We start from the raw sequence: 70,283 nt of genomic DNA, 5'->3' as shown, positions 1-70,283 counted from the left end.
CAGGATGTGCAAACATGTTTGCACAACCACACCTGGGTCAGGTTCTGATTGTTTGTTGGGCAGAGAGGCGGTTTTGGAAGAATCGTAATAAGTAAGAATCCCAAAGGAGTTTGCACGCCAAGGGATTTATTTTATATACCGGTATACAGTCATACCTCTAGATACAATCGCTGTTTGGGTTGCGAACGGCACGGGTTACGGATGCGCCAGATGCGTCAAGTGATGTCACACGCATGTGCAGAAGCGCCAAATTGAGAGCCGCAGATGCGCATTAGTGGCGCTGTGGGTTGCGGACTGCTCATGATGCAAACAGGGCTCTGGAACAAATCCTGTTCGCATCCAGAGTTACCACTGTATATATATATTTTCTCCCCCCCTTAAAAAAACCCAACCCTATCAATTTTTTTTTTGATTACTATTATCATCTACATCTTCCATTTTTAAATACATAAATCCACTCTCTTTTCATATATTTTAACCCTCCTTTTAATTTTTTTTAAAAAAACCTTCACTCTCTCAGGACAAAATAGCCATGATCAAAATGATCACCCTCCCAAAACTAACCTACCTATTCCAAACCCTCCCAATCTGGATTTCCCAAACCCAACACCACAGATGGCAGAAAAACTACACTCCTTTATCTTCTCACACACAAAAAACCCAAGAATAAGCCCCAAATACCTACACCTCCCCACCTGAGAAGGAGGATGGGGAATCCCCAACATAGAAACATACTACATTGCTAACTAAATACGCCATATAATCCCGTATATACTAGAAGATGAGACAAAACAATGGACACACCTACAGAAGGACACAATTGAAAATACCTGCACCACAACATACGCTCTCCTTCCAAACAAATTAAGGGAAATTCCCACAACACTTAATAGGCACACAGACCATGCTCAAAGCATGGAAAACAGAAACAGGCAAACTATCCCCAACCCCATCCCACTAATCCCCCTGGCGTACCTCCCATAATTCCATCACGGAGCACAAAAACTCCAGATTAAAACCTGGCAAACCAGAGGCTTATATCACCTAAAAGACTTCTATAAAAATAACAAACCTTTGTCAACAGAAGAAATACACGACAAACTAGAAGACACCCAAATGCTCTGGTTAACACATCGCCAACTACATGCCTTCTTAAACAACCCAGTAGTAACATCAGCAGCAACTGGGCCACTGACAACCTTCAAAAACCTCATCCTAACAACAAACGGACATGGCAGAGGGATGGTATCCGCAATATACAAAATATTACTCTAAAATCTCATGAACTCCCTAGACGCAATCAAAAAACAATGGGAGGATGACGTAGGATATGAGATTAACCCCACCCAATGGACCACAATGTGGTCTAAACCTCCCTTTAAATCCGTATCAACGAAAAGGAAATAAGTCGCCCTGAAACTCACCTACAGGTGGTACCTAACGCCAAGAAAATTAGCGCTAATACGCCCGGGAATCTCACCAAAATGCTGGAGAGGGTGCACCTCCACAGGCACGTACCTCCACATGTGGTGGGAGTGCCCCAAAACCCAACTATTCCGGATAACAACCATACGAGAAATATGTAAAATAACCAAGCAAGTATTAGAAATCACCCCAGAACTGGCCTTACTGAACATCTTCCAAGACAATAATGCCCACTTACACCACAAAAAAGTCATAACCCACCTAGTCTCGGCAGCCAGAAACATAATAACCAGACACTGGAGAGACCTGTCAGGAATAAGCATGGACCAATGCTACCAAGTAGTATGGGAAACAGCCTTAGTGGAAAAATTAACCAATGAGCTGAAACTGACACGGGGACAAATGGAAGAAGACTCCTTCACCCCGGTATGGCTCCCCTTCATCACACACACAGCCCAACAAGACAATGACAAAAATCTACCGACAGCATACAAATCAATATGGCTAACCTGATCCTAAACACCCCCCACCATCCCACTCACACATGAAGACGAAGACCACCACAGACAGTCACAAATGAACAACCACACCCGAGGCCAGCCCCAATTTCTCTCACCACCAAAGGAACACAAGCGAACAGCAGAGAAGCTGCACAAGCAACGCTGACATCAAACCCCACTATATTAAGCAGAATAGAAACATCGTCACCCCCACCCCACCCGTTTTTTTCCTTCCCAATGTCTCAACAAATGAAACTGATTTGTAAAAAAATGATACACGGAAAAAAATACGAGAGACACTGCACTTTTGTAAATCAAGAAATCTTTAATGAAAACATTCAAAAATAAAAATAAAAATGGGGTGTTAGTTTTGGGTCCGCCCCAGCCCCTTCTCCTAAGATGTCCTGCTTCCTCCACAGGGCTACGCCTCCAGGGATGAGGCTCCATCTCTGGCTCCCGGGATGAAGAGCGAGGGACCATCCTGGCGGTTCCTGGCACCAGACTCTCGCGGGGCTTTCCCGCTGCCCCATCTCCGTACGGGCATGGCTCCTACCTGGCCCTACTTTTGCGCAGAGGCAGCAGCCAAGGTTTCCTCCCATTAGACCAACATCTAGAGTTGTTTCGGAGACTGGCTGCTGCTTCTGTGCCAGGCCAGCCAAGACAGGCGTACGGAGGTGGAGCAGAACTTGTGGAAGCTCATAAGATCAGCAAGGGAAAGGTTCAACCTAGGAGCCGCTGCATCCCGGGAGGGAATGGAGCAGAGAAGAAGGCCTCTCGCCTCAGATTTTCTTGCTTGTGCACCACTGTTCAACCTAGGAGCCGCCACATCCCAGGAGGGACTGGGTAGGATCAGGTAGGAGGAAATGCCCCCTTCCCAGGTCCTCCTCCCTTCTGGCCCAGACTGGGGCTATTGTGACTGGGAGCCAGGCGCCTACTGATGTCTCCCGTTTTCTTTGCAGAGAGGGAGCCTTTCCCCAACGTTTACATCGTTCTGGCGAAATCCCTGCAGCGACGTGGCGACTCTCAGGTACTGGGACACCTGTGGCTTCCAGGAAGTGCTTCTCAGAAGCATTGCTCTCTCCAACCGGGTTGCCTTGCAATAACCGTCTCCACCAGGCAATTGCCCCACCCTCTTCGAAAGCCACCTCATCCAAGATGCTCTTGTGGGGCACCTGGTTCCCCTGGGCTTGGCCCCAAAATCTATCAAAAATGGGGTGTTAGTTTTGGGTCCGTCCCAGCCCCTTCTCATAAGATGTCCTGCTTCCTCCACAGGGCCACGCCTCCAGGGATGAGGCTCCATCTCTGGCTCCCGGGATGAAGAGCGAGGGACCATCCTGGCGGTTCCTGGCACCAGACTCTCGCGGGGCTTTCCCGCTGCCCCATCTCCGTACGGGCATGGCTCCTACCTGGCCCTACTTTTGCGCAGAGGCAGCAGCCAAGGTTTCCTCCCATTAGACCAACATCTAGAGTTGTTTCGGAGACTGGCTGCTGCTTCTGTGCCAGGCCAGCCAAGACAGGCGTACGGAGGTGGAGCAGAACTTGTGGAAGCTCATAAGATCAGCAAGGGAAAGGTTCAACCTAGGAGCCGCTGCATCCCGGGAGGGAATGGAGCAGAGAAGAAGACCTCTCGCCTCAGAGGATTTTGCTTGCACACCGCTGTTCAACCTAGGAGCCGCCACATCCCAGGAGGGACTGGGTAGGATCAGGTAGGAGGAAATGCCTCCAGGGATGAGGCTCCATCTCTGGCTCCCGGGATGAAGAGCGAGGGACCATCCTGGCGGTTCCTGGCGCCAGACTCTCGCAGGGCTTCCCCACTGCCCCATCTCCATACGGGCATGGCTCCTACCTGGCCCTACTTTTGCGCAGAGGCAGCAGCCAAGGTTTCCTCCCATTAGATCAACATCTAGAGTTGTTTCGGAGACTGGCTGCTGCTTCTGTGCCAGGCCAGCCGGGGCAGAGCCAAGGCGGGCGTACGGAGGTGGAGCAGAACTTGTGGAAGCTCGTAACATCAGCGAGGGAAAGGTTCAACCTCGGAGCCGCTGCATCCCGGGAGGGAATGGAGCAGAGAAGAAGGCCTCTCGCCACAGAGGATCTTGTTTGCGCACCGCTGTGGTGGCCGCCAAAACCACCACCCAGATAGAACAGGTATTGACACCGACGTTTTCTGGGCGATCAGCATGCAGATTACATGTTTGGATTTTGGGAAAGGATTATCAGTGTTGGCGTGATGTTCTGTCCTTCATATCGTTATCAGTGTGGTGTGAAGTTCTGCATTTGTTAATTAAAACTGCCTTTATGTTGCAAAAAATTTAAAATAAAAATCCAAGGAGACGAGGAAATGCAGTTTGTCTGTATGCGGATGAAACTTCTCTACCGGCACGGGGAGAATGTGGGGGGGGGGGACCCCAGAGTGGGAAATTGTGGCTGTCCCATTACGGTAGGGACAAAGGAGGTCTTGGAGGCGATCTCGTGGGACGGAACGTGCCTGGAGAGTACAAGTAGACTTGTGAAAAGGAGACGAACTTTCCCAAGGAGGGGGAACCCCCCCCACACACAAACAAGGAGAGGCCGTCTTTTGAAAAGTCCTATATACAAGTAACAGGGCCAATCAGGTGGGCAGAGGCTCCAATTTCAAACGCTTGGCTGCCACGACACAGTCGCTGCCCGGAGCCGCACAGGGCTCCTGTTTCGGAGAGGCGCTGCCCTCCGGGTCTTCCCCGGCGCGGCGTAGGAGAGGCTCCGCCTTGGTCAGGAACTTAAAGTCCGTGCCGGGCATGGCAAAGGCTTTGGACTCGGCGAGCTCCGCCTTCTCCACCACCTGCGGCCTCGTCCACTCGGGGATCTCCAGGCCAAGGTGCTTCATGAGCTTCGCCATGACGTCGTCCACGTAGCCGTGGATCCGCAGGTTGGCGTGTTTGTCCTGAAGGGGCGGGAAAGAGAGAGGTGGGGGAATGGGGGTTGGCAGCGCTGAGACAGCCTACAAAGCAGGGTGGATTAAAATTTATTCTTTAAATAAAAAAATAAAAAAATGATTTTTTTAAATTTAAATTGGATTTTTAAAATTTTTAATTGATTTGATTTAAATCGGATTTTTAAAATAAAATGCTTTCTAAAGATTTTCTGTTTAACTTACATTATAGTCCAAAGGCTATTCGTCAGGAAATAAGGATTTGTTTTAAGTTTTCCATGTGTGCTGAAACTCAGTCTAAGTTTTATTTTTTAATTGTTTAACTGCATCAGTTAACAAACATGGATACATATGCTATAACGTCATTGTTTTAGTTAAATAAAATTGTTTAAATTGTTATTGAGGAAATGATTGTTTTTTCTCCTTCCAATAAAGTACAGCAGAAAAGCTGTCTAAATATAAGCAGTTCACTTATTAAACCTCACAATATTTCATAATTACTGGTCTATGTATTTCTACTAGTATAACCAAATCACTAATTTTTGATATGACTGTAAGAATTACTAGGAAAATTTATTATTCCAAAAATTGAAACCTTCCTCTGGTTGAAAATATTAAGATGATACCAGCAAGAATGAGTCTTTCTTTAAAAAAGATTTAAATCAAGTCTTACTGACTAGATATACTGTATTTTTTTGCGCCAAAAGACGCACCTAGTCTTTAGAGGAGGAAAGGGGGAAAAACCCTTTTTTTGAGGATCAGCTCACAGTTGTTGAGCTTACTTTGCAAATGGAGAAAATCCTGTTTTTATGGGGTTCAACTCACAATTCTGCAGCTTCTAAAGGAAAGGGAGCCGTTTCTACAGTTTCCAGACAGATAATCTAACCAGCCAGTCCCATGTCGCTGGGGAAACAAACAGCCTCCGTCTGCAGAACATCCAACAATGGAGGCCTGGACAAGGGGGCCGGAAAGGGAGCCAGCGGCCGACCACACATTCTCCCCCTAAGACGCACAGACATTTCTCCTTGCTTTTTAGGAGGAAAAAAGTGTGTCTTATGGAGCAAAAATTACGGTGAATCGTGACAACTAGGCATTCTGTTTCGTGACTGCGACCTTGGTTTAAGGAGCTGCTTGGCGCCTAGCTGATATATTTGAGTTTCTAAGTCTGGTTGCGGTTCCTGAGCTGCTGGCGAGGGCCCGATTTGAACTCACGTGCTTTGTTGGCTGCAGATTCACAATCACCAGCTTCCCCCCTTTCTTCTTTGTCAACAGAGGGAGGTCTCCGCTGGGCTTGATTTGCAGGGACGTCCCCAGAGTGATGGACAAATCGGCTCTCCTGCAGGGGGAAAATAAAATAAAATAAAATAAATAAAAGAGGAAGTTTTTAAACTGTGATATTTTAATGTATTTTAATATTTGTTGGAAGCCGCCCAGAGTGGCTGGGAAGACCCAGCCAGATGGGCGGGGTACAAATAATGAATCATTATTATTATCATCATCATCATCATCATCATCATTATTAGTATTAAAATTCCAGCTAGCATTCCTTACTTGGAAGGGGAGAAGCCTGCAAGCATTTTCTAATGCCACAACTGGGATGCAGGTCACTGGTACTGCTGAAACTGACCAACTATAGGTAAAGTTAACAGTTCCCTTGCTGGATAATAATAATAATAATGATAATTTCGGCGGGTCCCTCCCTGCGAGAAGTGAGGTTACAAGGAACCAGGCAGAGGGCCTTCTTGGTGTGGCTCCCTCCCTGTTGGAACATCCTCACCGTCAGATGTCAAGGAAAGAAACCAACTACCTGACTTTCAGAAGAGAGCTGAAGGCAGCCCTGTTTAGGGGAAGGTTTTAAATGTTTGTGTTTTAATCGTGTTTTAATATTCTGTTGGGAGCCACTCAGATTGGCTGGGGAGGCCTAGCCAGATGGGCGTGGTATAAGTAATTATTATTATTATTATTAATAATAATAATAAGTAATAGCAACAACAACAAGTATCTGAAGAAGGTACAAAAGCTCATACCTAGAAAGCTTATACTTAGTTGGTCTTTAATGTGCTACTGGAATTATTTTTAAAAAAATTGGGGGAAAGATTCTTTTAAAGACTGTCTTAAGACAAAAGACTTGATTCTCTTAAGGGAGTTCTTTTGGATCATCTTTTAATATATGTATTTTTTATCTTTCATCTTGTTATTCATTAGTTAGTATTATTATTATTATTATTATTATTATTATTATTATTATTATTATTATTATTGTTTTGTGGAGTTGGAAAAGGTTATCTATAAGGCAAGAGGCAGCATGAGGGCATCATATTAAACGATGCATGGTTTGCTGAATAGTGGAGGGAGAAAAAATGTATCCTGCCACAGAATCACAGCATTGCAGAGTTGGAAGGGAATCTAGTTCAACCCCAGGAGGATGAGAGGCTGGGCTAGACGAGGCCTCGACCTGACCCAAAAACACCTTCAAGACCCTACCTGCTCGCTTCACTTGCCAGATTGAGGTCCCGTTCAGGGAGGGAATCTTCCCAGTCCAAGATGGTGTCCATTAGCTTCCCTCTTTGGAGAAAAAAGTGGTTTGGGGAGAGTTTTAGTTGGAGAGACAAAAACAAAAAAACACACACTTGTGGGTTCCATTTGAAATGCTCTAATTCTGTTCGGCTAGGTGCAATACCCCAGGAATGCAATGCAAGCTCTGAAGTGTTTCTGGCTGCTCTGTTGCTCCTAGAGAACAACCCCATGGTACAACGTCCTCCCTGCGAGAAGTGAGGTTCCAGGGAACCAGGCGGAGGGCCTTCTCGGTGGTGGCTCCGCTCTGTGGAACGCCCCTCCCAGCAGATGTCAAGGCAATAAGCAACTATTTTACTTTTAAAAGACAACTGAACTGTTTAGGGAAGTTTTTAATGCTGTATTGTTTTTAATATTCAGTTGGAAGCCGCCCATAAACAAACAAACAAATAAATAAAATGTCACACTGGCTGGACTGAGCCCATAAAGGGAAACCCCCCCCCCCACGTACCTGCAGGACCGAAGGCCTCTTGCGCTTGGAGACGTCGCACAGCCGGCCGGTGGGCTTCAGTCCCATGGTTCCCACCACGGCGTCCCTCACATACTGCCTTAAAACACAAACACACACAGGGAGGGGTGGAGGCCTCCTGGGAGCAAGCGAGGAGCAGGGTTACGCCACGAGAAGGGGAACCCCTCCCCTCTTCGATCCAACGCTTGCCCCTGCAATTCAGACCTTGCAGCACAGGTCCATCCCAGTTTGGGGGTTTTCTCCCTGCCATGCCATGCCATGCCATGCCATGCCATGGCCATGCCCTGACCCACCCACCCACCTTCTCCAGGCCAGCTTTTGGGATGGCAACTGTCCTACCAGTCCCAAAACGTCCGGAGGGCACTGTGGCTGGCGACAGCTGCCTTTCGGCTGCTGGATGTGGCCTTCCAGGCACCGCGAAACTACAGCTCCCATCAGGCCCCTGCGTGATCAACGGCTGGGGATCGTGGGAGTTGTGGTTCTAGCAGCATCTTGGGCAGCGGCAAAAAGGTTTCCCCCAGCTGCATTAAGGCCCCAAATATTGCGACCTTTCCTCCCCCCCACCTCAATCGTTCTGATTTCCCCTTTCCCTGCTGCGCCACATCCTCGCATTTAATTCTGCAACGGAGGCAGGCTGGAGCCACCGGGAAGAATCTCTCAAAGGGACGCACCCAGGAGAGGTTCCTTTCCAACCTCCCAGCCCTGCTGCCCGCCACCCCCACCCACAGGAAGCCGAGGCACCCACATCGCCCGAGAGGGAACCTACTTCTTCCGCATTTCATGCATTCCTCCACAAACATGTTCCCGTGCAACTCCGCCAGCTTGTCCCTGCGGAAGAAGAGGAAGAAAGAGGGGGGGGGGACGTTGACAGCGGAATGACAGCCTTGATGCTTGTAAAAGGACCGAGAAAATCCGGAGCAAAGTGCTTTGGTTTTTTTTAAATGTCGTGGAATCGCAGAATCGTGGAGCTGGGCGGGACCCCGAGGGTCATCCAGTCCAACCCCCTACACGGCACCCAGGACAGATAGCTTAGACCCACGACCCTGAGAACCAGCAGTCTCATGCCCTACCACCCAAGCTGGCCCCAGAGCTTAACGCATACGGCACAAAGCACGGGAAGCGTCCCCTTACCTGGGGAATCCCGAGCGCACGTGGAGACCGTCCCACGTCTGGCTGACCAGGAACCGCAGGACGCAGGGCTCTCGCAGCCCCAAGAGGGCCATGTGGTCGTGGACGGCCGGGCGTTCTCAAAAGTGGTGTCGAACTTGGGGGACAGCCCCCGCTCCTCCATGGTCCAGAACGCCGGTTGGGGCCTCTGCAGGAACAGAGGGGCAAATCTTCAACCGTGGCGGAGAGGCTGCTACCCAGCATCTTCGTGGGTGACCCATAATAATACCCTTTGGAGGAGCTCTGAGAAACAGTAAGGCTGCCGTCACCACCTGTGCAGCCTTGTAGATTTCACGGCAAAAGAGGTGCACCTTTATGGTGAAAACGGCACTAATGCGTTTACAGCAATGTGATAACGCCATCAGTCACGGCTTCCCCCAAAGGATCCTGGGAACTGTGCTGTTTCTGACAGAGTCAGAGTTCCCTAGGAAGAGGGGCGGGTGGTTAAGCCACCCAGGGGGGAGGTTTTTTTTTAGGATTAAGCCCCAGTCGGTGCAGCGTTCGAAATTGCCAGCAGCATTTTGCGGTTGGAACGTTTATTTGATATAGTTGCAGAGTTAACGTTCCTTACGACGCAAACTGACTCGTTTCGAGTCCCCCGTCCTGTCTCGATTGTCAATCCCTTTATCCCTCTTAAAATATAGATACAGGTGAATCTGATTAATAGACGAAATAAACTAATTTACCGGCAGGTTCATTCATGTAAATATTAAGGTTAGAAAAGGAAAGATACAAGCTATATAAACTGAGGGACTCCGTCAAAGCGGTCCCTACAACCAGCAGCAGCTAATCTGACCAACCGACCTAACGGACAGATTCACAGATGGCAGTTGGTCATCTGATGGAATGTTGAATTGATTGACACATCCCACATTCTGCACTATTGCGGCCAAGTGAAGATGCCCGGCGGTGCCGGGATGGTGCCTGAGCCGTCTCAAGACCACCATCCGGGGATCCTTGTGTTACAAGAGAGAGGAAAAAACTGCTCCTTTTCCCTTATGGGATATTCCAGAGCCCGCTAGAGTCCTTAAGGCGGCTTCCCTATCGGTAGGAGAAAATAGCAGAGGCCCAACCAGAGAATATTGAGAAGCAAAGAGGCTAGTAAGCCTGATCTTTATTAACAGTTGCGACAAGAGTCCCCCCGCTTACCCCACGCAGGAGGGAGGAGAGAACCCCGAACATGGTGCGCAAGCCCTTGTATAGATTTTGAAACTGCCCACCCTGTAGCCCAAGACCACCCTCAAAATACCATACACGCATCACAGGAGGAGGCTGTTTCCATCAGAAATCCTGCCTGCCAGGATACCTGATAATGGTCACTGATGGCATTACCTGCGCAGCCTGGCCGTTATTTTGTGGTGGTTAATACGTTTCTGAGCACAATTCAAAGTGTTGGGGTTGACCTTTAAAGCCCTAATGGCCTCGGTCCTGTATACCTGAAAGAGCGTCTCCACCCCCACCGTTCAGCCCGGACACTGAGATCCAGTGCCGAGGGCCTTCTGGCGGTTCCCTCACTGCGAGAAAGCAAAACTACAGGGAACCAGGCAGAGGGCCTTCTCGGTAGTGGCGCCCGCCCTGTGGAACGCCCTCCCATCAGGGGTCAGAGAGATAAACAACTACCTGTCATTTAGAAAATACCTGAAGGCAGCCCTGTTTAGGGAAGTTTTTAAACTGTGACTTTGTATTGTATTTTAGTATTTGTTGGAAAGCCGCCCAGAGTGGCCAGGGAGACCCATACAACATGCGCCCTTTAAGACAGGATTTGCAAACAAAAAGACAATGGGGTGGTGTGGCGTTTGCCCACTCATTATGGAGATGTCGTACTGGGGGGGAGGGGGAGAGAGAAAGGGTTACTAGGCTGACCAATAAGAAAGCCCAGGAGTCTAACTGTGTTGAAGGCTCAACACAGAGGTTTAAGCAGTTGGAAGACAGTTAGGAATAGGGAGACAGTTCGGTTTGGTTTCTTGTGGGTGGGGGGGCATGGGGGTCAGAGTGGGTTAGAGGCAGAGGGGAGACAGAGAGAGTGAATCGGATCACAAAGTATTTGAAAACTTGTCTGCGTTCACAATATACTGGATTCTCTGTTAATACGTTACAACCTGACTGAGTCTGAATATATTACCGGGGAGAACCTGGTTGGTGGCAGGGGAATAGTGGTGGTGCTGCATTGGGCGAAATGCCCTTCTTCTGAGCTACGCCAATAAAAACTCAAGAGACTAGAGGAGCTTGGAGTCCATTTTTGTTTCCTTATCGCAAAGCAATAAGGGTTTACAGTCGAATCGTTTCGCAAATCTGCAAGTCTGGGCTGGGGTATTTATAACATTTCAGACAAAGGATTTCCATTTAAGCAACCAAATTTCATTACCTCGTTTCAGTTTAGTACGCATGTGCGTTACCTAACCTAATACGCATGCGCAATAGCATTGCTAACTAAACCTTGATTCTCAGAGACTGTTACATTCTGTTAATGTGCAATGCATGGGAACCTGTGTTACGTGTAGCCATTTTCAACTTATGTTTCTAGCTTATGAATGTGTCTTTAAATTGAGTATTTGCTTGTTCTTCTGTCTTCGGTGTGAGACGCATCTTGCCAAAATCATTGGCTCCTTACAGCAGCAGGTTACCGTAATTCTCTATAGAAGCATATTAAATGATTTATTGGGGTTCACATTATCATATTCATTGTGGCCCCATTGGGCCACTGCCACAGTGGCACAGGGTCAATAGTCTGTGGAACGACCAGGGGCTCCTGTGGACCCGGGCCACAGATGCTTTCCCCATTTGCTTCCCTACTGCATAGGAATATTTGAGGTCTTTGGGAGAGTCCAAAAGCCTTCAGGATTGCTCTCCTGTACTATTTCAGACACTTGGGTTTATATACTTGCGCATGTGTTTGCCTTGTACATTTATGAACAGTTAATTTACATTTGAGACATTATTCCTATGACACTTGGATCTGGACTGTTTCCGCACACCTGAGACCCCATCCTGTAGGGTGCCACCTGTTACATTTTATCTGCACAACCGGAATGAATTTCGGGACCGAAATGCTTTTTTCCAGGCACCCTGATCGGGAGCAGTGAACAGCATTATAGTGAGTTGCTGTTGCTTGTCTTCCCACGTTCTGAATAGTCCATATCGCCATTCAGAAAATTTATAATAATAATAATACAAGGACTGGGTAGGTGCCAGAGCTGACCGTTGTGATCCAGCAAGGGATGACAGGGTTTGTCTAACAAGTCAGCGGCCTTGGAGGGGGGGTGTAGGGGGTTCCCAAGTCCCAAATACCTGTCTCTCTCCGCTCACCTGAAGTCCGGGATTCCCGAAGCCGTGCTGATGCCAGCTCCGGTGTGGAAAACCACGTTGGAGCATCACGGATCAACTGGGCCAGCTGGGCGACTTTCCTGTCCAGCTCGTCCGGAGGGTCGAAAAACTGAATGGGAGGTTGGCGTGGGGAGAGAGAAACAGAGGAAGCGCAGTATAGGTCAGCTGGGAAAGTTGCAATTATTATCCTCTGTATATTTATATAAGGACGCGGGTGGCACTGTGGGTTAAACCACAGAGCCTACGGCTTGCCGATCAGAAGGTCGGCGGTTCGAATCCCCGCAATGACGGGGTGAGCTCCCGTTGCTCGGTCCCTGCTCCTGCCCACCTAGCGGTTCGAAAGCACGTCAAAAGTGCAAGTAGATAAATAGGTACCACTCCGGCGGGAAGGTAAACGGCGTTTCCGTGCGCTGCTCTGGTTCGCCAGAAGCGGCTTTGCCATGCCGGCCACATGACCCAGAAGCTGTACGCCGGCTCCCTCGGCCAGTAAAGCGAGATGAGCGCCGCAACCCCAGAGTCGTCCGTGACTGGACCTAATGGTCAGGGGTCCCTTTACCCTTTACCTTTATTTAGTTTTTCTAAACAAAAGAAAATAAAAAATTCCTTCCAGTGCTTCGCTCCCAGCTCCTGCCTGTGGGATGTGTCAGTCAATTCAACATTCCATGAGATGACTAACTGCCACCTGTGAATCTGTCCGTTAGGTCGGTTGGTCAGGTTAGGCTCCTGCTGGTTGTGGATGCTTTGATGGAGTCCCTCAGTTTATATAGCTTGTATATTTCCTTTTCTAACCTTAATATTTACATGAATGAATCTGCCAGTAAATTAGTTTATTTCGGTTATTAATCAGATTCATGTGTATCTTTATTTTACAGGTAGGTAGCCGTGTTGGTCTGCCATAGTCAAAACAAATGAACAAATTAAAAAATAAAAAATCCTTCCAGTAGCACCTTAGAGACCAACTAAGTTTGTTCTTGGCATGAGCTTTCATGTGTATTGGTATGAGCTATTTTGTGTATCTGAAGAAGTGTGCGTGCACAGGAAACAAACAGCGAAATGAACGAAATTAATAAAAATAAAACGAACGGAAATGAAAAATGAAACGAACAGAAATAATTAAAAATGAATGGGAATAAAAACAAAAAGAAACGAAACTGATGAATAAAAGGAAATAGAAATAAAATACATGGAAATAAAAAACAAAATAAATGAAATGAAATGAATGAATATGAAATGAAATACATAAAAGCAAAACAGATTGGAAATATAAATGAATAATAAAAATAAAAATAATAATAAAAACAAACTGTGAATTGAGCGAATGAAATCTAACATTAAAATAAAGAAAATCCCCCAAGAGGCAGGAGGAGGGGGAGGGGGGAACTCTCAACATCCGGGTCCTTCCCATTCGGCCTCAACATCCGGGTCTTTCATCCTCGGCCCTCAACATCCGGGTCCTTCCCAGGCCTTTTCCCTGAGGCGCCCTCGCCCCTCCCCCAAGGGGAGGGGGGGAGTCTCGGTGACCATGGAAACCCCTTCCCCCGCCGCCGCCCCTCCCCGCCGCTTACCTCCGGGAGGCCGCACTTGCCCTTGTCCGAGTAAGGCGACAGCCCCGCCGCGTAGTTCGCCGACATCCCCTCGCCGGCGGACAAATGTTCCCCCTTCCCTCTGACAATAAAGTTTCGCCGCCGCTTGTTGAGGAGCTTCCGGTAATGACGCCGCCGGAAGGGGCGTGCCCGGAGAATCCAGACGTTGAAGCATCCTTCTGCGCACGCGCGTCTCGCCCAGCTTTCGCTTCTTGCTCGTTCGGGAAGGGCGGGGAGGCCGGCGGCGCCATCTTTGTTCCTGGCGGATGGAGCCGCTTCCTGGTTTAGCGCCGGCGCCATCTAGCGGGCGCCATCGTAGAGGCACCGTTTGTTTCTTGCAGACTCTGCAAATTGCTTTTATTCTATTATACGTTGTGAGATATATTTTGGGTGTTTTTTAAAATTCTGCTATATGTTCGCTTCTGCTTTACATGCCACCTGGATGACTTTTTTAAAAAAATCAACAGCATGATGCACGTTATTAATTGTGTCACGGAACAATTGCTAAATCGTATCAGTGTTATTAATTGCTCAAAGTCGTTATAATCCGTGCAATTAAAAAGCGGAATTAGTCGCCGTAAACATGAATCAGAATTAAACAACAGCCAGCATAGATGCAATGAGGATTGCAAGCTCAGCCCTAACCGTGTCTACTCAGAAGCAACACTCATTGAAATCAATGGGGCTGACTTTCCCAGGCAAAGCGTGGTTAGAACTGCAGTCTTAATTAAACATTGTGAAAAGAAAATTTCACAGGACATTTTGACAATGGCAAGAGTATTTTCCTTTGCTCCCCATCTGCTGATGGCTTCCTTGGTATAACACACAGACCCTCCAAGTGTCCCTATATTCCAGTGCCTGTCCCAGATTTGCAGAAGCAATCCCAGTTTCTGATTTGATCACAGAATTTCCCACTTTTCCTTTGTTGTTGTTGTTGTTGTTCTTTTCCAGGGAGTCTTCTCTTCTCATGAGGTGGCCAAAGTCTTGGAGCCTCAACTTCAGGATCTGTCCTTCTAGTGAGCACTCAGGGCTGATTTCCTTCAGAATGGAGAGGTTTGATCTTCTTGCAGTCCATGGGACTCTCAAATGTCTCCTCCAGAACCATAATTCAAAAGCATCAATTCTTCGGCAATCAGTCTTCTTTCTGGTCCAGCTGGTCAATACATTAGCAGGGCTCTAAGATTACTTGTAATTTTGTTACGGATGGATAATAGGTAACTTAAATAGGTTTTAAGTTTAATAATGGGCATGCAGTATGTCGATAAATAATAGAACCAAGGAAGGGACTAGAGGGATTAATCCGCTTCTGTTTTGTATGTATATATGTTTGTTTGTTTGATGCCAATAAAAGGTTGATGAATGAATGACTAGAGGGAAGTCAATCTGCATTGTTTTAGGAAAATTAATAAAATGTTTTTTTTTTTAAAAAAAAAAGATGTTCAAATACCTTCATGTCTCAGAACCCTGTTTTACCCGAAAGCTGACAACCCTGCCTTTTAAAAACCCCAATTGAATTGAATTGTTTCCCCTTCCCGACCCCCCTCTTTCCCCTTTTTTAACGGAGCAAGGAGGCCGCTGCTAAGCTCCGGGCTTAGGCTGGGAAGGTAACTTTACCTGTTACAGGTGGTAACTCAATTCCCGCTGGCAGGGGAGGCCGTTCCCCCTGGGATCCGCCGCTCATTGGCGGGGACGGCACCCAGCTGCTGCGAAAAAGGACCCCGATATGTTGAAACTCCTTTTCAGCCAGGTTCCCGTAAGGAGATCCCTCTGATCTTGTTTTTTTCCCTACTTTCCCCCCTGTCTCTCGCCTTTGTGGAAGGAACACAAGGCGTTCGCCGGTGCAAAAGTCAACGTACGAAGGGAGAGACCGAGGCAAACAGCCGACCACCTACCGTAAGTTTTGCAAAAGGAAATGGGAGAGGTAAAAGGAGTCCTGAAGATGGATCAGGCCAAAGACCCATCTATCTCTCAGCATCCTCTCTGTGCAGAGGTCCGCCTTTCCAGGGGGGGGGGTGGTGGAATTCGCACCCGAGACACAACAGCAAATCTCCCCTCCAGCAACTGGTACCCAGAGGAAACTGGTACCCAGAGGATGGCATCCAATTTCCAAATTGTACAACGGCAATAAAGAAATCTTATATCTTATTTTCTGCCTCCTGACAGCAGAGGGGGAAACGTGAAATCGAAGACGGCCTTTCTCCTTCTCTGGGAATTTGTCTCACCCTCGTTGGAAGCCGCCAGCCGCGGCTGCGTCTTGTGGCAATGAGTTCCGTGGTCCAATTCCTTTGGACTGTCCGGAGTTGTCCAGCTGTTCAGCTTCAGGGATATCTACATTGGACCCTCACAAGGGTCCTTGTTTTCCAGGACGGACAGTCACGGATTCACAGAAGCCGTTCTGGTTTCTGGTTTGATCCCAGAATGTCCCGCTTTTCCTTAGGACGTCCCTAATTTCACGGGAGAAATGTTGGAGGGGATGGAATAGGACGTCCCTGTTTTCACGGGAGAAATGTTGGAGGGGACTGAATAGGACGTCCCTATTTTTACGGGAGAAACGTTGGAGGGGATGGAGCTATGCAGACCCTGAGCCCATGAGATAAGGAACTATACAACCTTTAAAAGACATCTGAAGTTTTTAAATGTTCAATGTTTTATTCTGTTTTCATATCTGTTGGAAGCCGCCCAGAGTGGCTGGGGCAACCCAAATCAGACGGTCAGTGTATTATTAGATATTATTATTATTATCATTATTGAATAGGACACCCCTATTTTCATCAGAGAAATGTTGGAAGGAATGCTCCTTCGTCTTAATCTCCTCTATCATATCTCTTCTTGCCTTTTTTTGCTTTTCCTGCAAATTAATCATAGCATCATAGAATCGTCGGGTTGGAAGCGATCCCGGGGGGGGGGGGGTCATTTAGCCCAACCCCCTGCAGCGCAGGAATCTTTTCCCCAACACGGGACTCGAACCCACGACCCTCGGATGAAGCATCCCGTCCTCTCCCGGCTGAGCTACCCAATGTGCATGTTGTGACCTTTGCTAAGAGGAGTTGTTGCCCAATCGGTTAGGTTGCATTTCCAGCTCTGAAAGATTTCTTTTTAGCACGAGTTCACTCTCGGAAGCTACGGGGAATTCCCAACCCCCTCTTGGCTGTTGCGTTTATCCCATGTGGAGCTGAGTTCCCCTGGATAAACCAATCCGCTTGCAAAGCAGTGCGCCGTTTGTCTCCGTCCCCTAGCGGGGCACAAAGACGCCCTCTAATTAGGCCCCACGGGGATGGGGAACAGGCCAGGCGGGCCGTATCCAGAGAACCGAGTCCTGGTTTCGCGTCCCGAGTGGGTTGGATCCCCCAAGCAACCGCCTGCTTCTGGGCCCTGGGTGCGAAACACGAAAGGCCTCGGAGCTGAGATCACAATCCTGCCGATTAGTCCTAGGTGGAATCTACAGCTGTATATTTAAAAAACCTGCTTCTTTGGGGAAAAATGTTTTGAAAAATACGTTGAATTTTGCATAGCTTGCCATCGCCATCTAGTGCTGCCTTTGTATATTGCACTTTAACAAAATAATAATAATAATAATAATAATAATAATAATAATAAACATTTTGTTTCCAGCTGAGTCCCTAGTGCATGGGTAGGCAAACTAAGGCCCGGGGGCCGGATCCTGCCCAGATGCCTTTTCAATCTGGCCCACGGACGGTGCAGGAATCAGTGTGTTTTTCCATGAGTAGAATGTGTCCTTTTATTTAAAATGCATCTCTGGGTTATTTGTGGGGCATAGGAATACGTTCATATATGTTTTTTTTCCAAAATACAGTCCAGCCCCCTACAAGGTCTGAGGGATAGTGGACCGGCCCCCTGCTGGAAAAGTTCGCTGACCCCTGCCCTAGCATATAAAAGCCCTAAACAGCTTTGGACCCAAATACCTCCAAGAGCGTCTTCCCCAGAACCATCCATCTCCTTCTTAGTGGTGGCCCCTCTGGAGCTGCCACAGAGAAGGCCCTGTCCTCTCCCCTGAGCTTCTGAGGGTAGCAGAAGCAGCCGAGGAGATCTCTTCTGACCCTTTTAATACAAATATATATATTTAATAAAAATAAAATGGTCCAGTAGCACCTTAGAGACCAACTAAGTTTGTTCTTGGCATGAGCTTTCATGTGCATGCACACTTCTTCAGATACACACGAAAGCTCATACCAAGAACAAACTTAGTTGGTCTCTAAGGTGCTACTGGACAATTCTATTTTTATTTTTAAAATATATTTCTACTGGGTCAGACCAACACGGCTACCTACCTGAACCTTTTAATACCAGTTTTCCCAGATATCCAGGGCCCAGTGATAATAATAAGGTTATTTATACCCTGCCCATACAAAAAAAATGGGATTTTAAGGGAAGCCGTTGGGGGGGCAGATGGAGGTTTCGGGTTGCCTTCAAGGGCACCAGTCCACCTGGGAAGTTTTGCAGAGGACGGGGGCCAGCTTATATCTGTCCCCAAGGGGGCATGCTTAACTCGAAGGCAGTTGGACTTATTTCTGAAGAATTAACCTGCGTGTTTTAAGATCTCTCAATCTGTCTGTTGCAGAAACCAGGAGCGCACCTGACAATGAAGAGTCTCAAGGCCAGGTTTAAGAAGTCTGATGTGAGTTGGTTCTTCTTGCATTTCCTCCCTCCGTCCGATTCACAAGTCAGAGTTCGTCAGGGTTGCTGTCAGGGCTGATTTGATTCAAATCAAATCAATTTAAATCACAATTTAAATTGCAGTTTAAGTCACTAGTCTGTAAGGTTTCATTTAAATATATATATTTTTTTAACGGAAAGACTCTTTCTTGCCGGTATCGTCTTAATATTTACATCCAGATGAAGGTTTCGTTTTTGGAGAAATAAATTTTCAGAGTAGTTTTTACAGTTATATTTTTAAAAATCCGATTAAAGGGGGGAAAAATTAGTCATTGATTTTTATCCACCTTGGTTTGACTTCACACACACACACATACAAACAAACACACAGACACACACCGAGGAGGCAAACTCAGTCGCCCAATAGCCCGAGACTCTCAATTTCAGGGTGTTGTAGGTTCAAGCCCCATTTTGGGCAAAAGCTGCCTGCATTGCCAGGGGTCGGACTAGTCTAGGGGTCCCCAAACTAAGGCCCGGGGGCCGGATGCGGTCCAATCGTCTTCTCAATCCGGCCCGCGAACTATCCGGAAATCGGCGTGTTTTCACATGAGAAGAATGTGTCCTTTTATTTAAAATGCATCTCCGGGTCATTGGTGGGGCATAGGAATTCGTTCATACATATTTTTTTCCAAAATATAGTCCGGCCCCCCACAAGGTCTGAGGGGCAGTGGACCGGCCCCCTGCTGGAAAAGTCTGCTGGCCCCTGGCACTAGAACCTCTCTGTCTTATCCGTATTGAACTTCAGTTCAGGCAAGCAAGTCTGGGGAACCACCTGCTACTAGAACATGGGGGGGGGGCAAACTAAGGCCTGGGGTCCGGATCCGGCCCAATCACCTTCTAAATCTGTCCCCCAGACGGTCCGGGGATCGGCATGTTTTTACATGAGTAGAATGTGTCCTTTCATTTAAAAAGCATCTCTGGGTTATTTGTGGAGCCTGCCTGGTGTTTTGACATGAGTAGAACGTGTCCTTTTATTAAAAAATTTGTGGGGCATAGGAATTCGTTCATTTTTCCCCCAAAATATAGTCCACCGCCCCCCCACAGAAGGTCTGAGGGGCAGTGGACCGCCCCCCTGCTGAAAAAGTTTGCTGACCCCTGGCACTAGATGATCCCCCCGCGGTCCCTTCGAAAGGATTCTGGCCGCCGTGGGGTTTTTAGGACCTTGCAAGGAAGGAGGGGGAAACCGGGATGCCTTCTCCTGCCGCTGGGGGGAGCCGCTTCCCCCCTCCTCCTCCTCCTCCTCCTGTGGCCTCTGATCCGCTGCTGCGAGCCGGCTTTGCCCCGTTATCCCAACATCAGGACCGCCAGCCAGCATCCTTCATCCTGCCCTGCATCCTCCATCCCTGGTCCCCTCCTCCTGTGCCAGGTACCCGGCTGAGATCGGATGGATGGCTACCCGCTACTTCCTGGGAGGGACAATGAAGCAGATTTGCTTCTGCGCTGCCTCCTCCTTCACGGTAGGCTCTCCCCCCCCCACACTCTGCATTTTTTTGGGTACCCCTCCCTCCGGTGCTGCTCCCTTTTCTCCTCCTCCGATGACCCCCCCCTCCCGCAATTGCACCATCTCCTCCGTCCTTGTACCGGAGCCGAATTATCAGTTTATTTATTCGTTTTTGTTGAAAGAGGTTTCCTTGGGGAGCGGGGTTGGGCTGGGGGGTTGGAATTCAGCCTTTAGGGAGATGCACTCTGTACATGCTCAGTGGTGGTGGGGGGCTGGACACAGACAGACGTACAGTGTAAGGTTGCTTCCCCCCCCTGTTAATAGAGCCTTAGCAAAGGAGAGAAAGAAATAGGGCTGGTGATTTTTGTGTGAATTTTTTTTTTTTTTTGCAGGGAAGATAGTGTTTAATTTGTCCCTGAATAAATATCCCTTGTCCCAGTATCCCCTGAATAAATATATTCCTTGTCCCAGTATCCCCTGAATAAATATCCCTTGTCCCAGTATCCCCTGAATAAATATATTCCTTGTCCCAGTATCCCCTGAATAAATATCCCTTGTCCCAGTATCCCCTGAATAAATATATTCCTTGTCCCAGTATCCCCTGAATAAATATCCCTTGTCCCAGTATCCCCTGAATAAATATATTCCTTGTCCCAGTATCCCCTGAATAAATCCTCCTTTGTTGCATTGGGCAAATGGCCAATTTTTTCATCCGACAAGGAAGTCGGGGACGTATAATTCTCACCCCACCCCTCATTTAATTTAATTCGTTACAGTTCTATTTTAGCTTTGCTTGCCTTCCAGGGATAATCTCCCCCCCCCTTCCTTCCCACATTTCAGCTTCACAACAACCCTGCAAGGCTGAGAGATGGCGGCCGGCCCAAAGGTCACCTTAGGGAGCCTGACGGCTGAGCCGGGATTCGAACCCGCGTCTCGCCAGTTCCCGTCTTCTACCTGCATTATCGAATCTCCTCCGTTATTAAATCTGTTTTATTTTTTTTTAAGAAACCCAATAATGCACCCTTTTCTGCATTCCTTTTTCTCCATTTACAACACCCCGGACCCCCACCCCCCTCACCCTCACGTCCTTTTTCACCTTTCCGAGGATAGACACCTGAGATATACCTTTGAACGCAGATCAATTTGCTCCTTATTTCATTTATAGTCAGGTTACGCTGCGGAAGGAAAACCGTTTCTCCTTCTGTTTCCAGTGTTTGCTGTTTCTCGTATACCTTTTTAGTTAACGTAAAAGAATCTCATGCACACCCCCCCCCAAAAAACCCATTTCAAACCTGGTTCCCTTAATTATTTTTGAATTTCCAAGCAGATTGGAAATTTTGTGAATTATTATTATTATTATTATTTACATTGTACATATTTTTTGAGACCCCCCCTCCCCATCATCTTCCTATGCCCCCTTGGCAAATAAACGAATGCAGTGGCACCGTGGTTCCCAAACGCCTTGGTACTCAAACAACTTGGAACCCAAACATTTTTTTCGGAAGCCGAACGTGCTCCGTTTGGAGTGCTGCGCCGAAGTCTCTATACAGGTGAAACTCAAAAAAAATTAGAATATCGTGCAAAGGTTCGTTTCCCCTCCAACGTTTCTCCTGTGAAAATAGGGGCATCCTATTCCATCCCCTCCAACATTTCTCCCCTGAAAATAGGGGCGTCCTAAGGAAATGCGGGACATTTTGGGATCAGATCAGAACCCGGGACAGCTTATGTAAATCTGGAACCCTCCTTAGAAAATAGAGACACTCTTGGCGTAAAGGAGCGTTTATATTTTCCGTTACGGAGTGAGTCGAGGCAATCCCTGTATCCTCGAATGCTCTAAGCCAACACGGTGCCCTCCGGGTGTTGGACTCCAGCTGCCTTCATCCCCGATCTTTGCCCGCGCCGGGTGCTGGGAGTTGTAGCGCAGCACAGGGAACATTTCAGCGCCCCAAAGCCCAGGGGTGTGTGTGCGCGCATTTTATGGGAGGGGAAGAGCGGATTCAGAGGTTCCACTCTGCGCAGGTTACTTGGAAAGCTTTTGCCGAGGTCAAACGACCTTGTCCCTGCCTTCGAAAACCAGGTCCTTTCGGATTAACCGACGTTGCCGTGGAAACCAGGTGATTTCCGGGGAATACGAGTGATTAATCCGCAATCTGGAGGCCAGGAGGAGCCGCAGGCGATTCTGCAAAGTGCGAATTGCCTAGGCGGTGTGCGGCCCCCTTGGAAGGGACCCCCAGAGGTCATCCAATCCAACCCCCTAGCAATGCAGGAATCTCGGCTGAAGCATCCATGACAGACGGCCACCCAAACCTCTGCTAAAAAACCTCCAAGGAAGGAGAGCCCAACACCTTCCATCTCTGCTTTTATCGCCGGAAAGTTCTTCCCGGCGTTTGAGTCGGAATCCTTGCCGCTTGAAGCCACGGGTTCGAGTCCTACCCGAGCAAACGAACCCGCTCCCTCTTCCATGGGAGATACTGGAAGATAGCTCTCCTGTCTCCTCTCAGCCTCCTCTTTTCCAGGCTAAAAACATTTCCAGCTCCTTCAACCGCTCCTCATACGGCTTGGTTCCCCCCATATTTTCTAATATTGCTGCGTATAACAGAATTACCGTATTTTTCACTCCATAGGGCACACCTTGTTTTTAGAGGAGGAAACAAGAAAAAAATTTTTTTCCTGTTTTTCCTCCTCTAAAAGCCCTGTTTTTTTTGAGGATCAGCTAAAAGTTTTGCAGCTTTTTTTGCAAAGGGAGAAAAGCAAAACTCCTTTTGCAAAGGGCGAAAAGCAAAGAGGAAAAGCCCCATTTTTAATGGGGTTCAACTCACATTTCTGCAGCCAGTCCCATGTCGCTGGGGAAACAAACAACTTCTCTCTGCAGCACATTCAACAATGGAGGGCAGGGCTGAAAGGGAGCCGGGACTCTTATCTCTCTTCCCCTTAATTTTTAGGAGGAAAAAAGTGCGTCTTATGGAGGGAAAAATACGGTATATATTATTGCATATTACTGCATTGTATATCACAGCGTATTGCGATTATTCCACACTGCATCTTTCCCGCTTATTCCCAAATGCATATTTTAGTGCTGTTCTTCGTTCAAATCCTCCTTTCGTCCCCCCTGTCCCCTTCCATGTTTGCAACGACTCTTTAGATCAGGGGTCGGCACTTATAAAGATCAATATGAGGATAGGTGGATTGGTTGAAACACACCTATAAGTAAGAGTGAACTATACGGTTGGGTATGACAGGAAGTTGGAAGGGATTGGAAAATGGTTTGAAAATACTGATATGGGGGTTTCTTTGGGGGAGAGGGGGTGGGTAGTTTCTAAATTTTTTTAAAATCTTTTTATCTTTTTTCTTTTTTTCTTTTTCTCTCTTTCTTTTTGGGTTAAGACGGATTTATCTGTATGATATTATAATTACACAGAAATCAATATAAGATAGAAGTAACAACAAATTAAGTAATCGTATTAGAGTTCAGTAAACTTATCGTTTGTTTTTTAAATTATTATTATCATTATTGCCTTAGTATTATTTTTTGTAATATGACATACAGATATTTGTTTATGTAATATGGCACACAGGGTATTTGTCGAGTGTACATTTTGTACATTTCTCTTAATTTTTGTGTATCTTTTCTTTATTAATTATTTTGTATATGACAAGCAAACAATAAAGTTCAAAATAAAAAATAAAAAAAAAAGATCAGGGGTCGGCAACCTTTTTCAGCCGTGGGCCGGTTCACCGTCCCTCAGACCAAGTGGTGGGCCGGACTATATTTTGGAAAAAATAATAATAATGAACGAATTCCTTTCCCCCCAAAAAATAACCCAGAGATGCATTTTAAATATTTAGATAGTCATTTCCAGTCCTGCCTAAAACCTCTGGTTTCCATCGTTAAATTTGCCAGTTCCGCAAACCTCTCATTCTAGGCGCTTGACCGTTTTGCTATTTCCCCCCCTCTTCCTCTACCTATTTTTTTTTTGCGTCTGCAGAGCCAGGACTGGAGCAAAAATGACGAGAAACTCCTGCAGGCCGTGGAGTACAATGACGCCGAACGAGTCGCCTCCCTCCTCGTCCGGAAGGGCCTGGTCCCCACCAAGCTGGACTCCGAAGGGAAATCGGCGTAAGCCCAAACACCTGGATTTCGTAGAGTCGGAAAATTCGCACGGTCGTAAAGGGGTCCCCGTGGGGTCATCCGGCCCAACCCCGCCTGCAACGCAGGAAACGTCGGGTCTCGAACCCACGACCCTGAGACAAAGCATTCCCTGTGCTATTGTGAAGTCGTAGAATCAATGTCAGAGTTGTAGAGTTGGAAGGGGGTCCCCCGAGGGTCATCCAGTCTGACCCCCAAGGCGCCTGCTTAATCTCAAGAGGCAGGGAGTTCCAAAGTTCTAAACTGCTTAGTTTAATTTATTATTATTATTATTTCAATTGGTGAGCTTCATCTGGGATCCCCTAGGAAATCCCACTGCCCCCCCACCAACCAGTGGGCAGTACTGCCCACTAGGAAACCACCGCTCTCAAGCAATGCTCGCTGGCCACAGGGGTTTCTAAACCCTCGATCTGCTGGGTGCTTAGGCCACTGGTTCATCCGACCCTGAGGACCCCAGATCGACAGGGAAATCCTAGAATCATAGAGTCGGAAGGGGCCCTCATGAGTCATCTAGTCTAACCCCTCGCAATGCGGGAATCGCAGATCAAGCATCGGTCTGTTCCGCAGGTTCCACCTGGCTGCAACGAAAGGAAACACAGATTGCCTGGAAGTCATGCTGGTGCATGGAGCGGATGCCATGACGACCGACGGCTCAGGTGGGTTTATTGTGCAAAACCTATTATTATTGAGGTTGAATATTGACAAGGACTGTTTCTGGGGGGACAGGAGGTGGGCTGGTGTGGGGGACTCCCTGGTCCTGAATGGGGCAACTGTGCCCCCGAAGGACCAGGTGCGCAGCCTGGGGGTCATTTTGGACTCACAGCTGTCCATGGAGGCGCAGGTCAGTTCTGTGTCCAGGGCAGTTCCATCTGGTCTGCAGGATGAGACCCTCCCTGCCTGCAGACTGTCTAGCCAGAGTGGTGCATGCTCTGGTTATCTCCCGCTTGGACTACTGCCATGCGCTCTCCGTGGGGCTACCTTTGGAGGTGACCCGGAAACTGCAACTAATCCAGAATGCGGCAGCCAGACTGGGGACTGGGAGCGGCCGCCGAGACCTATATGTTTAGGGTTGCGGGTTCAAGTCTGGTTTGAAGCTGTGTATTGTTGCAGGGGGTGAAAGAAAGAAAGACAGAGAAGGGGGGGAGAGAGAGAGAGAAAGAGAGAGAGAGAATGGAAGGAAGGAAGGAAGGAAGGAAGGGAAGAAGAGAGAAAAGGAGAGAAAGGGAGAGAGAGAGAAAGGGAGAAAGGGAGAGAGAAGGAAGGAAGGAAGGAAGGGAAGAAGAGAGAAAAGGAAGAAAGGGAGAGAGAGAGAAAGAAAGAGAGAAAGGGAGAAAGGGAGAGAGAAGGAAGGAAGGAAGGAAGGAAGGGAAGAAGAGAGAAAAGGAGAGAAAGGGAGAGGGAGAGAAAGAGAGAAAGGGAGAGAAAGAGAAGGAAGGAAGGAAAGTCTATCCCTATATGTTTAGGGTTCAAGTCTGGTTTGAAGGGGGTTGGACTGGATGACCCTTGCGTCCCTTCCAACTCCTAAGATTCTGTGATCATCTTACGCAGTGCTATTTTTCTGGAGCTGACCGTGAAATGTCTCCCTTCTCCTCTTATAATAAAATAAAACCCCGATCTCACGTCCCTTCCTTCTCCGCAGGCTACGCAGCGTTGCACCTGTCGGCTAAGCACGGACACCCGCAGTGCGTGAGCAAGCTGCTGCAGGTAACTCTCGGGGCCCCCAGCGCACCGGCATTTTCAAACACGGCTTTCAACTATGGCTGAGCATTGAATTTGGCCGAATCCCAAACTGAACTGGGTGGGTTTGGGTTTGGGCTTTCAAGGCAGCTTTGCAAGGAGAGGCAAGACAAGAGCGGGCAACAGCCCTGGTCATCTTCCCACTGTGTTGGGGTGGGGCTTTCTCCCCGGGAAGAAGGGACAGGTAGGATTGGGGGCTGAGCTCCTTTTCACTGCTTAACTTCCTTCCTTCCTTCCTTCCTTCCTTCCCCCCCTCTCTCTGTGTGTGTGTCCGTCCGTCTGTCTCTTCTCTTTCTCTTTCTTTCTTTCTTTTTTCTTTCTTTCTCTCTCTCTCTTCTTTCTTTCTTTCTCTCTTTTCTCTCTCTCTTTCCTTTCTTTTCTTTCTCTCTCTCTCTTCTCTCTCTCTCTCTCTTTCTCCCTCCCCCCTCCCAATATTTCTCTCTTCTTTCTTCTCTCTCTCTCTCTCTCTCTCTCTCTCTCTCTTTCTCCCTCCCCCCTCCCAATATCTCTCTCTTCTCTCTGTCTGTCTGTCTGTCTGTCTGTCTGTCTGTCTGTCTGTCTCTCTCTCTCTCTCTCTCTCCTTTCTCTCTTTCTTCCTTTCTCTCCCCCTCCCTCCCCCTCTCTTTCCTTTTCTCTTTCTTTCTTTCTTTCTTTCTTTCTTTCTTTCTTTCTCCCCCCCCCTCTTTCTCTTTCTCCTCCAGGCATCCTGTCCCGTGGATGTGGCCGACAGCCACGGACGGACAGCTCTCCACCATGCAGGTCAGCATATTTGGGCAGCTCCCCGAACCCCAGGGAGCGAAGGGGGGGGAGAGATACACACACACACACACACACACAAAAAGGAATAGCCCTTGCATTTAATGAGATAAATCCATTCCGTTGTTGCCAATTGCAAGAACGGCAAGACGTCTTGTTTGCTCCTTAGTAGGTTTTCCCCCTGCTCTTTCCCCGCAGCTGTCAACGGATGCATCTCCTGTCTCGAAATTCTTTGCGACTTTAAGGCTCCTTTGAACACCAAGGACAAGGTAAGCTCCGATCCAAATTCACGAAAAAAACCCTCTGTGTTTATTTCCCCTGTTGCTGGGTAGGTATGCCAGAAGGCACTGTTTCCTTTCCTTTTTAATCAATTTTACAGCGGCCCCTCGGTTCTCAAACGCCCGGAAGCAAGTGTCCCCGTTTTCGAACTTCTTTCGGAAGCCGAACGTGCTCCGTTTTGAGTGTTACGCTTCTGATTTGAGTGGAAAATGAGAGTGTGGCACTCAAACCGGAGCACGTTCGGCTTCCGAAAGAAGTTTGCAAACCAGAGCACTTACTTCCGGTTTTGCGGTGTTTGTGTTCCAAGTTGTTTAAGTACCAAGGCGTTTGAGAACCAAGGGACCACTGGAATTATGATATTTAAAGGCTTCAATTCTTCTATGAAGGACGCGGTTGGCGCTGTGGGTTAAACCCCAGAGCCTAGGGCTTGCCGATCGGAAGGTTGGCAGTTCGAATCCCCGCAACGACAGGGTGAGCTCCCGTTGCTCGGTCCCTGCTCCTGCCCACCTAGCAGTTCGAAAGCACGTCAAAGTGCAAGTAGATAAATAGGTACCACTCTGGCGGGAAGGTAAACGGCGTTTCCGTGCGCTGCTCTGGTTCACCAGAAGCGGCTTAGTCCTGCTGGCCACATGACCCGGAAGCTGTGCGCCAGCTCCCTCAGCCAGTAAAGCGAGATGAGCGCCGCAACCCCAGAGTCATCCGCGAACTGGACCTAACGGTCAGGGGTCCCTTTACCTTTACCCCAAGAAGAGCTTTGTTCCCTATGAGCCACGATCTGCGGTGGGATACTGGGATAGGCTCCACGTCCGGATTTGTAGGGGGGAAATCATCCCTGATAGTCTAGGTCAGGTTAGGAAACCTTGTTGGTCTAATAATAATAATTATAATAGTAAAATAAATTATTATTTTACCCTGTCCACCTGGCTGGGTTTCCCCAGCCACTCTGAGCAGCCCCCAACAGGATATTAAAAACAATAAAACTTCAAACATCAAAAACTCCCCTAAACAGGGCTGCCTTCAGATGTCTTCTAAAAGTCAGATAGTTGGTTATCAGGGGTCCCTTTACCCTTTATGAAACAGTCGTCATTAAGTTCTCTGGTTTCAGCTTGTTAACCTTGCGTCAACTCTCCTCTCCCGTGGCAGGATGGCGCGACCCCTCTCTTGCTGGCTGCCAAGATGAGCCACTCTGAGATGTGCCGGTACCTGCTCCACCGGGGAGCCGCCGTGAACGCCAGAGACCAGCGTGGACGGTGAGAGCCTTTTTCTGCTGGGGTGTGTGTGTGTGTGTGGCATTGGGTTGCATCCTGCCGTTGCGCCTTTTCCATTCCCCCCCCCCTGCGGCACCAGACAGCGGACCGGATCGAGGCCTCCGCCGTCCCCGTTTCCTTCCACAACGCCTCCCCGCCGCTCGGTCCAAACGGAGCTACCCCTCTCAACTCAACTGGCCCCGTCTTTGCTTCAGAACAGCCCTGATGGTGGCTTGCGAGAACGGCAGCGTGGAGACGGTGGAAGTCCTCGTCCACGGAGGGGCGCGGGTCGGCCTCGTTGACGCCACGGGTCACGACGCGGCACATTACGGCGCGGCCGTGGGCAACGCCCTCATCCAGCATTACCTGCAGGAAGCTGCCCAGCGCCACTCCTGGGCCAGCGGTAAGGACGCCTTCCCACCGCCGCACTGGGATTTTTTATGACGGGAAGCGGAGGCCATCTCTGCGCCTCCGCGTCCCTGAGGAAGTGTAGGCAGAAGGAGGAGATGGGCTCCAAGCACGTTCAGACTTGGCTAGCTTTACACCTGCCCTCGTCCTCCTTTAAACAAACGTTCCCCGCGAGAAGGCTTAGGCTAGAATAAATCACAGGCTTTATAAATAGCTTTCCTCGTTTCCAGAACTGACGCCAAAGCAAACGAGTCTCCATTCACCGGCAGTAAAAGAAAGAAAAAGGTTCCAAATGACTTTAAAGGGGGGGGGAAGGAGGGAGTTGGTTTCCTTATGGGAAAAAGGATTGTACAATATTTGCGTTAGCAAAGATGCAGGCAGAGAAATCTCCTTTTAGAGAGATTTGGTTCACTTGCAGGGAGCCATGGCTGCATGCGCTGGCGGAGGAAGAGGAGTGGGGGGGGGGGAGCGCACCGCCCCAGGCAGCGCGATCCCGGCGGGGTGTCATCGCGGCTGGCCCCCCACGCTGGGTGTCACGCCCCCAGGATGCACGCCAGCCCCTCCCGCACCTGCTCTCCGCCTCCCCCCCCCCTGGTGCCAGAGCATGAAGCTCCGCCACTGGCTGCATGGCTTCTTGCTTGTTCCGGGAAGCAGGGAAGAGGGAAGATTGAGAAAGGTCTCTGGCAACTTGAGCTCAGGGCTCAGGTTAACCCTTTCATGGACACAAGTGTGTATTGCAGCATCTAAACCATATCGTTTGTTAACAGGGTGACGTCCCTGGGCCTCGCAAGTGAGCTGTTCCCAAACCATTTAATTTAATTCCATCTTTGTGTTCTCTCTCTCTCTCTCTCCATCCCGCAGAAGAGGAATCAACCGAAGCGTCCTCACAGGTAACATTTTCAAGCTCACAATCCTTGTACGGCAGGCGATGTTGCGGGGACGGGACGGGACGGGACGGGACACACATTCTTCTCACTTGCCCCGTTTGCGTGTTCTACATCTATTTCTCTCTTTTTCAAAATAAAAAACCAGGCATCCTCTCCGCGGCACTCCCTGACCAAAGGGAAGAACAGCAGCCCGAGAAAGAGGAAAGCCCCGCCTCCTCCAGGAAGTGCCCCCAGCCAGGTAGGAAGAACGACAATAATAATTTTAAAAAGGCATGCAGAGTGAGGTCCATCTGTATGTCCCCTTGGCAAGAAATGTGCAGGACGGGGGGGGCAACCATTTCCCCCCCTGCTTCAGCTGAGATTCCTGCATTGCAGGGGGTCGGACTAGATGACCCCTGGGGTGCCCCTCCCAAGTCTACGATTCTAGGATTCTACCTGATTCCCCCCCCCCCCCGATTCTTCATATTTGCCACTCACATGAAATGGAGCCAACAGCCGCGTAAAACTGGGCGAAGGGTCGCATTTGATTTAAAACCGAGGGTTGCGGATGGAGTTTCCCCCCCATTTTTTTCCTTGGTTCCCCCTTTTTGATTGTTTTTCCTCTCTCTTTCACTCCCTTTATCTTCAAAAATTTTACCATGTTTTCCCTATACTTCCTGTTCCTACTGACACCCCTCTTTTTATTTAACACAACCACGTTTCCGCCCCTCTTTCTGGTGACCCAAACTGCACTTAAATCAGGACACAGCTCCGTTATAGAATATTACGATTCCCTGGTTATTATCCTAGCGTATGGCGTTTGGTTGGGAAATCGACTTGGCATACCCGCCGTACCTCGGAAGCAGAACGGAATCTGTTCCGGAAGCCCACCCGACTTCCGAAACATTCGGCTTTCAAAGCGCAGCTTCCGGTTGGCTGCTGGGAGCTCCGGCAGCCAATCGGAAGCCGCGTCAGACGTTTGCGTTCCGAGATAGCATTTGAAAACCGGAACGCTCACTTCTGGGCTTTGATCATTCGGGGGCCAAGGCATCTGAGATCCAAGCTACGAATGTGTTAATGCTCCTTGCTGAATTTCAGTTTAAATATACACCGCTACGTTGTTTAGGGAAGTTTTTAATGTTTGATGTTTTATTGTGTTTCTGATATTCTGTTGGGAGCTGCCCGGAGTGTCTGGGGAAACCCAGCCAGATGGGTGGCGTATAAATAAATTATTATTATTATTATTATTATTATTATTATTATTATTATTAGGACCCCCACCTGCCGGACCACAACCCGGCTCCTGCCGAACGGGGCAACCGAGTCATCACTGCCAAGCCGGCCCGGACCCACCACAACGACCCTCCTGTTCCGGCTGTGACGGTGAGGATCCCATAGCGGCGATGCCCTTGTTTTAAGAAAAATACTGCTCCTTTTTCCCTTATGGGGTACCCAAGAGCCCGTATACAGTCCTTATGTAGGTTCTTTATTGGTAGGGGAAAATAACAGAGGCCAACCAGAGAATATTGAGAAGCAAAGCAGCTAGGAAGCCTGATCTTTACTGAACTAAACAAAATAGAAAATTCTTTCCAGTAGCACCTTAGAGACCAACTGAGTTTGTTCTTGGTATGAGCTTTCGTGTGCATACACACTTCTTCAGATAAGGGTCTGGTGACTTCCGTTTCAGTGCTACTAGAAGGAATTTTTTAATTTTATTTTGTATCTGAAGAAGTGTGCCTGCACACGAAAGCTCATACCAAGAACAAACTCAGTTGGTCTCTAAGGTGCTACTGGAAAGAATTTTCTATTTTGTTTCAACTATGGCAGACCAACACAGCTACCCACCTGTAACTTTATTAAACTGTTGTTCACCCCACACAAGAGGGAGGAGGAACCCAGAACCTTGGTGTGCAAGCTCTGATATAGACTTTGGAAATTGCCCACCCTGTAGCAAAAGACCACCCCCCAAACATCATCCTTACATCACAGAAATAATAATAATAATAATAATAATAATAATAATAATAATAATAATAATAATAATTTATTTATACCCCGTCCTTCCCCGCCAAACCATGCTCAGGGTGGCTAACACCAATAAAATCACAACAAAAACATAAAACAATTCATTAAAATACAGATTAAAATACAATTTAAAATTTAATCTAGACTGCAGCCTCATTTTTAAGTAGCCCACCAACCACACCAAAAGAATGAAACCTCAGGGTTAAACTGAAACCAACCCAAAGGCCAGGTGGAACAGCTCCGTCTTGCAGGCCCTGCGGAAAGATGCCAAATCCCGCAGGGCCCTGGTCTCTTGTGACAGACTGTTCCACCAAGTTGCGGCCAATACTGAGAAGGCCCTGGACCTAGTTGAAGCCAACCTAGCATCCTTGTGGCTCGGGACCTCCAAAAAGGTGGTCCCCAGCAGAAATTGGAGTGTGTTGCTTCTCTCCTGTCTGCCAGGATGCCTGATGATACCTTATCAATTGCCTTTTCTGGGTAGTCTGGCCATTCCTTGGAGGTGGTCAATAGTTCCTGAATCCCTTACAAATATTGATAGTGTGCTCAGCTTAACAGATACTTGCCAGGCTGTATTTACAGGGAGGTGTGTCAGCCCCTACAGTCCAAAGACAACTGGAAAGCTTTCCCCCTTTCCTTCCTCCTTGCAGAGAAATTTTTTGAGGTCAATTTGGGAGAGTCCAAATGGCTTCCGGATTGCTCTCCTGTACACTTGCTTTATATACTTATGTATGTGTTTGCCTTGTACGTTCATGAACATATATTTTATATTAAAAAGACCTTAGCATTCCTATAACACCCTCGAGGTGGAGAAGGGAGCTAGCCCCTCGTCGCTCAGCTTTGGGTTTCTCTCTCCCCCCTCCCCCAGGAGGACCAGGAGGCCTACGAGGAAATCGTGCGGCTGCGTCAGGAGAGAGCTCAGCTCCTGCAAAAGATCCGGAACTTGGAGCAGCGGCAAGAGACGTTGAAGCAGAAAGTGAGGCGCTCCGGGGTTGAACTTGCTCACACCAAACCCCAGGATCTGTCTCCTGTGCCGTTCCATAGCTGTATCACACACACACACACACACACACATATATATACAGTGGCACCTTGGTTCTCAAACTTAATCCGTTCCGGAAATTCCGTTCCAAAACCAAAGCGTTCCAAAACCAAGGCGCACTCTCCCATAGAAAGTAACGCAAAACAGATTAACCCGTTCCGGACTTTTAAAAACAACCCCTAAAACAGCAATTTAACGTGAATTTTACTATCTAACGAGACCACTGATCCATAAAATGTAAGCAATAATCCATGTACTGTACTATAAAATAAATAAGGCAGTATTGTAGATGGTGAAAATTAACATTATTATTTTTTCTGATGGCAGGCTGCCTTATGCGGCTGCAAGAAACCCCACTTACCTAAGAGTAAAACCCTGTTGAACTGAGTAGGACTCATGTCACATTAGACATGGTTAGGGTCCCTTTGTATAGAAATAATATGAAAAAGCAGCATTATAAATGTGTATATATGTATATATATATATATATATATATATATATATATATATATATATATACACACAGGTATATATTCTCAGCCCGTATTAATCCTGTCCATCTCCCTTTTTTTCATGTCTCCATCAGCGACTGGACGATGGACCTTTGCATGATCTGCAGAAGCAGGTGAGCCTATTTTCTGCCAGAGATAATATTCGAGGATGGTTTTAAAAAAGGACAAAATAAATAAATAAATTGCATTTATTAAACACCGCAGCAAATTGAGATGAGGGGGAAGCGGGGTGGAGAAATGCTTGAGTTTAAAAGGTGCTGTTTCTTAGAAAAGCGAACCCGTTACCCCCGAGCAACGGGAGCTCACCCCGTCATTGCGGGGATTCGAACCACCGACCTTCTGATTGGCAAGCCCTTGTTTAGCTTATTCATAAATCTGGCGCTGGTCGGAAGCAGCCTTGAATCCTGACTTGGGGGAAAGGCGAGATATGCAAACGTTTAAATGAATGAATCGATTTCTCTCTCTCTCTCTGCCCCACCAGGTGGAAGAACTTCAGAAGCAGCTGGAGGAGAAAGTCGGGGAAAAGGAAAATCTCGGGAAAGAGTTGGCGGTTTTGCGGAGCCGCCTGTCTTCTGTGGAGGTACCGCAAGCCATGTGCATCGAGACCCGATTCGGTGGGGTTTGAAATACACGGCAAACTCGTGGAAACAACGGGCGTTATTTTCGTGGATGTGGGTGGCACTGTGGGTTAAACCACTGAGCCTCTTGGGCTTGCCGATCGGAAGGTCGGCGGTTCGAATCCCCGCAATGACGGGGTGAGCTCCCGTTGCTCGGTCCCTGCTCCTGCCCACCGAGCAGTTCGAAAGCACGTCAAAAGTGCAAGTAGATAAATAGGTACCACTCTGGCGGGAAGGGAAACGGCGTTTCCATGCGCTGCTCTGGTTCACCAGAAGCGGCTTTTTCATGACCCAGAAGCTGTACGCCGGCTCCCTCGGCCAGTAAAGCGAGATGAGCGCCACAACCCCAGAGTCGTCCGCGACTGGACCTAACGGTCAGGGGTCCCTTTACCTTTACCCCAAGAACAGCTTTGTTCCCTACGAGCCAGGATCTGTGGTGGGATACTGGGATAGGCTCCACGTCCGGATTTGTAGGGGGGAAAGCATCCCTCATAATCTTGGTCAGGCTAGGAAACCTTGTTGGTCTAATAATAATAATAATAATAATAATAATTGTATATTTATACCCCACCCATCTGGCTGGGTTTCCCCAGCCACTCTGAGCAGCCCCCAACAGGATATTAAAAACACAACAAAACGTCAAACATAAAAAACTTCCCTAAACAGGGCTGCCTTCAGGTGTCTTCTAAAAGTCAGATAGTTGTTTATCTCCTTGACATCTGACGGGAGGGCGCCACCACCGAGAAGGCCCTCTGCCTGGTTCCCTGCAACCTCGCTTCTCGCAGGGAGGGAACCACCAGAAGGCCCTCGGGAGATGGACCCCGGTGTCCGGGGGTAGAGACGCTCCTTCAGGTCGACTGGGCCGTTTTGGGCTTTCAAGGTGAGCACCAACACTTTGAATTGTGCTCAGAAATATCCTGGGAGCCAATGCAGGTCTTTTCAGGACCTGGGTTATATGGTCTCAGCGGCTGCTCCCAGTCCCCAGTCTGGCTGCCACATTCTGGATTAGTTCCAGTTTCCGGGTCACCTTCAAAGGGAGCCCCACGGAGAGCGCATGGCAGTAGTCCAAGCGGGAGATAACCAGAGCATGCACCACTCTGCGTGCAGGGAGGGTCTCATCCTGCGTACCAGATGGAGTTGACACCGAACTGACCTGTGCCTCCATGGACAGCTGTGAGTCCAAAATGACTTATTGTGATCTGGCCCTGCCTGAACCCCACTTTTTTCTGTTCCCCCCTGTCCCTGCCCCATGCAGAATGAGAAGGAAAACACCAGCTATGACATCGATACCCTGCAAGACGAAGATGGAGACCTCCTCGATTTCCCAGGTATGGTTGTCATTAGTATTTAATAATATTATTTGAATATGCAGAACTGGCAAAGAGGGACAGGCGTTTGTGGTGTTCTCTTACATTCTGTCACTTGAGCGGCATGTGAAATGTGACGAATCGAATCGAAATCGGACTCTGCAGCGCGATGCGATGCACAGCAAATTGCAAGAACCCAGTGCTGGATTTATGTATGGGCTAAGTTGGCTGAGGCCTAGGGCCTCCGATGCACTTTCTTCAAGGGATAAAACAAAACAAAATAAAAAATTCCTTCCAGTAGCACCTTAGAGACCAACTAAGTTTGTTCTCGGTATGAGCTTTCGTGTGCATGCACACTTCTTCAGATACACACGAAAGCTCATACCGAGAACAAACTTAGTTGGTCTCTAAGGTGCTACTGGAAGGAATTTTTTTATTTTATTTTGTTTTGACTATGGCAGACCAACACGGCTACCTCCCTGTAACTGATTCAAGGGATAAGTTTAGGATAAAATCCTTTGTTCCTATATTAGATGTGCTTGAAGCCAATTTAAAAAGAAGTACTGTCGAACAATTGTTTTCTGTTCCTGCTATCCTGATAGCGCCTAAGCAAGAGATTCAGCAAGGTGTTGAACTGCTGATCGAAGATGTTGTTGTTGTTGTTTATTGTTTATTTATCCCTCTTGGATCTTTAAATTATATCTATCATAAAGCCCAAAACGGGACGTGCCTCACCTAGGATGCTGCTAGAGGTTGGGCGTGTGACGATGTGCTTGAGACCTTTAGATGGGGCCAGCTCTCTAACTCTGGGTCCAGACATGATGGAGATGAACTGCCCGGGAGCCAGTGTGGTGTAGTGGTTAAGAGCGGTGGACTCGTAATCTGGGGAACCGGGTTCGCGTCTCCGCTCCTCCACATGCAGCTGCTGGGTGACCTTGGGCTAGTCACACTTCTTTGAAGTCTCTCAGCCCCACTCACCCCACAGAGGGTTTGTTGTGGGGGAGGAAGGGAAAGGAGAATGTGAGCCGCTTTGAGACTCCTTCGGGTAGTGATAAAGCAGGATGTCAAATCCAAACTCCTCCTCTTCTTCTTTCTTTCCCCTCCTCTCTCTCCCCTTCCTTCCTTCCTTCCTTCTCCTCCTCCTTCTATCTCTCTCTCTCCTTCCTTCCCACTCCTCTCTCTCTCTCTTCTTTCTTTCTTTGAGAGCCAATGTGGTGTAGTGGTTAAGAGCGGTAGACTCGTAATCTGGGGAACCGGGTTCGTGTCCCCGCTCTTCCACATGCAGCTGCTGGGTGACCTTGAGCTAGTCACACTTCTCTGAAGTCTCTCAGCCCCACTCACCTCACAGAGTGTTTGTTGTGGGGGGAGGAAGGGAAAGGAGAATGTGAGCCGCTTTGAGACTCCTTCGGGTAGTGATAAAGCAGGATGTCAAATCCAAACTCCTCCTCTTCTTCTTTCTTTCCCCTCCTCTCTCTCCCCTTCCTTCCTTCCTTCCTTCTCCTCCTCCTTCTATCTCTCTCTCTCCTTCCTTCCCACTCCTCTCTCTCTCTCTTCTTTCTTTCTTTGAGAGCCAATGTGGTGTAGTGGTTAAGAGCGGTAGACTCGTAATCTGGGGAACCGGGTTCGTGTCCCCGCTCTTCCACATGCAGCTGCTGGGTGACCTTGAGCTAGTCACACTTCTCTGAAGTCTCTCAGCCCCACTCACCTCACAGAGTGTTTGTTGTGGGGGGAGGAAGGGAAAGGAGAATGTGAGCCGCTTGAGACTCCTTCGGGTAGTGATAAAGCAGGATGTCAAATCCAAACTCCTCCTCTTCTTCTTTCTTTCCCCTCCTCTCTCTCCCCTTCCTTCCTTCCTTCCTTCTCCTCCTCCTTCTATCTCTCTCTCTCCTTCCTTCCCACTCCTCTCTCTCTCTCTTCTTTCTTTCTTTGAGAGCCAATGTGGTGTAGTGGTTAAGAGCGGTAGACTCGTAATCTGGGGAACCGGGTTCGTGTCCCCGCTCTTCCACATGCAGCTGCTGGGTGACCTTGAGCTAGTCACACTTCTCTGAAGTCTCTCAGCCCCACTCACCTCACAGAGTGTTTGTTGTGGGGGGGAGGAAGGGAAAGGAGAATGTGAGCCGCTTTGAGACTCCTTCGGGTAGTGATAAAGCAGGATGTCAAATCCAAACTCCTCCTCCTCCTCCTCTTCTTCTTCTTCTTCTTCTTCTTCTTCCTCTTCTCCTTCTCCTTCTTTGACAGGGGCCGAGCTTCTTCTGTCTAAAAAGAGCTTGAGTGTCTCCACTGAGGAACTCCTGGCGACTTTGCAAGGACAGGTCGATTCCCTGACCCAGAAGAACAAGGAGCTGATGGAGAAAATACAGGTAAACAGAGAGCTCCCTCGCAGCTATAATAATAATAATAATAATAATTATTATTATTTATTTATACCCCGCCCTTCCTCGCCAAAACCGGGCTCGGGGCGGCTAACACCAATAGAATCGCAACAAAACACAAAACAATTCATTAAAATACAGATTAAAATACAATTTGAAATCCCATTTAGACTGCAGCCTCATCTTCAAATAGCCCACCAATAAAAGAATGAAGCATAAATATCAAACAGAAACCAACCCAAAGGCCAGGTGGAACAGCTCCGTCTTGCAGGCCCTGCGGAAAGATGCCAAATCCTGCAGGGCCCTGGTCTCTTGTGACAGACCGTTCCACCAAGTCGGGGCCAATACTGAGAAGGCCCTGGCCCTAGTTGAGGCCAACCTAACATCCTCATGGCTCAGGACCTCCAAAAAGTTATTATTTGAGGACCTTGAGGTCCTACATGGGACATACCAGGAGAGGCGGTCCCTTAGGACATGATAAAACATCAGTCATTAAAAACTTCCCTGTAGAGGGCTGCCTTCAGATGTCTTCTAAAAGTCAGAAAGTTGTTTATTTCCTTGACATCTGGTGGGAGGGCTTTCCACAGGGTTGGCGCCACCACCGAGAAGGTCCTCTGCCTGCTTCCCTGCAACCTCGCTTCTCGCAGGGAGGGAACTGCCAGAAGACCCTCGGGAGATAGATGCTGGTCTCTGGGGTGGAGACGCTCCTTCAGCGATACAGGGCTGTTTAGGGCTTTCAAGGTCAGCACCAAGACTTTGAATTGTGCTCGCAAACGTCCTGGGAGCCAATGGAGGTCTTTCAGGACCGGTGTTATGTGGTCTCGGCGGCCGCTCCCAGTCACCAGTCTGGCTGCCGCATTCTGGACTAATTGTAGTTTCCGGGTCACCTTCAAAGGGAGCCCCACGGAGAACGCATGGCAGTAGTCCAAGCGGGAGATAACCAGAGCATGCACCACTCTGGCGAGACAGTCTGCAGGCAGGGAGGGTCTCATCCTGAGTACCAGATGGAGCTGCCCTGGAGTCAGAACTAACCTGCGCCTCCATGGGCATTTGTGAGTCCAAAATGACTCTCAGTCTGCGCACTTGGTCCTACATGGGCACAGTTACTCCATTCAGGACCAGGGAGTCCTCCACTCCAACTAACTTCCCATCTCCTGCAGGTCCTGGAGAATTACGAGAAGGACGAGAGTGACGCCGACATCTCGGCGGACTTCATCCCCATCATCCTGTACGACTCGCTCCGGTCCGAGTTCGACCGCTTGAAGGAGCAACACGCAGAGGCCCAGGAGGCCCTGAAGTCCGTCGGCGGAGCCGGCGAGTCGTCCTGCAAGCTCATCCCGGCCGAGGCGTACGAGCAGCTGAAGGCCGACCACGAGAAGCAAATCCGGGCCCTTAAGCTGGCTCTGGAGAAGAGCAGCTTCCCGGCCCTTCGGGGTGGCGGGGGGCCGGGGGCGGAGGGAAACTCCGGTTTGGGGACGGAAGGAGAAGGAAGCCATGCGGTGGTGGAAGCCAGGAAGGAGGAGGTGGAAGAGCTGGTGAAGGAGCTCAGCACCACCCGGGAAAAGTACCAGGCGGCCCTAGCGGAAGTGAAGCTCCTCCAGGAACAGATGGAGCTGGGCATCTTGTCTGTGGAGGAGAAGGAGCTGCTGGAGAGCTCCCGGACCGAGCTGGAGGCGACGAAGACCGCCTTGAACCAGGCTCGGCTGGACCTCGAGGAGCGAGACCGGAAGATGAAGGACCTGGAGGGACGTCTCAGGGCTCAGGAGGAAGCGGCTGCCCCGGGCTGCCCCGCGGAGGAGGACGAGGAGACGAAGGTCTCCTTGGACGAGGTCTCCAGGGAGAAAGAGGCCCTGCTGGCGAGGTGTGCTTCCGCCGAGGCTGAGGTGAGGGAGCTGAAGGAGAAAACCCGGCAGCTGGAAGAGGAAGGGAGCCGGAGCCTGAGGGAGGAGGCCGGCAAACTGCGGAGCCAGTTGGACGCCCTCCAGGCGGCCGAGGCCGAGGCGGAACAGCTCCGGAAAGGCCGCGAGGCACTGGCGGAGGAGCTGAGGTCGGCCAAGGAGGAGCTGGCCTCTCGACAGCAGCAGGAGGACACGGCGGACAAGCTGCGGGCGTCCCTCTCCGAGGCGGAAAAGAGCCTCTCGGAGCTGAAGGAGCGCCACGACGGTACCCTGAAGGAGCTGTCGGCAGCCCGGGAGGCGGCGGAGACCTGCCGGCGCGGCTCGGTGCCCCTCGCTGAGCACGCCCGGGCCAAGGAGGCGCTGGAGGGCACCCTCTGGGAGTTGAAGGCCAAGTCGAAGCTTCTGGAGCAGGAGCTGAAGGCCAAGGACCAGGAGGCCGTGGGGCTCAAGGCGGAGCTGGAGGTGGTGCTGAAGGGGGCCGTGTCGAAGGAGGCGCACGAGGAGCTGCGCGCCCGGCTGCAGGGCGAGGCGGACGCCCTGAGCGCCAAGCTGGCCGACCTGGGGCGCAAGCACGAGCGCACCTGCACCGAGGTCTTCCAGGTCCAGCGGGAGGCGCTGTTCATGAAAAGCGAGAAGCACGCGGCCGAGGCGCAGCTGGCGGCCGCCGAGAAGCAGCTGCAGGGCCTGCGGGCCGAGTCGGGGCGGATCCGGGAGCTGCACAGCCACATCGAAGACTCGGCCAAGTTGGTGAAGGAGAAGGACCGCAAAGTGAGTCCGAGGAAGAGCACGGGTTTGGGTTCGGGAAATAAAAAACCAGGTGGCTTCTCCAGAAGCCCGACAGTATTTTTATTTGGTCCATTGGGTTGGTTTTTTCAAATTGAAATTTTACAAACACAGGTGAAACTCGAAAAATTAGAATTATCGTGGAAAGGTTCATTTCTTTCAGTAATTCAACTTAAAAGTTACAGGTGGGTAGCCGTGTTGGTCTGCCATAGTCGAAACAAAATAGAAAATTCTTTCCAGTAGCACCTTAGAGACCAACTGAGTTTGTTCTTGGTATCTGAAGAAGTGTGCATGCACACGAAAGCTCATACCAAGAACGAACTCAGTTGGTCTCTAAGGTGCTACTGGAAAGAATTTCCTATTTTGTTTCAACTTAAAAGGTGAAACTAATATATGAGACAGACTCGTGACACGCAAAGCGAGATATGTCAAGCCTTTGCTTGTTATAATTGTGATGATTATGGCGTACAGCTGATGAGAACCCCAAATTAATCTCAACTTTGGGGATTTCATCAGCCATAATCATCACAATTATAACAAGCAAAGGCTTGACATATTTCGCTTTGCATGTCATGAGTCTATCTCAAATATTAAACTCCAGTAGCTAATGAAAACTATTGCTTGCATAAATGGACTTTTCCACAATATTCTAATTTTTCAAGTTTCACCGTACAGTGGTACCGTGGTTCTCAAACTGAATCCGTTCCAGAAATTCCGTTCCGAAAGCAAAGCGTTCCAAAACCGAGGCGCGCTTTCGCACAGAAAGTCGTGCGAAACAGATGAATCCGTTCCAGACTTTTAAAAACAACCCCTAAAATGGCAATTTGACATGAATTTCACTATCTGATGAGACCATTGATCCATAAAATAAAAGCAATAATCCAGGCATAGTCAAACTCTGGCCCTCCAGATGTCTGGGACTACAATTCCCATCACCCAGTGGTCAGGGATGATGGGAATTGTAGTCTCAAATATCTGGAGGGCCAGCGTTTGACTATGCCTGCAATAATCAATCGGCGGGAGACGCAGCATGAAAGGAAAATGGGCTCGGACGGAGGAGGAAATACCTAAAGCCCGTTGGTTGTACGGTGTTCTTTTATTAGGGGCGAATGTCGAAATGGGCGGGTGCCGGGAGACTAAATTGCCTCTTTGCTGCCCTGCAGATCACGGAGCTTTCCAAGGAAGTCTTCAAGCTGAAGGAAGCCCTGAACGACCTGTCGGAGCTGTCGGGCGAGTCTTCGGCCAAAGGCACCTCACCCAAGGTGGAGTCGCGGCAGGAGGTGGCCACGCTCCAGGGCCGCATCCGAGATCTGGAGCAGCAGTTGGCCGTGAGTATCTCGTGGGGAGGCTCTTTGAAGGAGGGGGCGACGGGGTCACCCCCTTTGTTGTTGTTGTTGTTCAGTCGTGTCCGACTCTTGGTGACCCCATGGACCAGAGCACGCCAGGCACGCCTATCTTTCACTGCCTCCCACAGTTTGGCCAAACTCATGCTAGTTGCTTCAAGAACACTGTCCAACCATCTCATCCTCTGTTGTCCCCTTCTCCTTGCGCCCTCCATCTTTTCTTTGTTGTTGTTGTTGAGTCTTGGTGACCCCATGGACCAGAGCACGCCAGGCCCTCCTGTCTTCCACTGCCTCCCGCAGTTTGGTCAGACTCATGTTGGTAGCTTCGAGGACACTGTCCAACCATCTCATCCTCTGCCGTCCCCTTCTCCTTGTGCCCTCCATCTTTCCCAACATCAGGGTCTTTTCCAGGGAGTCTTCTCTTCTCATGAGGTGGCCAAAGTACTGGAGCCTCAACTTCAGGATCTGTCCTTCCAGTGATCACTCAGGCCTCGTTTCCTTCAAGAATGGATAGGTTTGATCTTCTTGCAGTCCATGGGATTCTCAAGAGTGTCCTCCAGCACCAGAATTCAAAAGCATCCATTCTTCGGTGATCAGCCTTCTTGATGGTCACCCCTTGGCGGGGTTAAAGCCCACCACTGAAGCTCTCGGCCATCGTTGCGCCTAGAGGCTAATCTCCCCTCGGTACAATAACAGATCTGGCGTAGGACATTTAACTCTTGGCTTCGCCTAAACTCAAATTCCCCCGGTCTAATATCCCTAGTGCTGCAAGATCCCAAAAACGCCTGGACTAAAATGGTCTATCGGAAACTTCGCTCTGGTGGTTTATCACCGCAACAACTACTCGCTTTGGGTTTTAGCATAGCAAACAGTCTCATTTGTGAGCGCCTAAATGATACCGAGCGTCGGAACAACTTGGCCACAATCAGGAAATTTTGCCCGTGGCGTGACTGTTTTCCACCTTCCCCTTTCGACTCTCCGGCACCCTATCTGCATAACCGAGCAATTCCAAAATATAGACGCGCTTTGACTCTCGCAAGGTTGAATGTCTTGCCCTCGGCTGGACTTGAGGGGCGATTCCAACAGATTCCACATGAAAAACGTCCCTGCGGAGATGGCCGTCCCGAATCGGTGGCACATGCCCTTCTGGCTTGCCCTCTTGATAAAGACTTGGGGAGTGAGATTATCCCCCCTCTTTTATTGTCCATTCCGGGTCGCCCAGCCACTGCCCCAGTGTCCTTTCTCTTGGCACATCAAGATGAGCAGGGGACAGCTAAAGTGGCAAGGGTTTTAGCCAGGGCGATGGAATAAGGTCCACTATTTGACCATTGATTCAAAACCCTGAAATGTATTTTATATAATTGACTTTTCATTTCTATTCTTTGCATATTGTATTGTTGTTTTATTGCTATGGCCGACGCGAATAAAGATTCATTCATTCTTGGTCGCGGCGGCATCTTGTGTCGGTGAGTTCCGCCGGCTGGCTGCCCGCCGTGAAAACAACCAGTTCCTTCCCCGAAATTCGGCGCACAGAGTCCTACTGAGAACACGGCGGGAGTAATCTGCGCGGCGGATCCTTGCCCGTGATGTCACAGACCCGAGACCTCTTGCCAAAAGGCTTGGCTCTGTAATTAATCCTGCCCGATCCAGATTAATTCCTGCATGATGAGTCAAGTGTTCGGGGAAAGTAATCTGGGTTTACGGGATTAATTACGGAGCGAGCCAAGCGGAGTTCATCTCTCGCTGACGTTGCCAGAATATCGTTACACGCGACCCTGGTCTCCTGTTATATGAAAAAATTGGGGTCGGTTCTCGTAGCCCAGCTCCTCATTGCCCCCTAAGTCAGAGAAGAAGGGAAGGAGGCAGAATCTAGTGAAAGCAAGGAAGTTACTTATTTTTTCTGTTGCAACTGAGTTCCGCCTGTCCCCCTCTTGCAAAGGACTTTTGAAATTGCCCAGCCCCGAGACTGCCCACACGTCGCAGAAACACCCCCTCCAAGAGTTCTCCGATGAAAATAGGGACGTCCCATTCCATAATGATAATTTTACTCTTTATAACCCCCCCCACAAACATCTAACTGGGTTGCCCCAGCCACTCTGGGCAGCTTCCAACATATATGAAAAACATAATAAAATGAAACATTTTAAAAAACTCCAAAAACTTCCCTATACAAGGCAACCTTCAGATGGCTCAGGGGTCAGATAACTCCATCCCCTCCAATGTTTCTCCCCTGAAAATAGGGACATCCTATTCCATCCCCTCCAACGCTTCTCCCCTGAAAATACGGACGTCCTATTCCATCCCCTCCAACATTTCTCCAGGGAAATCAGGGGCGTCCTATTCCAGGGGCCAGCAAACATTTTCAGCAGGGGGCTGGTCCACTGTCCCTCAGACCTTGTGGGGGGCCGGACTATATTTTCAAATATATATATATGAACAAATTCCTATGCCCCACAAATAACCCAAAGATGCATCTTAAATTAATGCACACATTCTACTCATGTAAAAACACGCTTTTATATTCTACTCGTGTAAAAGCATCGATTTTATATTCGATACCTTAGAATTCTTACAACGATGGCTTGGGGACATAGTTCCCGGACTTGAAACTGGGGTATTTTGCCTCTGAATGCCAGCCGAATCTGACGGTCTCTCCTCTCTGGTTGCAGGAAGCTGAGCGACGGCACGGCAATATCGTTTCTTTGTATAGGGGACACCTTCTTTATGCCATCCAGGTGAGTTTACCTGGATCCAGGTGAGTTTACCTGGAGTTTACCTGCCAGGTTGCGGGACTGGGGCTGGATATTTTGGATATTATTAAGTAATAATTATTCTAAATAATATCTTTAATTAATAACAACAACAACAACAACAACAACAACAACAACAACAACAACAACAACAATATTTCTCTCTCCCCAGGGACACATGGATGAAGACATTCAGAGAATCCTCTTCCAGATTCTGAAGATGCAAAGACTCCAGGAACAAGGCAGATGAGGTTCGGGAAAAGAGGACCGCTGATTTCAAACCGTGGGGGCTTTTCCATATTGGAGAACTGCTACCTAGAGAACTCCCTTCCCCTCACGCCAACCGGCCAGCCCTGCGGTGCGACACGGCTCCTTCCGACTCCCTTCCCCTCGAACGCAAGCTGCCTGCCTCGCTGCCTGCTCAGGAATCTTCCTGAACCCCTATCCTCGCGGACTTTTCCTTTTCTTTGCCCCCCCCCACCTTCAAAGGCTTTCAATGGGTCATTCCAGCAGGGGGAAATCCACCAGGCTGAACTGCCCCTCCATCACTGCATCTCCCTTCTGGGACAGTTGGGACAGTTGGCGACCCTCGTTGATTTTTATTTTTATTTTTTGCATTAAAAGACAAAGAAATTAAACTCGCTTTGGAGTCCAAACCTATTTGGAGTGGGGCAGCCACATACCTGGCCTCTGGGCCATGGCTGGGGGGTGGAAGTCGGGGTCACAAGCATGGGGGGGGGACATGGAGAGGGGGTCTACGTTAACGTCAGGGGTTGAATGGAGGAGCTTTTGGGAAAGTCACAGAGTTCCTGTCTTGTCTCTTATTACTTACCCATGGCAATAAAGCATCTGTTCTATGCTGAATTCCTATGTTTGCTCATTCACTCTCCTTGCACAGAGGCGTAGAAAGGTCAGGTGGTACCCGGTGCAGAATTTTTTGTGTTTTAACCCCCCCCCCAATCGATGGCTCGGGATAGGCTTGGGAGAGACACCTTTCAGGATTCTGGGTGTGTGTGTCCTTTAAAGGGGTTCGCAGCCAAAGAAATACAGAGAGGCAGAGCCACCCTAAATGCATCCCGCTTGCTGGGTTGCACGTTGTCTCTTTGGAGAACCTGCCCAGCACCGGAAAGAGCCCCCTGTCTCTGGTGCAATAGAATCACTGAGAAGACGAAGGCCGAGCCCCCCTGCTCTCCCATTTCCCTGCCCACCTACCCAAGTCCCTTCTTCTCGCTGCCTTATCTGAAGAAGTGTGCATGCACACGAAATCTCATACCAAGAACAAACTTAGTTGGTCTCTAAGGTGCTACTGGAAGGATTTTTTTTTTTTAAATTTCGTTTTTACTCCATGCTGGCACCCTCTGTTCCCAAACAAAACAAACTCCTCCACTTCCTTCGTCCTTCTTTCTCGCCCACATCTAAAGCATGGATCCAGCCCAGATCCACTGGATCCTCTGGATGCATAGAATCCTAGAGTTGGAAGAGACCCCAAGGGCCATCCAGTCCAACCCCCTGCCAAGCAGGAAACACCATCCAAGCATTCCTGACAGATGGCTGTCAAGCCTCCGCTTCAAGACCTCCAAAGAAGGAGACTCCACCACACTCCTTGGCAGCAAATCCCACTGTCCAACAGCTCTTACTGTCAGGAAGTTCTTCCTAATGTTTAGGTGGAATCTTCTTTCTTGTAGTTTGAATCCATTGCCCCGTGTCCGCTTCTCTGGAGCAGCAGAAAACAACCTTTCTCCCTCCTCTAGATGACATCCTTTTATATATTTGAACATGGCTATCGTATCCCCCCTTAACCTTCTCTTCTCCAGGCTAAACATACCCAGCTCCCTAAGCCGTTCCTCATAAGGCATCGTTTCCAGGCCTTGGACCATTTTGCTTGCCCTCTTCTGGACACGTTCCAGCTTGTCAGTATCCTTCTTGAACTGTGGTGCCCAGAACTGGACACAGTATTCCAGGTGAGGTCTGACCAGAGCGGAATACAGTGGTACTATTACTTCCCTTGATCTAGACGCTATACTCCTATTGATGCAGCCCAGAATAGCAAAATAAGTTCGGGAATTCCAGGCTGCATCGACAGAAATCTAGTGTCCAGATCAAGGGAAGTCGTAGCCCCTCTCTATTATGCTTTGGTCAGGCCACACCTGGGATACGGTATCCAGTTCTGGGCACCACAATTTAAGAAGGATGTTGACAAGCTGGAACGTGTCCAGAAGAGGGCAACCAAAATGGTCAAAGGCCTGGAAGCCATGCCTTATGAGGAACGGTCAAAGGAGCTGGGGATGCTTAGCCTGGAAAAGAGACTGAGAGATGATGATGATGATGATGATGATGATGATGATGATATTATTTGTATCCCACCCTCCCCGGCCAAAGCTGGGCTCAGAGCGGCTAACATCATATAAATAAGACGATATGCACAATACAAGTGATCAATCAATTAAGATACACCCCACAATTAATTCAAACAATTACAATTAAAATTAAAAATGGACAAGTGCCAATCTTCAGGTTAAAATTGGAAGCACACCAAGACCAACTGTTCCCACTGATGTTATAAGGAACTTCGGGCTTCTTCTGTCATGGATGATCTAGCTGAGATTCCTGCATTGCAGGGGGTTGGACTGGATGACCTTTGGGGGTCCCTTCCCAATTCTGCAATTACATGCCCTCTCCCAGACAGCCACTAGGTGGGGCCACAGGGCTACTAGGTGGAGCAGATTGCAAATTTTCCCAGTCCTGTCTGTCTAACTTGGTGCTGGGCAGGGCTGAGAGATTTGATTCTGTCTGCATTTAAAGAAATATGTCCTGGAAATGCCTTTAACCACGGGAAAGTGTGCAAAAAGAAAAAGGCACATATACAGTTGCAATCGAAATTATTGAACCTCCACTGCAAATCAGGGTTGAGTATCAAAACTGACAGATTTTCAGCTGTTTGCAGTGATCAAATCGAACGAGAGCCGTTGAAGTAGCTCAACACAGCAAATTCTTCGAGCGGTTCCCCCAAATTCAGCTGAAAATGCAACTTCAGTTTGCTTCTTGCAAACAGCAGGAAGTCTACAAATTTTGATAATCAGCCTGATTTGCAATGGGGTGGGGTGGGGGTGGTTTTGAATAATTGCAATTGCAACTGTATTAGTGAAAATCAAGTTAGGAGAAACCGCTTGCCAGAAATGCGCCTACTAAGTCAAAACTGCAAACAGAATTGGGTATCTCAGGAGAAATCTGATTTGATCCTGAAATGCCACGGGAGAAATGTTGGAGGGGATAGAATAGGACGTCCCTATTTTCCTTCCTATTGTTCCTTGACGGGTCCTTGAGTTCACACAGGGTGATCTTGGCTAGGTGTGTTGTGTCGGCTTCCTGGAAAGCGGTGGCGATCCGTCGACGGGAGCCATCGATCACGCTCCAACGTCACGATTCCAAGAAGCTGTGGGCTTTTTTTTTGCGTCCCTTATCTGCTGGCGACACCAGCCCCCAGTTTGGACAGGGAACAATGGAGGTCATAAAGACCCTTTCCTGCCAGGAAGGAGAATTCCCAGAAGACTTGACCTCCTCGCTTCTCGGCTTGGGAAAGGAAGATGGCCTGGGTCTGGGGTGGGAACGCCAGCGGCTCCTGCGAGTTCATATTGCCTGCTAGTCCCGAGCCAGATTCCTTCTCCTCAACCGAGGCCTCCGTTTCTACGGAAGTAAAAACTGACCAAGACTCTGCGTTCCTTCCTGTTACGAAAAAGGAGATTTGCTTTTGTTCGGGCGAGGTAGATTTAAAATGAGAGAGAGTGTAGGGGCTGCTCCCGATGCTAACTGTGCTGGCCCCAGGGGTTTGTCCATCAAGCGAGGTCCAAGTCCAGTCCTGGGTCTAGGGGTCCAAAGGAGGTCAGTCCGGCGGGGAGCGAGGCAGGGAGCAGGTCAAGGTCCAAGGCAGGTTGCAGGTCAAGCATACGTTCGCAGCTAAGTTACTCACGCAACTTGGGCTGGGTCTGGCTGGCTTTTATCTGGCCCTATGCTTAGAGCGGCCCCAATCCTCTGGAGACTCGCCTCTCCTCCGGGCCTGGAGGCAAGCACTCCTCCTATAAGGAGAGGCTGGGAGTGGAGCACCTGCAGGCAATGGGTCCTCCCTCCCATCAGGAGCCAGAGCAGACTCCGCTGATGCTTGCACAGGTGGGGATCCTTCAGGCTCAAGCCCTGGCCCCGGCTCAGCTGGTTCTGGAGGCGGGGAGTCCTGTGCAGGCTGGGATCCCTCGGGTTCAGCATCAGAGTCTGACTCCCAGGCCATCACACTAACCCTGCTCCGCACAGAAAATAATGGATGATAATGACATGATTTCATTGATTCATAGAATTGGAAGAGACCCCAAGAGTCATCTAGTCCAACCTCCTGGAAAGCAGGAGTCTTTTATAACCAGATGCTTTAGCTGGGATTCCTGCATTGCAGGGGGTTGGACTAGGTGACTCTTGGGGTCTCTTTCCACTCTACAATTCTACGAGCACAAATCATCACGATAAACTAAAAGAGATATTGGGCCCCTGTGATAGGAATTCTAAGGTCTTATATATATATAATAAATGTTCATAAATGTACAAGGCAAACACATACATGAGTATATAAACCACGTGTCTGATATAGTACAGGAGAGCAACCCTGAAGCCATTTGGACTCTCCCAAATTGACCTCGAATATTTCTCTGCAAGGAGGGAGACAATAGGAAAAGCTTTCCAATTCTCTTTGAACTGTGTAGGGGCTTACACCTCCCTGTAACTACAGCCTGGCAAGTATCCGTTAAGCTGAACACACTCTCAATATACATAAGGGATTCGGGGAACTGAGTATTTACCATCTCAAAGGAACGGCCAGGCTACCCAGAAAAGGCAATTGATAAGGTATCCTGGCAGACAGGAGAGAAGCAACACGCTCACATTTCTGCTGGGGACCACCTCTTTCTGTGATGTATGGATGATGCTTTGCGGGGTGGTCTTTTGCTACAGGGGAGGCAATTTCCAAAGTCTACATCAGAGCTTGCACACCAATGTTCTGGGTTCTCTCCTCCCTCCCTGCATGTGGGGACCCTGTCGCAACAGTTGAATAAAGATCAGTCTTACTAGCCGCTTTGCTTCTCAATATTCTCCAGTTGGCCTCTGGTATTTTCTCCTACCGATAGAAAGCCTACATAAGGACCCAATACGGGCTCTTGGGTACCCATAAGGGACAAAGGAGCAGTTTTTTCTTATAACGGCCCCCTTAAAGGTTTTTTTAAAATACCCCCCTGTTCTTAAATTCGCCCAGGAAAGAATGTCGCTTTGCAGTTACGAAACAGGACCTGGAAGCCGGCTGAGAACCCCACTAACTCTTTCCCCATCCTTGAAGGCCTCTCGTTCTTTTATGGGGGGTGGGGGCAGCTGTTTATTGGCCCCCGGTGACTCCAAGCCATTGCCACAAACACCTGCATCAATCATCTTCTAATTCACGAATCACCTCCCCGTCGGAACGAACATCCTGTTTGCCTGGACGACTCTGCGGGATTCTGGCTAATCAGTCAGGAGCGAATTCTGGCATTTGCTCTCCTGCAAATTATCCTAACGGCAAACCTGCTCCTCTTTATTGGGGACGTGAGCAATTCCCTCTCCCGTCTCCTCCTGCCCTTCAAAAAAAACACATCCTTTTCCTTTCCTAAAAACTCATTAACAGGACCGTGTTCAGGTTTCCCTCTTGTGTAAAAGATTTTTGTTTCCGAAAGGAATGGAACAAAGCCCAGGATGTATTTAATGGGACACAAACACACACAAACACAACGCCATCGTAGAGAGAGGTTTTCTTGAGCAGAGGGCGTTGTCTGTGTGCCAGGAAGCTCTGGGGCCTCTTAGCAGCCGCTATAAATAATATTTTTGCAAGATTCGGTTTCCAGCACAAATGATGGGAGAGCAGAAGACCACTGCCTTGCCTTCAGTGCAAAATTGGATTTTTAAAATGCAGCTACCATCCCTAAGGGACACAAGTGGGTGGTGCTGTGATTTAAACCGCAGAGCCTAGAGCTTGCCGATCGGAAGGTCGGCGGTTCGAATCCCCGCAATGACGGGTGAGCTCCCGTTGCTCGGTCCCTGCTCCTGCCCACCTAGCAGTTCGAAAGCACGTCAAAAGTGCAAGTAGATAAATAGGTACCGCTCCGGCGGGAAGGTAAACGGCGTTTCCGTGCGCTGCTCTGGTTCGCCAGAAGTGGCTTAGTCCTGCCGGCCACATGACCCAGAAGCTGGACGCCGGATCCCTCGGCCAGTAAAGCGAGATGAGCGCCGCAACCCCAGAGTCGTCCATGACTGGACCTAATGGTCAGAGGTCCATTTACCTTTACCTTTACCCTCCTTAAAAACTCTTTTACCCTCCTTGAAACTGTTCTCTGTAATTCTATAACAGCTTGGTACGGTACAGCCTCCAAGAGAGACAAGAAAAGGCTCCAACGAGCTGTAAGAATTGCAGAAAGGGTAATTGGTGCTAGCTTGCCTTCAACAGAGACAATTTATGCTACCCGAGTTAGGAAGAGAGCAGAGGGAATTGTAGCAGATCCTTTACATCCCGGTCATCATCTGCTCGATTTACTTCCTACAGGACTTCGTATACAAAAATCGGCCAGGCAAAAGAATAGTTTTTCCCCTTGTGCCATTAAATTGTTAAATTCGTAGTTGTATAGCTGAAGGGGAGGTAAATTATGGGTGGGGTTTCTTTGCTTCTTTGTATTGTGAGACGGACAGTGTCTGTATGTTTACATTGCAATGTAGCCGAAACAAATTCCAAGTATGTTGGAAAATGTACTTGGCCAATAATAAAGTATTCCTATTCCTTAAATTCCTAATATTTTCTTTCTTTCTTTCCCATTCTTTCTTTTCCTGAGGTTATTCAGTAGTGAGGAATGCCGCCTTTTCCTGCGCCAAGGAGCTGGAGGGGAGACCCAGCTCAGGAAGTTCAGGACTGCTGCCCTTCTTCCTTTGCAGGCGGCTCTGGGCTCATCCACTCACGCAAAGACAGCTGGAAAGAAACAGACGTTTCCTAGGAAGCAGCTCATATCCCTCTCAAACTGGCTGCCATCCCATAATCATCATCATCATTACATACCCTCCAACCAGGGCCGGATTTAGGTTTGATGAGGCCCTCGGCTCCAGAAGGTAACGGGGCCCTTTCTACGTCCAGCTGTCCTTTGTCAACAACAAATTGTCGCTGTTTTTGTGTGTGTTGAATCTATGCTATGTGGTCATTGATGGACCTCATAGGTATCTCAAGCCATTTGCACATAACAAAATGTGTATTTTACGCAAGAAATTGTTGAACTGAAATGCAATTGAGAATAAGTATATCAATAGTGATATTTTAGGGGGCAGGCTAGCAGGCGGGACCCATGACTTACATCCTAGGAGCCTACACAACACAAAACACCGCTGCTGTATGTACGTTTTGTATTATTTGCTGTTTATCTTATATTTTGGAAATTTACATCCAGTTTTTTTTCCCCTTTAAATTTTTTTGGGGGCCCCCAAGAGAGTGGGGCCCTGAGCTAGAGCTTGTTTAGCTTATACGTAAATCTGGCATTGCCCCCAACATTTCTTCCATGAAAATAGGGACGTCCTATTCCATCCCCTCCAACGTTTCTCCCGTGAAAAGTTACAGGTGGGTAGCCGTGTTGGTCTGCCATAGTCGAAACAAAATAGGAAATTCTTTCCAGTAGCACCTTAGAGACCAACTGAGTTTGTTCTTGGTATGAGCTTTTGTGTGCATGCACACGTCTTCAGAAACGTATCTGAAGAAGTGTGCATGCACATGAAAGCTCATGCCAAGAACAAACTTAGTTGGTTTCTAAGGTGCTACTGGAAGGTGTTTTTTTTTTAATATTTTATTTTGTTTTGACTATGGTAGACCAACACGGCTACCTCCCTGTAACTCGCCTATCTAAAGATCTCTTGCTTCCTCTTGAAGTAGAAGTGGCTGCCCTCGTTGTTGTTTTTTGTGGACGGGTGCCTGGCATAGCACCCACAGAGTCCTCCCACCCACACCCACCCACCCACCCCGTGCCGTGCCAGCCTCACCCAAATCAAAAAACGACTCCAGGTGGGTTCGAAAAACCTTTTATTTTTTATTTCCGCAGCCTATGTCTTTGCTCTCTCTCTCTTTTTTTTTACAAAAAGAAACACTCGAAAACAGATCTTATTTCTGCAAGCAACTATTTTCCGCACATGGAAGCAGCCCAGGACATCGTTTCCAATAGCGGGCAGCCAGGAAGCTCACAAGCATCGGAATATGAACAGAGGAACCGCTGGCGTTTTGAACGACAGATTGGAGGGAAAAAAACACCATCCAGATGTTGACAGACTCCAGCTCCCAAAATCCCTGCTCTCCAGCCCCGCTGGCTGCTAGGAGTTGGAGTCTGTCGATATCTGGAGGGAGGGAGGTTTGCCCCCCATCCCTGATTTAAGAAGATGCATTTGTCTGCTGTCGGGAGGAAATGTCCCTGTAAACTCCCTTTGCCCCCCCCCCTTTCTTGCGACGCAGGGTTTTTGAGAGAGCTAAAGAATGGATACTCCAGAGGCTGAGAGACACAGAGATGCCAATTGTGAGCTGCTGAGATTGAGACCTGTCAATCTAATAGATGGCGTCCCATTGCATCCATCCCTGCCAAGATATCTGGTGGATTTGCCAAATGTTAAAATGAGTGTTACAGGAATTCTAAGTTCTTATATCTATCTATCTATATATATAAAATAAATGTTCATAAATGTACAAGGCAAACACATACATAAGTATATAAACCACATGTCTGAAACAGTACAAGAGAACAATCCTGAAGCCATTCGGACTCTCCCAAATTGACCTCAATATATTTCTCTGCAAGGAGAAAGGAGATGGGAAAAGCTTTCCAATGGTCTTTGGACTGTAAATACAGTCTGGCAAGTATCCGTTAAGCTGAGCAAACTACCAATATGCACAAGAGATTCAGGAACTACTGACCATCTCCAAGGAATGGCCAGGCTACCCAGAAAAGGCAATTGATAAGATATTATCAGACATCCTGGCAGACAGGAGAGAAGCAACACATTCCAGTTTCTGCTGGGGACCGCCTCTTTCTGTGATGTGTATATGATGTTTTGGGGGGTGGTCTTGAGCTTCAGGGGAGGCAATTTCCAAAGTCTATATCAGAGCTTGCACAACATTGTTCTGGGTTCCTCTCCTCCCTCCTGTGTGGGGTGAGCGGGGGACCCTGTTGCAACAGCTCCTTGAATAAAGATCAGGCTTACTAGCCACTTTGCTTCTTGATATTCTCTGCTTGGCCTCTGTTATTTCTTCCTACCGATAGGGAACCCACTTAAGGACTGTAGACGGGCTCTTGGATACCCCATAAGGGAAAGGGAGCGGGTTTTTTCTATAAAACTAAATTGCAGAAGGAAAGGTTGTCTCTTGAAAAGACCTGTTTTTTGCTGCCTGGTGTTGAAAGAGAGAGAGAGAGAGAGAGAGAGAGAGAGAGAGAGAGAGAGAGAGAGAGAGAGAGAGAGATCCTTTAAAACAGGGACGCCCAACTCCCAAGAGACTGCGATCTACTCACAGTATAAAAAAACTGGTAGTGATCTACCCATTGTCAGAGTTGTTGAGCTTTTTCTTTTTTAGGAAGACATAGTTGTTGAGCCTGCAATCGACCAGCAGATCGCAATCAACCTGTTGGACATGCCTGCTTTAGAACCATCTAAATTTCTTGCTTTAGAGCAATCTAAATTTCTCTTTCATAAAGAAGGCTGATCGCCGAAGAATGAATGCTTTTGAATTATGGTGCTGGAGGAGACTCTTGAGAGTCCCATGGACTGCAAGAAGATCAAACCTCTGATATTTTTTACTTTATTTACATTATTACATTCATTAGTACATTCAGTTACACATTTTAACATTCTTCCATACATCTTAGTGATGGATGGAAGCGAGAGCTGGACCATAAAGAAGGCTGATCGGCGAAGAATGGATGCTTTTGAATTCTGGTGCTGGAGGAGGAGACTCTTGAGAGTCCAATGGACTGCAAAAAGATCAAACTTATCCGTCCTTAAAGAAATCAGCCCCGAGTGCTCACTGGAAGGACAGGTCCTGAAGCTGAGGCTCCAAGACTTTGGCCACCTCATGAGAAGAGAAGACTCCCTGGAAAAGACCCTGATGTTGGGAAAGATGGAGGGCACAAGGAGAAGGGGACGACAGAGATGGTGGGACAGGGTTCTCGAAGCGACTGGCATGAGTTTGGCCAAACTGCGGGAGGCAGTGGAAGACAGGAGGGCCTGGCGTGCTCTGGTCCATGGGGTCACCAAGAGTCGGACACGACTGAATGACTGAACAACAACAAATTTCTTGCTAGGGCTTTACAGATTCGTGGAAGGAAGCTGGATCGGGAAATGGGAAATGAATGATGCGCTAGGGGGTTGAGGAGTAGAAATGTAAACCATTATTAGTAGCAGTTGTTATTATTTTTACGTGTGTAATGGCTGCTTGCGAAACACAACAAATCAAACGGGCCGGCTGGTTTAGGATAAGACATCTTAAATTGGGTATCGGTAGTCCCCCAGGAAGAAGCGAGGGTTTGGGGAAAAGATACCAGGCAAGAGGGCAGCTGGCTTATCCCCGTTCAGTTCTTCCATCCGTTTCTGCTTCGGTTCCCTGTCCTGTCCGAAATGCATCTGCAGGTGAGGAAATATCCCGGTTCCACACTCTCCCCTTTCCAACAATCGAGTCTTAATTCCCAGGTGCCGTTCCTGGAGGCCTCCGGCGCCGCTTCCTTTAACCGCTGTGTCAGGAAGAAATCAAATTTGGAATGAGTTTGTACAGTAGGCTATTGATATTTACAAATGTATTCGGATACAGTGGTACTTGATTCTGTGACATCTGGGACCTGATCTCCCCGACCCCATAAACTGGGACCACCCCCATATTGAAACCAAACCTAATCTACCGGACTCTGACCCCCAGGCATCCAAACTTTCCAGGAACCCAGCAGAACAGAACCTCATCCCCTTCTCTCTGCCCCATAGACCAGGAATGTATAAAATCACATTTTTTCACCTGGGGGGTTGTCCCGCGGGGATGGCTGGCAGCTGGTTCGGCAGCTTCCCGATCTCCAAAGGGGGTCTCTTGTTCTCCACAGTTCTCAATCGGTCTAAAGGAACACAAAACAAACACGTTCCGATGTCAGGTTTCGCGTTCTGGACAGGAGCAACCATCCACTTTCCTAGTTTCCTACAAATCCACACCGGTGAGGGGGGGGGGCTGTTTTATTTGGATTTGTTTTGTGGGGTGCATCGACTCCTGTAACTCATTTCCCAGGGACAGTCCCGGATTTACAGAAGCCGTCCCAGTTTCTGATTTGATCCCAAAATGTCCCTCTTTCCCTTAGGACGTCCCTATTTTCATGGGAGAAATGTTGGAGGGGATGGAATAGGACGTCCCTCTTTTCAGGGGAGAAGCGTTGGAGGGGATGGATGGATGGAGCAAAGTGGGGTGGGCTGACTCACCAGCATTGCTTGGAATTCCCGGGGAGGCAGGATTCGGCTGCCCGACTGCACCTGCTCTTCCAAGGAAGATATGTGGGCTGGAAACCGAACCAGCATTGTTCACGACTTTCCCTGCGTTCCAATGGCTCCCCATCGTGTTGGCGCCCCCGGACGAAACGGGGCTCCCCGGCCTCACGAACGAGCTGCTTGGGAACGAAGAGGTCCCCTGCGAAGCAAAGAACCCGACATCTCCGCTCAATAAGTCCCGCGACATTTCAGGAGAGCTGCTCAGACGGAGAGGCTTCGAGGGGCCACATTTGGGCCCCCAGGAAGCTCGCCGCCAGCACTTCTCCCAACTCCGGCAGGTAGCAGCAGTCTTTCGAACTGCTAGGTTGGCAGGAGCTGGGACAGAGCAATGGGAGCTCACCCCGTCATTGCGGGGATTAGAACCGTTGACCTTCTGATCGGCAAGCCCAAGAGGCTCTGCGGTTTAGACCACGGCATCACCCGGGCCCTGGCATTGTTATAACGAGGGTATTATTGGATGGTAATGGAAAACTAATAAAATTATTATCCAAAAATGAAAGAGGGAAAGCGCATGACAACTGAAGGAGCGTCTCCACCCACATCGTTCAGCCCAGACACTGAGGTCCAGCTCCGAGGGCCTTCTGGCGGTTCCCTTCCTGCGAGAAGCCAAGTTACAGGGAACCAGGCAGAGGGCCTTCTTGGTGGTGGCACCCGCCCTGTGGAACTCCCTGCCACCAGATGTCCAAGAGGAAAACAACTACCAGACTTCTAGAAGACACCTGAAGGCAGTGTTTTTTTAGGGATGTTTTTGGCCTACAACTCCCAGATGTTTTTGGCCTACAACTCCCATGATCCCTAGCTAGCAGGACCAGTGGTCAGGGATGATGGAAACTGTGGCCTCAAAACATCTGGAGGGCCGAGGTTGAGGAAGCCTGTTTTAATGTTTAATAGACTATTGCATTTTGATATTCTATTGGAAGCCGGCCAGAGTGGCTGGGGAAACCCAGCCAGATGGGCAGGGTATAAATAATACAGGTGAAACTCGAAAAATCAGAATATCATGGAAAAGTCCATTTATGTAAGCAATTGTTTTCATTAGCTACTGGAGTTTAATAGATGAGATAGACTCATGACATGCAAAGCGAGATACGTCAAGCCTTTGCTTGTTACAATTGTGATGATTATGGCATACAGCTGATGAAAACCCCAAAGCTGAGATTAATTTGGGGTTTTCACCAGCTGTACGCCATAACCATCACAATTATAACAAATAAAGGCTTGACATATCTCGCTTTGCATGTCATGAGTCTATCTCATATATTAATTTCACCTTTTAAGTTGAATTACTGAAAGAAACGAACCTTTCCACAATATTCTAATTTTTTGAGTTTCACCTGTAAATCATCATCATCATCATCATCATCATCATCATCATCATCATCACCTTGCCGACAAAGGTCCGTATAGTTAAAGCTCTGGTTTTCCCAGTAGTAATGTATGGAAGTGAGAGCTGGACCATAAAGAAGGCTGATCGCCGAAGAATGGATGCTTTTGAATTATGGTGCTGGAGGAGACTCTTGAGAGTCCCATGGACTGCAAAAGGATCAAACTTATCCATCCTTAAAGAAATCAGCCCTGAGTGCTCACTGGAAGGACAGATCCTGAAGCTGAGGCTTTGGCCACCTCATGAGAAGAGAAGACTCCCTGGAAAAGACCCCGATGTTGGGAAAGATGGAGGGCGCAAGGAGAAGGGGACGACAGAGGACGAGATGGTTGGACAGTGTTCTCGAAGCGACTGGCATGAGTTTGGCCAAACTGCGAGAGGCAGTGAAGGATAGGCGTGCCTGGCGTGCTCTGGTCCATGGGGTCACGAAGAGTCGGACACCACTGAACGACTGAACAACAACAACAACAATAATACTTTCTAGTAGCACCTTAGAGACCAACTGAGTTTGTTCCTGGTATGAGCTTTCGTGTGCATGCACACTTCTTCAGATACCTCAGTTGGTCTCTAAGGTGCTACTAGAAACTCAGTTGGTCTCTAAGGTGCTACTAGAAAGAATTTTCGATTTTGTTTTGACTATGGCAGACCAACACGGCTACCCACCTGTAACTGGAACAACAATAATAATAACTGTGCCTTCTTACCCTGAGATTCAGGCACGCTGTTTTGCTCTGTTGCAGCTGCAGCTGGAGGGTCTCCTTCTCGCCGACCAGCTGCTGCCTCTCCGCGTACATCTTCTTGGTCTCTGCGTCCTGGGCATCCCGGAGCAGCTGCTTCTCCCTCTCGCACTGCTGTTTCTGTTCGCCCGCCTGGCGCTCCTTCTCCTGCAGGCTGTGGGCGCAGGTGGCCTTCTGGCGTTGCAGCCCCCCGTTCTCCTCGGCCACGCTGCTCACTTTCTGGTCCACCTGCCTGGCCAGCGCATCGAACTGGGCCCGCATGGCGTCCGTCAGCTGGCGAAATTCATGCTGGGCGCCGCCGAGCTGGTAGCAGGCGGTGAACTGTGCCATGGCGTGGTCGAAGGACGACCTCAGGTTATCGGGGACGGGGTCCAGCTTGGAGAGGACCTGGGAGCCCAAGCTCTGGTAGGTCTGCATCCGCGACTGTTCTCCCAGCCTGTCGATCTCGCAAGTCCGCTTCTCCTTCTCGGTCCGGTCCAGTAGGTCCTCCAGGTTTTTCTTGGCCCCGGACAAGGCGTCTTGCTCCAGCTTGCTCCTCAACTCCAGAGCTGCGAGCTTTTCTTGGAGAGAGTCGATTCGGACTGCAGCGTTAGAGAAAGACGAGAAAGAGAAAGCGATATGAAAAGAAATGAAACAAAATAAAATAAAGAAATTCCTTCCAGTAGCACCTTAGAGGCCAACTAACTTAGTTCTTGGTTAGTTCTTGCACACTTCTTCATTTAAGGATCTGGCGACTTCCGTTTCAGTGTATCTGAAGAAGTGTGCATGCACACGAAAGCTCATACCAAGAACAAACTTAGTTGGTCTCTTAAGGTGCTACTGGAAGGAATATTTTTATTTTATTTTGTATCTGAAGAAGTGTGCATGCACACGAAAGCTCATACCAAGAACAAACTTAGTTGGTCTCTTAAGGTGCTACTGGAAGGAATATTTTTATTTTATTTTGTATCTGAAGAAGTGTGCATGCACACGAAAGCTCATACCAAGAACAAACTTAGTTGGTCTCTTAAGGTGCTACTGGAAGGAATTTCTTTATTTTATTTTGTATCTGAAGAAGTGTGCATGCACACGAAAGCTCATACCAAGAACAAACTCAGTTGGTCTCTAAGGTGCTAACTGGAAGGAATATTTTTATTTTATTTTGTACCTGAAGAAGTGTGCATGCACATGATGGAAGCTCATACCAAGAACAAACTTAGTTGGTCTCTAAGGTGCTACTGGAAGGAATTTTTTAATTCTATTTTGTTTTGACTATGGCAGACCAACACGGCTACCTACCTGTAAATGAAAAGAAATATTTCAGATAACTTTTGTTTTAAAAACAACAACACAGAGGCTTTTGTTTTGTTTGCCATTATAGGTGTGGAAGGGACGTGGGTGGCGCTGTGGGTTAAACCACAGAGCCTAGGGCTTGCCGATCGGAAGGTCGGCGGTTTGAATCCGCGCAATGACGGGGTGAGCTCCCGTTGCTCGGTCCCTGCTCCGGCCAACCTAGCAGTTTGAAAGCACGTCAAAATGCAAGTAGATAAGTAGGTACCACTCCGGCGGGAAGGGAAACGGCGTTTCCGTGCGCTGCTCTGGTTCGCCAGAAGCGGCTTAGTCATGCCGGCCACATGACCCGGAAGCTGGACGCCGGCTCCCTCGGCCGGTAAAGCGAGATGAGCGCCGCAACCCCAGAGCCGTCCGCGACTGGACCTAACTGGACTCATGCAGAGAACCAGTGGGCACCAGCGGTCTTCCTCGGGGCTGCCCTTACCTTGAGTCGTCATATTCAGAAGGTACAAGTTGTAAGCACATTCCCGGCTCATCTGTTGGGCAAGTGCGTCTTGCTTCCGAAGCTCCTGGCATTTCACCTGGGGGAAGATGGAGAGGGAGGGGGGTTAGGATCGAGCGGTTCGGGGCGGGAGAGAAAACGATCAGAGTTTTCCCCCTTCGGAGATTCAATGGACAAAGCAGCTTACAATATTATTGAAAATAATTATTAATAACGATTAATTATTGATCACTATTTTTTATATAAATTTCTATGGATGTTTTTTTAAAAAATCCCATACAAATTATCAAACAATACAATCCCATACATTTCCCCCCTTTCTCTCCCTCCCCAGGACTTCCCCCAGTTCCCTTAACTGTTTTATTGATTCAATATTGTTCCTGCATATTATACAATCAAAAATATTGTTTCCCTGTTGATCAAAATCCTAATTGTTAATAAAGTTTGTGTATGTTTATTACTGATCACTGTTGATCATTATTGATTAGTGTTAATTCAAACTGCGGGAGGCAGTGGAAGACAGGAGTGCCTGGCACACTCTGGTCCATGGGGCCACGAAAGGGCGGACACGACTAAACGACAAGTGTTAATTAGCATTAATTAATACTTATTATTATTGCCGTTATTATTGTCCTTCTTCTCCTTCTCTGGCAATCCCTCGTAGCCGAGTAAGAGTCTTCCATAAACACGGTTTTAGCAGTGAGTCCGTAAGTGACTGTGGAGGCCAATTCTGGATCCGCACGTCCTTCCACAGTGGGGACATAGGTTTCCGGGTGTGAATTGATCCCGGTGAGGGTTTGCCAAGCGCGCCTTCCTCTTAGCACGTTTCTCCCTTGCGTCCTGAGTTCGAGTGTCTCCAAAGCCCACAACGCCTTTGCTAAAGGCTGTTCTCCAACTGGAGCGCTCGCAGGCCAGTGTCTCCCAGTTGTCGGTGTTTATACTACATTTTTTAAGATTTGCCTTGAGGGAGTCTTTGAACGTCTTTTGTCGACCAGCTTTCCATTCGTAAGTTCGGAATAGAGGAGTTGCTTTGGAAAAAAGATCATCGGCCATCCGCACAATATGTCCAGTCCAACGAAGTTGATGTTGAAGATCTTAAGATTTAGTGTCAGGAGTATAACGTATTCCTGGACACCGCAGAGTTAGACGCAGACTTTTCTGGAAGCTTCTGGCTGTTGTGTAATTGACTGGACAGCACAACGCAGGAACTCAGCAACTCACTAGATAACTATATACAGTATTTATTGAAGCAACTAGTATCTATAAGTTACTATGTACAGACTTTACAAAATAAAAGAAACAAAACATAAAATCTTTTCCTCTCTGTCTCTCTCTCTCTCTACACTGACCACTTTCTCCACACCAACACCTGCACCACACACTAACCACACAAGCTCTCACACAGAGCTCAGTCTTTAGGAACTCATTGACCAATCACAGGTCGTTGCTAAGGGTCTGAGAAAGAGCAGATCTGGGCTTTCTGCCAACTGCTAATTGCTTGAAGATAGACAGCTGCATTTCTGCACGTAGGCAATTTGCAATCTCTAACAGAAGAATCATCGCTTTGACGCTGGCAATCTTTGCTTCTTCCAGGACACTGGCATTCGTCCGTCTGTCTTCCCAAGTGATGTGTAAAATATTTCGGAGACGCCGTTGATGGAAAGCCCCATTCCCTTGTATATTTTACCTGCTTCCAGGCAGGTGGTTCCTGCCTAGGGGTGGGGGCAGAAACTGTTCGCTTCCTCTCATTCCCCCCAACCCCTGATCTTAACTCGGTTCTCTACATTTCCACGCCACCCTTTTAAACCCCTCGTGGAAATCCATCAGCATCTCGACGTAAATTTCTCCTGGCGAACGCATTTTGGGGTGTGTGTGTGACATTTTGCCTCGGATTCACTTTCTCCCTCTCTTTTTTGCAAAGCAACCCCTCCCTCCCCCTGCCCCCCCCTGGCCGTAATGCTTCCTTGAACGTTATTCTCCGGCGTTTCGATGCAAACTTCGCCCTAGCTCGGGAATTTTGGGACACGTTATTACTCTGTCGGGGGAAATGCATTGCAAAGTTCAGAGAAGGGTGGATTTGAAAGGGTGGCTGTGGTTTCGCTTAGTTTAATTTCCCCCTAATATTATTGCTATTCTTATTAGTATCATCGTCATCATCATTATTTAGCAGGCAATGAAATATAAAATACGTAGCAGCCATTACGGCAAACAGGCATTCCCCATAAAGAAGAAACACAGACAATACAATACAAATTATTCATATCAACCTCATCCGTTTAGGAGCTGTTAGTGGAAGTTCCACATGCCTGGATATTCGGAAACATACCAAATCGAAATAAACCTATCACTTTTACACGGTCCTCAAAGCATTCTCAGTTTGTGTGTCCATCCTCCCCCCCCAATTAATTCAATATCCAACATCGCGCGCCATAGACTCAGAATCCTAGAGTTGGAAGGGACACTCGAGGGTCATCCATCCCAACCCCCAGGGCCGGATTTAGTTTTGATGCGGCCCTCAGCTCCTGAAGGTAATGGGGCCCTTTCTATGTCCAGCTGCCCTTTGTCTACAACAAATTGCCACTTTATTTTTTTTTTTTGGTCTTGAATATATGCTATATGGTCATTGATGGACCTCATAGGTATCGAAAACCATTTGCACATAACAGAATACACATTTTATCCAAGTCATTGTTGAACTAAAATATAATTAAGAAGTACAGGTGAAACTCGAAAAATTAGAATATTGTGGAAAGGTTCGTTTCTTTCAGTAATTCAACTTAAAAGGTGAAACTAATATATGAGATAGACTCATGACATGCAAAGCGAGATATGTGTCAAGCCTTTGTTTGTTATAATTGCGATGATTATGGTGTACAGCTGATGAGAACCCCAAATTAACAATTTCAACTTTGGGGTTTTCATCAGCTGTGCGCCATAATCATCCCAATTATAACAAGCAAAGGTTTGACGTATCTCGCTTTGCATGTCATGAGTCTATCTCATATATTAAACTCCAGTAGCTTTTCCATCATATTCTAATTTTTCGAGTTTCACCTGTATATTCATAGTGAAATACAATGAAGAAGAAGTATATTCATAGTGAAATAATCATTAAGCTCTAACTTAAAATGATTTTTGATTCATAAACTTAATAATGCAAACACATTGGCATTTGGCAAGAACAAAAGTTCCTTCGGAAACACCATTGACAAAGACTCGTCGTCTAGTCTCTAGAAACTTGCTATGACATGAAATAATAAGAGGTGCAAATATATGATGCACACTACTAATAATTATCAATAGCAGGATGTCGGCACCCTATATATAGAAAGGAGCAAACCAGTGATATCTTACAGCCCATGACTTATATCACAAAACAACACAAAACACTGTTGCTGGATGTAGGTTTTATTTTATTTGTTTTTTATCTTATATTTTGGAAATGTACATCCAGGTTTTTTCCCCTTTAAATTTTTTGAGGGCCCCCAAGAGAGTGGGGCCCTAAGCTAGAGCTTGTTTTGCTTAAACGTAAATCCGGCACTGCCCCCCGCCCCCCCCAGCAAGGAATCAAAACTGACAGTGTCAGGGAGTCATCTAGAAACAGAGAGAATATGCCAAAACCATCACATATTCCAATTTCAGATGGAAGTACCGATAAAAGGAGAACTTTCGTTGACATTTTTTCTTTGCTGACCGTTGACCAACAGATGCTGCCTGCAAACGGCTGTGTCATGACTTTGTCTGCCTACATCTTGTTGCTAAAGAGGAAGAGGGGCTGAAACTTCAACTATTGCTATAATGATTGTAAATAGTGCTTGCAAAAGGGTAAAAGAGTATTGGGAAATTACAGAGTCAGCACATAAAATCCAATGAAAAAGGGGTGTCCTATTCCATCCCCTCCAACGTTTCTCCCCTGAAAAGAGGGACGTCCTATTCCATCCATACCGGGGCAGCTTCTGTAAATCTAGGACTGTCCTTGGAAAACAGGGACACTTGGAGGGTGTGAAATAAACAGCCCAACACATAGCACATAGGCCAGTCATTGCATGCGTGCGTGCTTCTCGAATCACCCTGAGGTGTTGGCAGGGACCCCCAGAGACCATCCAGCCCAACCCCACACAAGGCAGGAATCGCCCCTCCGCCCTCCTCCGCTGACCTTCTCGTTGTAGTTGTTCACTGAGGTCCTGTTGTACATGGTGGCCTGGGTCTTGCTCAGCCGGGCCTCCACCTGGCTGGCGTTGAGCCGGCTCTTGAAGTCTCCGATCTCGCGCCCGAGGGCCTCGCCTTTCTGGTTGCATTGCGAGAGCTGGTCCTGCAGGACTTTCTGGTGCTTCTTGGTGCTCTCCTCCGAGGTGCCGTACACCATGAAAAGCACCAGACCCAGGATGATGAGGAACTGGATGAGAGAGAGGAAGAGGAAGAAATATTTCATGTAGAAGCCGCAGTCCCTCTTATTGGGGTTCTCCTTCAGCTCCAGCCCCAGCTTGGCCATCGTGTACGGGTTCTTCTCCATCTTCCCACCAAACTGCCTTGGCCAACCTCGAAGGAGCTGCTTTTGGGTCAGCTGGGCGGTGAATGCGAATTCCCCGAGTGTTTATATTTCCTCTGACGGACGCTTCCTCTCTCCAGACTCCATCCTGCCTCTCCGGAAAAAGCTGCTGGTTCCTGGTTATCAAAGGGGGGCACCCCGTGTCACCGGGACATCAGAGTTTTTTTCTAGGGGGGTGGTGGCCTCTCGCAGCTCCTTCCCCCTTGTTTGTTTTTTGGGAACAAGGCCAAGGCGCCGCCGACTTCGCCAGCCTGGTCTCCAGGGTGCCCCAAAAGACGTCAGCCAGTCCAAAAAAAAATGAAACCTTCAACTGGTTGCGAATGTTAAGTTGGTACCAGCAAGAACGAGTCTTTCTGTAAAAATAAATAAATAGGTTTTTTAAATCAAGTCTTAATGGTAAAGGTACCCCTGACTGTTGAGACTCCTGCTTCTTGGGAGAAAAGCAATGACAAACCTAGACAGCATCTTAAAAACCAAAGACATCACCTTGCCGACAAAGGTCCTTATAGTTAAAGTCATGGTTTTCCCGGTAGTAATGTACAGAAGTGAGAGCTGGACCATCAAGAAGGCTGATCGCCGAAGAATTGATGCTTTTGAATTATGGTGCTGGAGGAGACTCTTGAGAGTCCCATGGACTGCAAGGAGATCAAACCTATCCATTCTCAAGGAAATCAGCCCTTATAATACAACCATTTTCTTTTGTCTGCAAAACGCCCTGCGTCTTTTTTGTGTGAAGGGAAGTCTATAAATCATCTAAACAATTAACCAGATCTAACCCCATCATCTGGCTTTGCCCGGTTCATCTGTTCAGGTCCTTTTGTCTTTCTGAAATTGTTCTTGGCTCCTTTCCTAAGTGTTTCTCCCGAAACACGTCAAACACTTGCACACCAAAACAAGCCCATTATTGCAATCGCCAGTCTGGCTCTGCTCCAACTGCTTCAGTCCCTAGAATCGCAGATTTGGAAGGGACACCAGGGGTCATGGAGCCCAACCCACACGGCAACTCCATCCCTAGCCTAGCTTCAGACAAGGCGCGACACAATTTATTGATTTATTCCGAGGGTTTTCATCCCCACTCTTGGGATGAGGATCCCAGCGCAGCTTACGCGCAGTCGGTTAAAATCAAAGGAGCAGAACGAAAGGAAAAGGGGATGAGGAGGGCAGAGGAAAAAAGCAGACGCCGGTTGTATAAGCAAAGAAGCAGAGTGGAGAATTTCTCTTTATAGCGTGAAATTCAAGGAGACAGAGAGGGTCCTGCATTTGGCTGGAGAGCCCAAATTGCCACAGGATCTGTCTCTGGGTTTTCCTCTGAGCCTGGAAGGGCGGTGGCCGGCTGACGCTATTTCTAGCTCTGAAAAGGAAGCCCCAGGAGCCGAGAGCGAAGTCCGGTAGTTCGGCAGTAGCTCAGAGGTGACCAGACGTCTAGTGCTTTGGGGGGGGGAAGGGAGGGGGGCAGCATTCAAAGCTACTGAGGAGAGACACATTCCCTGTGGGGCCTATATCCCCGAAGGAAAAAGGGAAAGATAACGCGGGTGGCGCTGTGGGTTAAACTGCAGAGCCTAGGGCTTGCCAATCGGAAGGTCGGTGGTTCGAATCCCCGCAATGATGGGGTGAGCTCCCGTTGCTCGGTCCCTGCTCCTGCCCACCTAGCAGTTCGAAAGCACGTCAAAAGTGCAAGTAAATAAATAGGTCCCGCTCCGGCGGGAAGGGAAACGGCCATCAGCCTTCTTTATGGTCCAGCTCTCACTTCCATACATCACTACTGGGAAAACCATAGCTTTAACTATACGGACCTTTGTCGGCAAGGTGATGTCTTTGCTTTTTAAGATGCTGTCTAGGTTTGTCATCGCTTTCCTCCCAAGAAGCAGGCGTCTTTTAATTTCGTGACTGCTGTCACCATCTGCAGTGATCATGGAGCCCAAGAAAGTGAAATCTCTCACTGCCTCCATTTCTTCCCCTTCTAGTTTCCCCAAGGTGGTTAGATGGCACCTTGCACACCTCCTTCTGACAACTCCTGCAGCCAAGACGCTGCCAAATGTCATAGAGTCATAGAATCCTAGAGTTGGAAGAGACCCCCAAGGGCCATCCAGTCCAACCCCCTCCCAAGCAGGAAACACCATCAAAGCATTCCTGACAGACGGCTGTCAAGCCTCCGCTTAAAGACCTCCAAAGAAGGAGACTCCACCACACTCCTTGGCAGCAAACTCAACTGCCGAACAGCTCTCACTGTCAGGAAGTTCTTCCTAATGTTTAGGGGGAATCTTCTTTCTTGTAGTTTGAACCCATTGCCCCGTGTCCGCTTCTCTGGAGCTGCAGAAAACAACCTTTCTCCCTCCTCTAGATGACATCCTTTTCTATATTTGAACATGGCTATCATATCACCCCTTAACCTTCTCTTCTCCAGGCTAAACATACCCAGCTCCCTAAGCCGTTCCTCATAAGGCATCGTTTCCAGGCCTTTGACCATTTTGGTTGCCCTCCTCTGGACACGTTCCAGCTTGTCCGTATCCTCCTTGAACTGTGGTGCCCAGAACTGGACACAGTATTTCCTTTCCTTTGGACCCCATCAGCGAGGACTAGAGAGGGGTCCCATCATCTGGGCAGCCCAGGACACACCCCCTGACACATGGCCCAGGCTTGCACCCCGGGAAGGTCACTTTGGTGCCGCTCACACAGTTTTTCGGCTCTCGCCCTCTCTGGAGGCACGCTCCATTTTCTCTCGAGACACATGGGCGCCGACAATACGTGCAAGCTTGGGGAAATGTGTTTGGTGCCATTGCGTATGAAAATGCTCACGTAAGGAGAAATGCACAGTCGAGGTTTGCAGAGCAGAAATGGATAAAGTCGAATTTCCTTCATCCCTAAAGATGAAGTGATCGTGTGCTGCTCTCCGGTGGCCAACGCATGCACTGCACTCACAAGGCAAAGGACCCCTGTGAAGTCCAGTCAGAGGCGACTAGGGGGTTGCGGAGCTCATTCTGCTTTCAGGCCAAGAGAACTGGCGTTTGTCGGCAGGCAGCTTTCTGGGTTGCGTGGCCAGCAGGACTCAACTGCTTCTGGTGCAACGGGGCACCGTGACGGAAACCAGAGAGCATGGAAACACTGTTTACCTTCCCACCATAAAGGTAAAGGGACCCCTAACAGTTAGGTCCAGTGGCGGACGACTCTGGGGTTGCGGCGCTCATCTCGCTTTACTGGCCGAGGGAGCCGGCGTCCAGCTTCCGGGTCATGTGGCCGGCATGACTAAGCCGCTTCTGGCGAACCAGAGCAGCGCATGGAAACGCCGTTTCCCTTCCCGCCGGAGCGGTACCTATTTATCTACTTGCACTTTGACGTGCTTTCGAACTGTTAGGTGGGCAGGAGCAGGGACCGAGCAACGGGAGCTCACCCCGTCATTGCGGGGATTCGAGCCGCCGACCTTCCGATCAGCAAGCCCAAGAGGCTCTGTGGTTTAACCCACAGCGCCACCCGCACCCTGGGTACTGCGTTGCCAGGTGTCCTCTTTTTCTACTACCAACCTTACTGTCTGCTTTTGGAACATGGACCACTTACAAACACCATTTCCAACTCCTCCAAAGATTCCATCAATGGTGTCTCTGAAAAAATTTACACATCACTTGGGAAGACAGGCGAACTAAGGCCAGTATACTGGAAGAAGCAAAGATCACTAGTGTCGAAGCGATGATTCTTCAACATCAACTTCATTGGACTGGTCACGTTGTGCGGATGCCTGATTATCTTCTTCCAAAGCAGCTACTCTATTCCAAACTTAAGAATGGAAAGCGTAATGCCGGTGGTCAACAAAAGAGGTTTAAATACTCTCTCAAGGCAAATCTTTAAAAATGTAGTATAAACACCGAGAACTGGGAAACACTGGCCTGTGAGCGCTCCAGTTGGAGAACAGCCTTTACCAAAGGCGTCCTGGGCTTTGAAGAGACTCGAACTCAGGACGCAAGGGAGAAACATGCTAAGAGGAAGGTGCGCTTGGCAAACCCTCACCGGGATCAACTCCCGCCCAGGAAACCAATGTCCCCACTGTGGAAAGATGTGTGGATCCAGAATTGGCCTCCACGGTCACTTACGGACTCACTGTTAATACCGTGTTTATGGATGACAATCTTACTCAGCTACGAGGGATCGCCAAAGAAGAAGGACAATAATAACAGCAATAATAATAATAATAATAATAATAATAATAATAATAAGAAGAAGAAGAAGAAGAAGAAGAAGAAGAAGAAGGAGAAGCGTCTTCTTTTCCATTATTAAAATTTCTGTCCAGGTGGATTTTTTTAAATTTGACAAAACGTCCAGGTTTTTTTTTCGTTCAGTGTTTTTGTTTACAGTAACCCAAGAAAAACACCCTAGTGGATTTGACTCGGATCTAAGCAGGCCTGCAGCAGGGAATCGCGATCCACCAGGAATCTTTTTTTTTTTTAATGTTTCACTCCTTGCTTCCGCAAGGGAGAACGATCCATGGATAGGAAAAACCACAACAAGGCAGGCATACTTGGCTGGGTCAGAGAACAGCGCTTTATTTGGACATTAAATTGTGATCCGACAGATCTGTATCATCCCATAATATTCCTGCATTGCTAGATGATGGCCCCTTCCAACTCTACAATTCGATGATTCCAATCTGGTTTAATAATCTATCTCTCCCCCACTGCCACCCGCAAAGAAAAAATAAACCCCACACAATTCCCCCAAGCTGCATCTGAATTTGGTATTGATCCGTGACTCTGAATGGGTTGCGGAAGAGGAGGAAGGGGTCCGCAAAACCTCCCATCCGTTTTCGTCATGTCGAAGGTTGTTCTAGAGGAGAAATATCAGCCCTTCCTGAGACAACAACAGAAGGAATGAAAGCGAGTTAAAATAAAAATACAGAAGAAGCAATTCAATTTTATATTTCCAGTTACAGGTGGGTAGCCGTGTTGGTCTGCCATAGTCGAAACAAAATAGAAAATTCTTTCCAGTAGCACCTTAGAGACCAACTGAGTTTGTTCTTGGTATGAGCTTTCGTGTGCATGCACACTTCTTCAGATACACTGAAACGGAAGTCACCAGATCCTGAAATATAGTGAGGGAGTGGGGAGGGGTATTACTCAGAAGGGTAATACCCCTCCCCACTTCAGCTCTCTATATTGGACAAACAGGCCAAACCCTACGCCAAAGGATAAATGGACATAAATCTGAAATCAGGAATCACAAGACAGAGAAACCAGTAGGAGAACACTTCAATCTCCCAGGACATTCTATAAAAAATCTCAAAGTAGTTGTCTTAATACAAAGAAATTTCAGAAATAGACTGGAAAGAGAAGTGGCTGAATTGCAACTAATCACCAAACTTAAAACCATGGAGAAACCTGGTCTGAACAAAGACATTGGATTCTTATCTCATTATACATAACAAAGCTATCTTTAGCCATCTCACCCCTTGCCTTTCCCTGCAAGACTAATTGCAGCCCTTAAGAGTCGTCAACAGGTTTTCCACACCTATCAGCTGATCACCCATTCCCACCACCCTTCTGAGTAATACCCCTCTCCACTCCCTCACTATATTTAAGGGTCTGGTGACTTCTGTTTCAGTGTATTTGAAGAAGTGTGCATGCACACGAAAGCTCACACCAAGAACAAACTCAGTTGGTCTCTAAGGTGCTACTGGAAAGAATTTTCTATTTTGTTTCAATTTTATATTAACCAGCAGCCAAGTCACTTCTTGGCAACATGGAATATGTAGTTTCCCTTTAAAAAAATAAACATTTATCTATTGAATTGTTAAATTTTACACAATTTTCCCATACACATTCCATTGAACTCCCCTCGGGACTTCCCACCCACCTGTCCACGATGTCAAATTTATTCCACCCTCATTGCAAATCAGGTTGATTATCAAAATGTACAGGCTCTGAGCTGTTTTGCAAGGAGCAAAGTGACTTTTTGACTTGAATTTGAGCTATTTCCACGGCTTTAGTTTCTCGGTTTGCTCCTTGCAAACAGCTCGGACCCTGCAAATTTCGATAAATGAACCTGATTCGCAATGGGGGGGCAGAATAATGTCGACTGCTGCAGCGGTGTGCCGGGTTAAGTCAAGCCGGAGTGGCG

General features: G+C 48.3%; 4 protein-coding genes across 4 annotated transcripts in view; 1 reads left to right on the top strand and 3 right to left on the bottom strand.

The window, feature by feature from the left end:
- Positions 1 to 7,313: 7,313 nt before the first annotated feature.
- SIRT6 (sirtuin 6) lies at positions 7,314 to 14,068 on the bottom strand. Its single transcript, XM_033136841.1, is given in 9 exon segments — positions 7,314 to 7,398; positions 7,859 to 7,881; positions 7,883 to 7,955; positions 8,639 to 8,704; positions 9,008 to 9,107; positions 9,110 to 9,189; positions 12,350 to 12,413; positions 12,416 to 12,476; positions 13,933 to 14,068. Coding segments are annotated over 9 exon segments (618 nt in total). The 5' UTR covers positions 13,999 to 14,068.
- Positions 14,069 to 19,937: 5,869 nt separating this feature from the next.
- Positions 19,938 to 44,597, top strand: ANKRD24 (ankyrin repeat domain 24). Its single transcript, XM_033136640.1, has 19 exons — positions 19,938 to 20,081; positions 24,052 to 24,182; positions 24,780 to 24,868; positions 25,852 to 25,916; positions 26,651 to 26,708; positions 26,904 to 26,974; positions 28,128 to 28,234; positions 28,447 to 28,634; positions 29,501 to 29,529; positions 29,672 to 29,764; positions 32,396 to 32,503; positions 33,156 to 33,194; positions 33,563 to 33,661; positions 34,954 to 35,026; positions 37,244 to 37,365; positions 38,538 to 40,043; positions 41,222 to 41,386; positions 44,071 to 44,136; positions 44,324 to 44,597. The coding sequence occupies exons 1-19, from the start codon at positions 20,013 to 20,015 to the stop codon at positions 44,399 to 44,401; spliced, it is 3,156 nt and encodes a 1,051-aa protein (XP_032992531.1). The 5' UTR covers positions 19,938 to 20,012; the 3' UTR covers positions 44,402 to 44,597.
- Positions 44,598 to 54,644: 10,047 nt separating this feature from the next.
- LOC117039415 (plasmalemma vesicle-associated protein-like) lies at positions 54,645 to 64,214 on the bottom strand. Its single transcript, XM_033136515.1, has 6 exons — positions 63,789 to 64,214; positions 59,615 to 59,711; positions 57,826 to 58,439; positions 55,672 to 55,876; positions 55,223 to 55,316; positions 54,645 to 54,947 (listed from the first exon to the last, which is right to left on the bottom strand). Exons 1-6 carry the CDS (start codon positions 64,143 to 64,145, stop codon positions 54,941 to 54,943), a joined length of 1,374 nt encoding a protein of 457 aa, XP_032992406.1. The 5' UTR covers positions 64,146 to 64,214; the 3' UTR covers positions 54,645 to 54,940.
- A 5,839-nt stretch (positions 64,215 to 70,053) lies between these two features.
- Positions 70,054 to 70,283, bottom strand: part of LOC117039750 — a 7,454-nt gene continuing 7,224 nt past the window's right edge. Inside the window, exon 6 of the mRNA XM_033136933.1 lies at positions 70,054 to 70,283. This exon is cut by the window's right edge and continues 226 nt beyond it. Within this exon, the coding sequence (XP_032992824.1) occupies positions 70,135 to 70,283 (149 nt within the window). The 3' untranslated portion in view covers positions 70,054 to 70,134.

This window comes from Lacerta agilis, chromosome 18 (genome assembly GCF_009819535.1).
Source record: "Lacerta agilis isolate rLacAgi1 chromosome 18, rLacAgi1.pri, whole genome shotgun sequence".
In the NCBI taxonomy this organism is placed as follows: domain Eukaryota; kingdom Metazoa; phylum Chordata; class Lepidosauria; order Squamata; family Lacertidae; genus Lacerta; species Lacerta agilis.
This window is presented reverse-complemented; position numbering and strand designations above follow the sequence as displayed.

Coding starts and splice junctions, on each gene's coding strand:
- ANKRD24 (XM_033136640.1), top strand. CDS start 20,013: ATGGCTACCCGCTACTTCCTGGGAGGGACAATGAAGCAGATTTGCTTC. Junction 26,975..28,127: donor CTTTGAACACCAAGGACAAG/GTAAGCTCCGAT, acceptor CTCCCGTGGCAG/GATGGCGCGACCCCTCTCTT. Junction 44,137..44,323: donor ACCTTCTTTATGCCATCCAG/GTGAGTTTACCT, acceptor CTCTCTCCCCAG/GGACACATGGATGAAGACAT.
- LOC117039415 (XM_033136515.1), bottom strand. CDS start 64,145: ATGGAGAAGAACCCGTACACGATGGCCAAGCTGGGGCTGGAGCTGAAG. Junction 58,440..59,614: donor TCTGAATATGACGACTCAAG/GTAAGGGCAGCC, acceptor CTAACGCTGCAG/TCCGAATCGACTCTCTCCAA. Junction 55,877..57,825: donor CAGCGTGCCTGAATCTCAGG/GTAAGAAGGCAC, acceptor TTTGCTTCGCAG/GGGACCTCTTCGTTCCCAAG.